This window comes from Pomacea canaliculata, linkage group LG10 (genome assembly GCF_003073045.1).
Source record: "Pomacea canaliculata isolate SZHN2017 linkage group LG10, ASM307304v1, whole genome shotgun sequence".
Taxonomy (NCBI): Eukaryota; Metazoa; Mollusca; class Gastropoda; order Architaenioglossa; family Ampullariidae; genus Pomacea; species Pomacea canaliculata.
The window spans coordinates 23789637-23858904 of record NC_037599.1 but is presented as its reverse complement, the minus strand read 5'-3'; the positions used below and the strand labels follow the sequence as shown (position 1 = coordinate 23858904).

Here is a 69268-nt window from a genome sequence, read left to right as displayed (position 1 = left end):
TCCCCTCAGGTGAAAGAATCTTTAGTATGTGCTATATGTCATCAAGTCTTCCCTTCTCGCAACAAACTGTTTGAACACATTAAAACAACGGGGCACGCTGTGCCTCTTGCCACATCGCAGAACACACAGGACTCTCTCACAGAGAATGGTGGCAAAAAGAACAAGCGGAAAGGCAGGAGATGATGATTTTCATCATAGAGGAATTTTATTGTGAATGATTTCATGTTGATATCATGATTGTTAAAAAGAATAAAACATTTAATCTTTTCTGATAGAAAAGTTTGAAATGAGTTTATTCTACTAGTGGCTTTTATGCATTTGATGTGGTTTTTAAATAAACTAAATGACACAGCAGCATTCAAATGTTGCATGAAAAATTAAATTGTGTATATACTGCACTACTATGACATATTGCTCATCAGTATGCATAACCATGCCCTCTGTTGTTGTTATTTTTTTAATCTTCACCGATATGCTACTCTTTTAAAAAACAATCCTTAATTTTTCAGTGGCTCTATACACCACAAAGTAAAATCAGCCATGAAAACCAATAAAAAGTAAACTGACTTCTGCTGATGGGAACAAATTTGCATTGTGGCTGTCTTCTGTTTTGCATGCAGGGCCGTTTGTAGGGGCAGGCAGACAAGGCATCTGCCTAGGACCATGCGCTTTTGATAGTTATGAAATTTTGCTTTTTATTTTTATACTGTAAATGATAAATTGATGTTCCTTGTCACAGGTTAACTTACACATATATAAAAAATGTACCTTCTACTTTGCTCCTAATAATCATAAAAATAGCACTCCTTGACAAAAATAGAAAAAAAACAATTTAATAAGTAAAAGCCTGGACTATGTGATGAGTAAAATTTCAAAACAATATACGAAGATACAAAATTTGTGCATAATTGAGAACACATACTAGACATGATCTCTTACTTTTCAAGATTGATAAGAATTATCAATTCTCAACCTAGATGCTGTCAATCTTAAGACACAACTTTAAATGATTTAAATAATTTTAAGTTGAAACTTGAAATAAAAATCGCTCTACAATTGCCGTTTGCAGATTTCCCTACCATCATTCATACTTTCAGTGACTCAGTTCATAAAGACCTTTTCTGCAGAAAGGCTAAGTATGTGAGCACTGTGAGAGGTCACCCAAACTGATTCTTCATGCACTATCTCAGATATAGACGAACTCCAACACAATTGTGTCACAGTCATCATCTTACTATTCCTTGTGCTTATTCCTCAATATTTCTACCATTGCACAAAGCCCTATACACAAAATGTATATCGGCAAAAAACATCTGGAGTATAATGCTTACTTAACGAGGACTGTGCGTTTTTTGCAGTATGCTTGTGCGGCACATGTACTTCCGACACTAATTTCAGCCATTCAATTTTTTAATTTACATCAGTTTCATAGCATTAAAAGTCTGACAAGGTGTTTTAAGAAAAACAATAGCAATACTGTTAAAACATCCATTTTTTTGGATAAAGTAAGAAAAAATACAAAACAGTTAATGTCTAAGAAATATCTCATTCACAGTGTTCTTGCCTCCTGTACTACAAAATTCTCCATAACAATCTTATATGGGATAATGGAAAATTGGATTAAAAAACTACCATATTGTTATTATCCAATAGTGACTAAATATGCTGTATCACCAATGACTGCTCCACAAAGAAACAGCCATCATTACAGAAAGCTCTTCTAAAAGGCACTTTTGTTGACTAGGATGTAGAACTTAGCAAGGTGCAGAAAGGTTTCTATCCCTATGTGGTGTGCATATACAGGCAATGCTTCTGCAGGATTGCTGTATATAATAATAAATGCAAAATTTGTAAAGCACATACTCACACTCCTAAGGAGCATGCTGTTAGTGCTTAAGAACAAGAACGAAACGTGGACAGCATACAAGGGACAGGAAAACATTAATAGCATATGAACTATAAAAGAATCAACAACCGTACTAAACAGAATAAAATCAAATATAGAAAACACAAAGAGGAACCAAATAACAAGAACAAGAGCTGAGAGTAGCACAATATTGCAAAAGGAAGGGTGTGAAAAATATCGAGCATAATGATAAGGTTATTAGGAGTAATGTTTATGGAAGAGGTGTGTTTTCAGTGCACGTTTAAGGGATTTAATAGTGGGTAGGTGGTGGATATGGAAAGGGAGAGTTCCATTGTTTCACTGCACAATAACTAAAAATCCTGTGGCCTGTATAAACCCTGTATATAGCAATGGAACTATGATGTCCTGGGATGTATGTACCATATGCATGGTTTCTAAATATAAGTTACAGCAGAGAACCAATGCACTTTCTGGTTGCAAAACTTTGGCATATAAAGTGCCTTATCATGCTTTATAAATAACTAAAAAGCAATAAGCTTGATCTAATAAACTGTCTGTGCTCCTTGGTAGTCTTGATTTTTGGCATTCACTTTAATTTCTTTTTCTTCACCAATAACCTGGTAAGCATCACGGCCATGGTACAGACAATAATGTTGAACTATAAACAGAATGTCAAACAAAATTGAAAAGAATCCCAAGCCAAATTTTGTAGGATCACCAAAGATCGAGCCCCAGTCATCTGCAATGAATAAAAAAATTTTGAAAGTAAAAAATTGAATGCTACATGTTCCAAACTAGATTGGTCTAAACCCATGGCACAATAACCTTATTCATCCTTAGCATGTGACAATTCATTTTCAAAACTTGAAGCCACTTAAAAGAACTTGCAACTGAAATTTCTTTGTGCCAAAAGAGAAACATCAACTCACCACTGTTATAAGACAAGAGAAACATCTGCAGCAGACTGAGGGAACCACCAGTGAAGTCCAACAAAACATTTCCGATGCTCCACCCAACAGTACTTTTGCGTTGATAATTCATATAGGCCTGAAATACAATTTTGATTTAAATGCTTTTTAAAATTTATTTCATACTGACTCAGAAAGTAAGATTAGTCTGTGCACTAATTAAAAGAAATAAAAAGTGAATGTCTTCTACACATTAGAGAGGTTCTGGAAGCTAGTCGACATAACTGATGAGCACAAGGTTATTGGCTGACTGGAGAAGGTTACATGCTGGCTGCAGCTAGAAATCTCCCCCTGATTAACAAGCACCTGTTCAGCTTTGTTCTAGTTGAGTATGAGAGGAAAATGTGCTTAAACCTAAAGGTGATTTCACACTGTGGGGAGAGGGATGAAAGGGGCGAGGAGGGGAATCTCAGGGAAGGTAAAGACAGGGGAGAGAACTAGACTGAAATTTCCACACTATGGGTCCCTGGTACAGTAAGCCACTTACATCCCCCACTCCCAGGCCCACTAGGCATTTACCTTTAACTCTACAAACCACAATGGCTGGTTTGAAAACAAAAACCTCACACCCTTTGATAATTAAATTCAGCACATGTACAGTAGGTCTCCACACAAGCTGAGGCCTGGATATGTTTGCACCCATAAGATTAAGACCCACAGCTTCACAGACGCTCACCTGTGGAATATACTTAATAAGCGTGACACCCAGTTTGATGTACGAAAAATAGTACAGGTAGGTCAGCCAGGTGATCTTGTGGGTCAGGGTCACGATGAGTGCAGCAGCTGCAAACAGCCAGGCACCTGCTACAAGCACCATGCATATCTTTGATACTTTCTGGCCCCCTTTCTGCAACAAGCAAATAAAACTTGATTCTAAAATAATTTGTTCATTTCTAATGACATACCATTTCTATTCTAGGCTCATGAGAGGTTCAGTGAGTAGGGAATAACCGATGTCAAAGTTTTGAACAAATATTAATTTTTTTTTTGCCCAACATTCAGGTCTTTTTAATTGCATATGCCAGCTCTAGACCACTCTCTGAAAGATAATTAAATACAAACTTGTGTTATCCTCACCTCATAAATAAAACACTGTCCAATGGTGACCAGTGTAATGAACACCGCATGCAGTGTAAAAATAACATCGTTGAGCTGGACTGGATTAATTCCACGTGGATGTTGAGATAGGTAGTCATTCTGAAACATATTGTCTGTGTTTGTCATACATTTTTTAGCATTTGTTCTGAAACATGTCCTCCTCCAACTCAGAGTTGTGTGAACACTTTAAAAGTCTGAATTTTCTTAATGATTTTGTGCTTCTTTGTCTGGGATCCATATCAAAGCAACAACTTAAAGCTGAACCACAAAAGAACATCTCTATGTTGGCTGATTTTTATGGACTTCCAGATATTTCAGTGGTGACGGAATACCACTCTTAAAATAAACCATAATTTAAAGATGAGCTGTTGCAAAAACATTCAAACATTCATCTTTATGGCATTTTTGCTGTTCATTCAATTAATTCACTTATTTAAGAAAACTTACTTTCACTCCAGTCACCCAAAACATTCCAACATTGAAAAAGCCATATGCCAGAAAGCCCGTGATGTTATATGACAAAAAGTCAAAGTTGAGTCCCACCACACTGCACAATAAAAATAGTTTATGACCACTGTCCGACCATGAACTTGTATTACTGGACTGCTGGCAGACGATTTTTTTCCCAGTTAATTCCTAAAACAAGGCAGGTGTGTACAAAGCTTCTGGTTTAATCACGTTCATTGTTTAGGCTCGCCAAGACTAACAGTGGAGAACTTCACAAGAGGCTAAGTGTCGCAGACAGACAGCAATCCACCAATACACGTCAGTGGTCCCACTTTATAAGGATTACTCATACAATTTTAAATACAGAAACTATGAGAAGGTTACATAAAACAAAACATCTTTGAGTTAAGAAAAGTAAAGATTCAATTTTATGCTGTGACCTTAATCCATTTCATACAGTTGGTCATGTTTACATTAATGCATCTAAATTTCTTATAACAACTCACATTATCCACAAAATTAAAAACAATAGTACATGTATAGTCAGCTGCCTTAGTTTCTTAATTATACCTTTTGCGCTTCCAGTTGATGTATACCTGTGGGTAGAAGGATACAGACCAGGCAGCAAAGTACAGCCACCCAATGACTGCATTGATCACAACAAGTACTGAACTACGTACAGTGTTGATTCTAACAAATGCCCTTGATAAACTGAAAAACAAACAGCAGCTTTTATTTTTCTTGCAGATCATAAGTCACTGCGTGATTAAAAACACTTGTCTATGAACTTTAAGTTCAGACACAAGTAAATCAACGATCATAAAAGTGTAAATAAGCCTTTGGCAGAAGATGTCCTAAAAAAATGGAAATCTGAGATTATTAAAAAAACACAAACTGACAGTAAAACTGCAATTTTACTGAATGTGCAGTATAAAATGCTAGTATTAACTGTGATTTTTAGTTTAGTCAATTTAATCTTAGGTAAAAACTGTTGCTCATGCAACTGCTGAACTTTAAAAAAAAAAACACACACTGCAGTCTCTTGCTTTCTCTTGATTATCTGTGCATATGGCTACACACATGCGCGCATCTGCACACACACACACATACAAACACCCTTCCCCCCAAATTTTCATCAAACTGTACAGTTTTCTTTAGTCCTCACCCTTCCAGTTCTGATGAAGAAGAGTTCACTCCCAAAGTCACATGTCCAGCATTGTGTGCCTTTATGACCACTGAACTGCTTTTGTTTCCTGGATAGATGGTCATATTAGGTACAGGGTATATGATCTGCTTATCATCTGTGTATTTGATGTCATCACCAACTTGATATGTAAACAATATGTCCGCACTGACATTTAGATTACCACTGCAAAAATAAAAAAAATGCAATAGACTAAAGTATAAAACTTTATTCATGACTGCCACATATTTAGTATTGGTTGAATGTGATGTAACAGCAAAAAACTCACAAAAAAATGCTGAGTCAAGTCCAGTGACTTATAAAATTATAAAATATTCTAAACATAAAAATATTAAACCATAAAGTCATTAATTTGATGAGCTGTTTATCGCCATATATGAAACAGTTTACTATATTACCTCTAGATCTGAACTGTAACAAATCACAACACTGGTCTCTAAAGAAAATATACTGTAGCAGAGCAATGATGACTTTCAATCTATGACTTTTCAACTTTCCCCCATTTTCTCTACCTGATGTGCAACAGTTTCTCCAGTGGTCACTACTACAGACTATTAATTGATTTTTTTGCGCTCACCAATGTCCTTACAAACTGTAGATTTTAACTGTACTAAATCAGCATCCACAAAGATTCCCCCCAGTAGAGCAACAAAAATGTTTTCAGTTGAAATGAGACATCAATAAAAGAGCCGCAAGACTTTCATCTTTACTTTGTGTTTTTTTAGCTTATTAACCTGGCTTTGGCCAGCGTGCCACAATATACAGACTCACTAATTATTATTAAGTATCATTTTTAAAATCGCATGTTATTATTTAACGTTGGAAATAGATTAAAGGTATATTAACGTATGTCATTTAATCTGCATAATTTTTATTACTATGATATAAAGTGTATATGTAATTTTCTCAACCCTATATATTAGTTTTGATGGTCAAACTTGTACAAGACTGCCTGGACATTAGACAATGGAACTTTGCACAAGACATCAGGTACATCCATTTAGATACAGTTTATAGCAGTCTGAAATTTCATTTTACTCTCTCTTTGAATGCCTGCACCAGCAGGGGTTACTCCAAATGACACTGCTAAATTCCTGGTGGTCCACAGACTCCCACAATTCTTACAAGATTAATACTTTCCACCAGCTGAACTCCAAAGTTTCACATGCACTGGGAAAGCAATAGTCTTAATGTGGAGTTTACTATTAATGGAAAGGCTCTGCAATCTTTTAGGAATGGGTACTGTCTTACACCTTTAGAGGATAGAGAGGAGTTATATAAGTATCTTTTGTTTACTCAATATGGCTACTAGAAGCCATGTGTTATAACAAGATCAACTGACCTGTGCTATGCCAGGCAGCATGAAAAATGTCACAGAAGCTAAGAATGCTACTAAGAAACAACAGGGTCAAGTTACTCTCAAAACAAACAAAGAAAACCCCAAAACTGTACCTGAGAATGAGAGTAAGTTGAGACGTTTCACCTGTCTCAATCTGCAGATCTGTATCTGAGAATTTCACAGTCACTGCAGTAACACCTGCCAATGAATAGAATCAGTATAATTAATACACGCAAGTACAATACTTGAAACTTGTAAGTTAAATCTTAAAAAAACATAAACGGTTATAAAGATCCATTTTTATGCAAATTAATATTGATGTCCTGCTTCTGTGATTATGAAATCATTGCATCTTTCAAGAGGAATTTTTCATAGGTACATGATTAGTTTCTGTGAAAATAATGCTCATATATACTGACATACAGACAGTGCATAAAACAAGCACAATATCTTATGCAAAATCATGCTGTAAAATAAGCAGAAAGGTAGCTTTTGGTTTGTATGCCTAAGGTGAGGTTTATTCTTAGCAATACGAGCTCTCCTGGCTTTTACTTTAAATTTTACATTATGACAACCTGCTAGGCTTTATACACTTTTACAATATGTTGGTTTCTGCATTGTGACTGGCTTCTGATGCTCCCCTACTCAATGACCAGTATAGGGGAACATATCAGATGAAACTGCATCTACATGTAAGTCAGGCATTCCTACTGGTAGATATTCCTTGCCTTTCCTGGTATCTTTCTCTACCTTTTGACATGGCGACATCTGTGCACGCTTTAATCCTTTAGGTCGTGTGTGAGTACACCACTCACACAAGCAGAATGTTGAACAAATCAAGTGATTTTACACATCTGTGGCTATTTGTGTAGTAAAATTTCAATGTATACTTACCATATATTAAAAAACAATGCGCAAACAGCCCAAACATTTTGATTTGTCTTATGTTAAATTTGAAGAAAGCAAGTGTCGAAATAATTATAACTTCACTCCTCGCAAGAAATACGGTTCCATATGGCAGTCAATGGCTCTCGGAAACACGAATTCACTTTCAACGCACACCGTCATATGATGTTGACAACAGCATTGTCCGATGTCCGCCCTCATCACCACGGGAAGCCACTCTAACGAGAAGGGGAGAAAGGGAGGTCAGTCTTAATGCAAAAACTTTCCAACATGTCTGCGCTCATGACGGTCGCTTGGCAAGGGTAAATTTCAGTTACGTGTTTTTAGTGATTGTTTCAAACAGTTTTTACGTATCATAATTTAAACATCGACAACAATTGTTAAATTTCGTTTTTGTCCCCTTCTACACAAAATTACACTTTCGCCTATAGTACAACGTTGAATGTTTTTCAAAGGTTGGCCAGAAAAACCCTTTGCGAAACCTGCCAACGCCTGACTCAAGTATGGATGATACGCCGTGATAATTCCAACAGGACATCCATTTGCCGTACCAACAGATACTCGTATGTTCGCCAGTATCCAACAATGCTCGTTCTTCCAGATGGTGCCACAGTTACGATTCGGTACAAGGAGCCACGTAGAATTATAAAGGTTAGACTTCTCACTTGCACTACACATCACATCATTGGGCTGTCGGAAAAGTCATGACATATTTTTCTCTGTTTTTCTAAGAACAAATATCAATTAGTGATATATTGCCCGTTTTATTCAATAACTTTTTGCCATCATTCAGTGAGCTTCCTACTTCCTGGTACGTAGAAACACCTGTCGTTATTGGCGAAAAATTGAACATGAGTTACAGATTCATCTGAACTTAAACGTTTTACCACACAAGGAGTTTTTAAGGTAACGAAACAAGTCTGATGGCCTAAGATCAAACGAGCATGGTAGGTGTGACAACATCCCATCAAAACTCCAATAACTATTGATGGGTGACCAAAGTTGTGTGTGGTCTCACATTGTCATCATGGAGCATGACTCCTTTATGGTTAACAAGTGCTAGATGTTTCTGGATGATGAATTCGTTCTAACTGCCCAATTGCCGACAATGCACTTTTCAGATTAATTGTTTAGTTCTGTGGTAGGAGCTCGGAAAAAACATGACACTATTAACCCTCTGAGAATGACAAAAAAGTATAAATATTACAAAGACTGGCTAATAACTGAAGATTGTGAAGACAAGTTTTTTTTTCTTCATTATTGCAGCTTTCAGGTAAACATTGGACCAAAACCTATACATTTCTGGAATGGAGAAAACTTGAACTTAGCAATAAAAGTAATGAAAATTACCTTCCCTATGCTTCCCAGACTAAGCCGCAATCATGGCTGATCATGCTTTAAGAGTTAAAATCCCACTACACTGAGAAGCTAACTATCCTCTGATGAATGTCTACTTTTGATGTCATTTGAAACAAATCATCACATCAGAACCAAAAGCATTTGTGCATGACATTGTTATAAGCAATTTACATCTCATCGCCAGTTATCAGTTACACTAAAAACAGTATCATTTTTCTTGCATTTAAAGAGAATATTGCAGATGTTTATACTTTCCATCGAATGAATTTCTTTGAGTTCATGAGCAACATAAATATCAAGCCTGCTTACACAGCCCAGCTTATTCAGGTGGTCTTAAATGCTTGATGAGTGTTTAGTGTCTTCAATCTCTCATGTCGTGTAGTGTGGGTTTGACATTACCAGTGCCTTTATTATAAAGTCATTAACCTCAGTGAGCCTCCATAACCAAGTAGCATTCTTAAGATCAAATTAACCACCACAAAACTTTGTGAACCATTGTTGGGACAGAGAATCTTGTAGAGCATTGTGACCATTAACTTTATACAAGCTTGATGTGTGTGAAATATGACTAGATGCACAGCTTGGTCTTATTGTATAATCTCCCAAAATTAAAACAAATTGCTCAATTTTTCTTTTAGAATGAAGCTACAGCTATTAGCTGTCAAATGACATAGCAATAACATTGATTCGAATGACTGATACTTCCTAAAATGAACTAGTGCCATTTTTTTTACACAAATCCATCATGACTTTTCTGACAACCCAATACATGAACTTTTTTATATCACTGCTTGATGTTGACTGGCTCATGTCATTGAACCTGCAATATCTTTGCAACAGACTGATCTTGAGGCCAAGATTTTTAAAAGAACCCACTACAACATAGCTAATTTTGTTGATGCCCTCCTTTCTTTACATTCCAATATTTCAGCATGTTGGAGAGAATTTATTTCATTTTGTCAAAGTGAAAATGCTTAAACAATTGATTACATGCAAGTCATAAATCTACAAATAGCATTTACATTCATAGAAATATATTAATTTATAAATTATTTAATAATTTATAAGGTGTTTGATGTTTTCAGTTGAAAATTATTTGAGCTTAGAGATTAAAATTTTTGGTATTATGTGTTAATAATAGTAATAAATTTTTAGTGCTTATAACAAGAATGAAATGTGGACAGCATACAAGGGACGAAAGTATACACGACAGTACTGACAATAAATAGAAGATAAATATAGAAAACACTGATAGGAATCAAGTAACAAAAATCCTTTGGGGATTTTTGCAGTGTTCAAAAATGCAGTCTTAGTATAATAATGGCAAAATCTCTTTATGAATTCTTGAACACTAGTTAGCAATTCTTACAGATGAGTGTAATAAAAATGTAATCCACGAGAAATAATATAAATATTGTGAAGTGAAGGTCTTTTGTTAACTGATCATGAGACTTAGAAGCTTTATTTATTTTGATGCAAATTTTCATCTTCTTCCAAGAGTGTCCTAAAGATATTGTGCAAAATGTGTAAGAGAACAATGGATGCAAGCTCTTTATCAGAGTGGGTACATTCTGTCATAACTATGGAGTGGTCTCAAGATGTGAATATGGTCATGGTTATTTCAAATATAAATAGACAGACAAAATAAATAAATTAAAACGAGTGGGAGAGAGTGAAGTTACTTTTAAAAAAAACATAGTGGAGCAATTACTAAAGGGAGGCAATTGCGTCATATTTTGTTGCAGCTTCCCGTAGATTTGTCCACCTTGTCCGAGTCTGAGCGACGATATCGACTACAGCAGCGTAAACCGAAGCAGAAAATAGTAATAGAAGAGGATTCCGATGATGACGATTTTGATGTCGACCGATACAGTCACTTGTGGAAGAATAAATGAGGAATTTTGCGATGCACCTCTATGCCTTTTAAGGATAGCCACCACCATCCCTACTTCTTGTCATTATGCTGTAAATTGTTTCAGAGACATGTTTTAAAAATTGTGTTGTAAGTAGTGTGCATCTTGAATCCATGGCCTCCTTAGTGTGCCTGGAATAGCATTAACTCACTTGACAGCACCCACCTTTCTTTTCAAGTCAGGACTGGATGACTGTAGTTTAAAACCATAGGTTGTTTCAAGTACGTCACCCACACGATGGTGTTATGTGTTTTGTCTGTTGCATCCATAAACGTGTTATACAGAGAACCAAAAATATCCAGATTTTTTTTTTCCCCGTGGGATGTGGTTTGAGAAGGATCAGTTGATATGTTACGATCTTTCAACTACACAGACATCTGTGGCTAGATATTTTCGTCTATCATAAAAATACACATGCAAACTCCCACACAGCCACAATCTGCGAGGGGTAAAGGGGCCGTGCTTAAAAGGTAAGCTGAGAATAACTGTGGATCTTTCAACTATTAAGAGTGCTGACGTGACCGACACATAACCCCCAAGACAAGTGCATCTTGCCAGTGATATGTAATTTACCTGAATATTCTAGTCAAAATAACAGGAGTAACACCACAGAAAAAGCAACCACTGCTGTATCCCGCGAGACAACTGCTGAAGGGAAAAGTAAATAAGTAATCGGCCAACACCCTACTATGGTGAGGACAGATACAACGTGCGCGACCAACATACCCCCCTCCCCTGGCAGACACATCCAAACATGCACCCATAATGTTAGCTTGATGGCTGTTGTGTTAAAAGCACACACACATGCACTAGGAGATAGAGAAAAAAGAGGATGTAGCGTAATGAATGACTGACAGCGAGGTGGGAAGGTTGGAGGGCAGTGAGAACAATACAGGTTTGAAAAGGGAGGGGGTGGAACCACAACCATCACTTTATTGATTTCATGGGGCCATAACCAACTTCAAAGGCAGTGCCTGAGTGAACGAAAATTCGTTTAATAATGTAGAATGCCTGCAATGAAAATAAACACGCAAGGAATACTATCACGTCATGTTGAATACAAACTAGGTATTTTATGTTTATGAAGTACATGATAAGGTACAGCACTGGGCTACTGACAATAATTTGTTTTGGATACTCTGTAGGATGTCATTTGTTTTGGCCATTCTGCAGGATGTCATTTCTTGGGGAAAATAGGAAATGGGTGTGCTGTACAGTGCAAAAGCAGTTAAGGATGGTTGTAAGTTTGAGAGTGTCAGTTTAACATGTACCAGCAGTATTCAAAGTCTGTGAAGACTCTTCAGTGCAGATCTTTCACAAACCAAGACTAATACAAGCAGTTCCAAATGTGTTTCATAATCCACAGGCATGGTATACAAGGTTTAGTAGAGTATTGAATACCAAAACTCTTACAGTGCTCCATCTGAAAAACTCTTTGAGCAGTGACATATGTACATACATCAAAACATGGGAAAGGACATGTGCACACACATATGCACATTTATATACATAAAAGCATAGATATTATTTACAAATACAATGTATTTGCATACCCTTAGTGCATTTTGGTAACTTCTATGTACCAATTTAAAGAGCTGTTAGAAATGTTGAATGTCTCCTGTCTTTGACTTGGCCCTACGATTGCTGAGGCAATTGTAATTACATCCAGTTGCGTATAACTAGGACAAATATCTTATTTCAGCTGGAACTGGTGTAACACTTTGCTTCATGCAATATCAAGTTATTTTCTGGCTATTTTACATTGCAAATAATGTGCCAATTAATGTAAACATTTATCCCATTCTTATTAATGAAGCAACATTTTAATATTTTATTTTTCAAAATCACAAGAGCCAGGTTATTTAAACACTGAAATGATATGCAAACTTTGTTTTTATTATTCAAGATCTCGTTAATAACAAATCAGAATATCCAACTTTGAAAATACCTTTAGAAATAGGCAGGACTGCACACCTTATAAACCCATTTGAAACAATATGTGGAATCCATGAATGGGCAAGTCTAAATATCACAAAAAAGCATCAGCTATGGTTTTGTTTGGTCTTAAACAGATATTAAATAACAATGCAGGCACAACAATAGCAAACAGCTTTGTTGCTTCTGTGTGTTATCTGTGAACAAGACCAACAGTTAACTAAGCCATCTTCTGGACAAGTTGTAAGATGGCGGAAAGATTACTTTACCATTCAAAACACCTATTAGGTGAATCTTCCCTCTGAAAACTGTAGGCATTTGTATGTACAGGAAAATATAGGAACCCACCCCTGAAAAAAAAAAACAAAAACAAATGGCCAAGAAAGCATCTCAGCCCTTACACATATGAACATGAATGTACTAGAATAAGCTGAGAAACATTGGAGACTATCACAAACACTGAGCAGATGATCTCATAACTACCATGTTTCCCTGAAAATAAGGCTTAGACTGTGATATAAACCCTCCTCCAAGTTTAACCCTAGTTAAGATTGGCAACCAGAATTATTTTGTCTGTTGAAACATGGAATGGATGTATTGCATTACAAAGTAATGATACTTATAAATAACCTTTTAATTATGATGACATTCCAGAAGATAACACGACTGTACACAAAAAATGACATCCCCTGAAAATAAGCCATGATGTTTCTTTTGGAGCAAAAATTAATATAAAACCAAGTCTTATTTTGGGGGAAACATGGTAGCATCTATTGGGATATACTGAGTACTTCATCATCTCATTTCCACCCCTCAAATTACCAGACACATGTTAAGTCAGTGACTGACTAGAAATTGCTGGGGGAGATTAGAAGAGGTGGAGGCATTTGAATAACCTTAGAAACGTTAACAAATTAACCCTGATGCTTTTAAAAATTTCAAATACTTTCATTCTACTTATCAGTTATGCAAGTAAACTTAAGTCCTGCTGTAGTAAATGCCCTTTGTTTCTTTTTACAAGCAAACTATAAAAAGACCCAGTGAGGCAGGTTACAAAGAAATTGTCAGAGCAAGGAGGATGCTTCCACTGTAAATTGATACAGAAATCATTCTGACAAGAAACAAAAACTGCAATGTCTGGACAACATGAATGAGTAGCAAATCTTGCACATCCTAGGCCAACAGACATGAGAAAGATCTGATAAAGCAGCAAGCACAAGTATGGTCAAATACCAAATTTCACTCTTTCTTCAACAGTCCCCTTGGTGGGAAACACTTTCTTCTACCACAGAGTTCACTTTGTGCTTTATCTGTAAATTGAAACACTACATGCCAGTCGGCATGCTTAATACTTTGCAGTACCCATGTAAATATTGTGCTTCTTTAAGTTATTATTATAAATCCGTCTGTTTACTTAGATGAATGACTTCCCCTGTAAAGCCAAAATTTGTGCATGTGTCAGTGGTATATGGACCTCTTACATTTCTAGGAAACTGAAAAAGAGTTCTGAGAGCAAGATTTTCAACTTGTGCGCTTTGTGGTATTGACTAATTATACTATATAGAAACAATTCCAGTCTTACAAAGGATATGAATGCAAAATACTCGGGCATTATATGATTAAAATGTTTTCTCTGTTAGCATGTGCATAACTACACTAGTATGAAAAATTTATTTGTAGTGTCCATTTTTCATGCATTCTGTCACCCCCAACACACACAAACACACACCAATCCATTATCCAGCAAAGCAATTTCTTGCATTTTTATAAACTTTGCTTTACATCCACAAACCTCATCGTTCACAATTGAGCACACACCAAAATTTGGTCACTTCCAAGTGACAACATTAAAGCTGTTGACAATGATCTCCAACTACTGTATGAAGACTATCCACAAATTGCTCCTGTTGCATAAGCCCACGAACACTTTAGGCTTGCAACCTGACTCAAAAAAAAAAAAATCGCCACACAAATCCACCCATGTAACCCTGTCCTCATACATTAACATTTTCTCGCAGAGCTTGTTCCCTTTCAATAAATAATAATGCACTATTCAAAACTCCGAATCCATGAAATTATTACAAAGCAGTATCACTAATGTACAACAGTCATCCAATCTTGCTGAATTGTTTACTTTCCACAACCAGTGCAGCCATCATCTCCTATAGTGTGGCCATGATCATGTTTTCTAGTCACTCAGCTTCATGGTAGACGTTCACATGGTCTTTCTCCAATTTTTAGCTGACTACCTTGCTTTGGATTTTGATTCCATGGAGGTGGGAAGGAGAGTGAAGGCAGGTCACAACTAAAAATGAGACCAAAGAAAATGATGGACCCTGTTCGGCGACGATGAATAAATGGTGTTCTTAATGGGGGTGAGGGGAAGCTCAAACACGTGAAGCAGTCTACCCTGGAAGTAAGAAAGACCAATGTTTTGCTTGATCAACTCATTGCTCGCTGATCAAGAAGAGGTTCAATGTATGCGGCCAAGGCAGGCTTATGCAGCAACAGGACGGCTCTGGCATCCGCTAGAGAAAACCACTGCCGCTTTCGATCTGAGGAAAAAAAAGAGCAATGCAAGTAAAATGTTTCATCATTTTATAAGGCTACTGAATTGAACAGAAAGATGCATCTAAGCTTTCTATGTTCCCCTTCCACCTGAATCAATTTCTTAACTTTAAAGTTCAGTCAAATATGTAGAATATGTTATTCTAACTGCAAACAGTTTAGTAAAAATTGTGATGAGGAAAGTCTTGCAGGTTCTTGACCTATAACTAATGTTAAAAGCTGCCTGCTTTTTAAAGATGTTTGTACTATAATTAACTTTGAGTAGCCTCCATAAAGTGCATTAAGACAAGAGAGATTTGAAAAACTGGTGATGAAAGAAAGAGCTCATTTGACTCTCCAGCAATAAGATACTGTAAGAAAAGCCCCCTTTTCAAGACTTACTGATGCGCTGGAGGTCATCCCAATGATCTAGCAGCTCTTCAACATGGAATATATACACCCAGGTTCTGTTCTTGCGATCCTTGTTCTGTACACCAAAAAGCACTAACGCTAAAGCAGTGAAAAATACCAAATAATATCTATATGTGAGTGTGCAAATGTACATGTCTGTGTGCACACATTCATATTTTATGTTTATTCTGAATCATCTTTTTAAAAAGACAACTTTTTTTAATTTAGAATAATTATAGTACTGATGTCTTAAGTTTACATCTATTATTCATATGCATGTACAGATGCACATTTGAGAAAAAAAAAAAAAAAGACACACAAATGATATAAAACCTCCCAGATGTCAAAAGAGAAGAAAATGGACACTGTACTTCCATTATGATGGCAATGCAACAGCCCATAATAATCTCAGAAAATAACAGGGAAAAAAACTTAAGGGAGCTGAATTTGACTAACCCAGACATATTATTCCACATGGTGCTTAGAGGAATGATTTATCGCTGCAAGCACGGTATACCAAAAGTCACAAAAACTATCTGCTTGCATACTAAGTCACTCATTCTAGTATGTTAGGTTCATGGTTTAGGCACCGCTGTCAAAGTGATACACTGGTGAAAGCATGCTGTATGCGATTATTCTAACCTCTCTGCCTCCCCTCCCCTGTCATTGTCACTTCTGCACCCATACACAATCACCATAAAAGTAATCTATAGCCACACCTGTAACACTGGTGTCACATACAGCAGTGGCCAAGGGTATGTGCAAGCAATATATGGAGGGATAGGGAGGATGGAGGGATAGGGAGGAAGGAGGCAATGTTGGGTTTTTTAAAACAACAAACAGGCCCAGACCTCATCTGTAATACTAACTTCTGGGGCAACAATAAAGTTTCAGGCCATGGCTATGATCACCATACAACACTTTGCTATAATGTAAAAGAAACAGTTTTGAAATCTTGGAAAGCAATAAAATTAGTAATGCTACAAAATTTAAAAACTGTTTCTTTTATGATGCACAGCAAAGTCTCAAGTGGCTGGAGAGTCAGAAAATGACATATACCATGATGCAGATGTGAGTTTTGTAAAATGATGAAAATGACAGCAGCACAGCTCATGTTATTTAAATGGCTGTGAACTAGTTCAGATCTTAGGGAATGCATAAATAAGCTTCTTTGAGAAAAACAAGATGGAAATCATTAACATCTGTGTACTTACATTGTTAAATGGGTGAAGAAACACCTTCAATTTAAAAGTAACAGGCTAAGATATCAACAAAGACAAATTAGTCAAAATAAATCCTGTCTGCTCTAATCTGTTTTCTAAAATTTTTGAACAATTTGATTTAGGAAATTACCTGCCTAAACCTGTGTATCACCCCTCCAAAGCCTCCCCTTTTCCTACACATGTACTCTATCATTCCTTCATATACCTACACCCAGTCACCCCACCACACAAAATAATGTACATAATACTGTTCTCAAAGCTGCACAGAACAATGGTACCTTTCGCATTCTCCTCTGCTATTCATCAGCTTCAAAACAAGGTGAACCATCATGCAAAGAGTAAGGTGCACATTCTTATCCTGCCCTTGCTCTGCATACTTACCCCATCAAAAATGTATATTTTTTAAAGGCTATTTTTGTAAAAAGAAAATTTCTCAAGTTATCAAATAAATATTGATGTCCATGCAAAGTAACTACATGTATAGCATTTATATTTCAATATGTCAAGCCTACCTCAGTTGCATAAAATCAAATAGTAGTCTGCTCTTCTTCCCATCATCTTACCCACCCCCCACCATCTTCCCACTCTGTTATGTAGTTTGCAACTTGTGGCTGGCACAGTTGTGTTACTGTGTGTTTCAGTGCTGCTCTTTTCCTTAACCCACTGAGCTCACTGCCAGAGAGGGGACTGTGTAAATGCTTTTCATTTATATTTATAACCTGCTTGCTGAGGTAATGCTGGAAGGTAAGCTTTGGTGAAGGGTATTAGAGGCGCACACAATGGCACAGAAGGCTACTGGTGATCGTTCCTTTATCATCATTATTATTACCAACTGAATTATCGACTGATATGACAGAATTCTAAAGCGGCAAACGAGCTGTAGGGAAGTTGCTCTACAAGCAGCGTGCAGGCCGCTCAAAGTCTAGCAGATGGGTCCTCCACTGGGACTGGCAGGAGCTATCAGACCAGTGATTAGAAAGGGTACAAACTCAAGGACAACAATGGAGGGATTTGCCAACACCTGCTTCTCTGCCTGAGCGTCTTTCAACCTTGTACTGCACTTCTTGTCCTATGCTGAACAAAATGATACTGGGACATGGGTCACACTTGTTGTGAGTTGAGCCAGCATGGAAAAGGACAAGATGCTCTGAGCGCGGCCTTCCAGGGTGGATGGCTGGATGCTTGTCGAATCCTACAAGGACCGCAGTAGCAGCTATAGGCAGGGCTCTCTAGCTATACTGAGTGAACGAACTGTAATCAACTCCTTCTGCCAGATTGCCTGTTTATCCTACATCAGGTCTAAAAGTGATTTTCCATTTGTCTTTCATCCATCTTTTCTTCCTGTTGCAATGCTTTCTCTTCAGTCTGCTTCAGATTTGCAATTAGCGGGCCAAGAGCAGGCTGGGGACAAGAGACTATTGTTTTATACTTCTCTGAATAACAAGAGCAGGGAGACATGAAGCTGATAACCCACCGAGCTTTGTTTCTTCTCTTATGGTTACACTTCTCTACCATCTCTTTTTCCCAATAGAACAGTAAAGATCATCCTTTTTTTATAGCTAAGCAGGGAATGAGGAGTTATTAGAGACCCCACTTTCAGCTTCACATGAGGGCTGTGCCCATCTCTTCCTCGCTGCTTTACCTTCCCAAACTCTCTTTGGAGTCAGGTGTCCATTCCTCCCAGCTTGTCAGCGAGGAGAAGGGAGTTTAGCTACACAGGTTTTGAACCAGTGCGATCTAACCAATCAGCTATCGTCTCTACCAAGAGTACAAGAATATATCCCATGTTCATGTCCCCGTATGCCAAGATGGACTAAATCTGACAATAAAACAAACTGTGACAATGTGTGTTTGTTTGTGCCTTACCAAACTCAGATGGAATATTTTTCTCTCTTTTTGTCTCAACTGAGGTCATAAACTATGATGGATGGTATATTTGTCTTCACAGTGTTTTATTTTCCCCATTCTAGATGTTACCTGTGGCTCCAAAGGTAAGGGGGAAAAAATACCATGGACAACCAGTTGTATACCATGGCAGAGAAAACTGGGACAATGTTGTAATTTGAGAAAGACAGGAAAAGAAAGGGGGCGAAGGCGGGGCGAAAGGCCGGGAGACGGGACAACACAGGCACATCAACACATTATGTACACCCCTTCTACCTGAAACATCACTCCCCCTCCTCTACCTACTGTTGCTTTAACTGAGAAGAAACTCAGTAAGTCGGAGAAAGGGCATCAACAATTGCAAACAACTGAATGTCAACTCGACATATTTGTGAAGGGGTACCAAGAGTGCAGTGACTGAGATGTCAAAGTCAATCAGTTTGAAAAGGGGCAGCAAGTGTGAGAGTAGAAGTGTTTCATTATTTCGTTACACGGAGGCCCCGCGTGTCCATCACTCATCACACTTGACTCTGCAACAGGCTGAAAGTTAACCGTAAAATCACAGTTGGAAGAGTTCTCATGGCAAATTGCCTGGCGATGTCGTGCACCGAGTCTAGTTAGTCTACAATACAGAATAAAATTTGTCCGATCCATCATTTTGTTTTGAGAGTGAATGATACAGAGGCGCACAAGGGTGTTTGTAGAGAGAGAGGAGGGAGGAAGAAGTGAGGCTGTTGCAAACAAGTGGGTGGGTGACCTTCAAACGATCTAGTCCCAGAATAGTTTTGCTGTCATGGTTACGAACTTTTGACACCTATCATCACAGTCTCAGCTCCTTCAAGCGTGCAAAAAAGAAAGAAAGGAAAGGCGCAGTAGTTTCCTGAAGTTAACGGCTAATTTGTTGGCGAGTTCACAGCACGTGGATTAAGGAGGCAGTAAACCCTGCTTTATTAAGTAATCCTGTACCGCGTCAATTTTCCCGCTGCTTTCTGCCAGATAAGCGGGTACGCCACCCGCCTCACCGCGGGGTCGTACATCTCGTTGAAAAGCTCAAGTTTACCAGCGCTCCTGGCCGTCTGCAGCTTGCCTCAAGCTTTGCTAAAAGACTTTGCGACCACCGTTTACACTGTGTTCGAGATGTCTTCTTGCAGGACTGTGTGGACGACCGAAAGGTGTTCGCTCGTGTTGGGTAGAGGGCTTGGACAAGGAATTATGGTCTGTGTGTAGAGACAATCGTCTTTCTGGGCAGCGACTGTGGCACCCCGATCTACAGTGGTCGTTCCCCGACATTCGGGGTACAGCGACCCTGCTGTAGCTGTGAGCCAGGCGGGTCTCTCTCTCACTAGCCGCACAGCAGTTCTGGACCCATCGTCCAGGGGCGATCTGTCAATATGAAGGCCATCACGACGATCTATGAGCTACCGTCTACACCGTCAAGTCGCCCTACTTCCTGCTGCTGGCTTAGCAAGCGATTCATCTGCGTGATAGGCATGGTGGGGGTGCTGTATATCCTGCATCCTCAACTATCTTTTACAAAAACCACCCTACCTGTCCAATCTCTCTCTTTCAAAAATTGCATATTCGATCTTGATCCCGTTTTAAACCAGCAAGCAAACAGCGAAAGACCAGCACAAGAGCAGACCTGAATAAACAAGCAAGGTGGTCTTTCTTGTGTAGACCCGCAGTGCCATTCAAACTACTTCCATTTTGTCTGTCGTTCCTCCTCCGAACCCCCGGTTCCACCTCCGTTGCTGGATTCCAGAGACGGCAGCAGTGTGTGGTGGCTGGGTCGGTTAATGAGATTCCAGATCACTTTTGAAAGTGGTGGTGGTTGGGGTGGTGGTGGCGGCGGCGGCGGCAGGCTGGGCTTGGATAGACGAAAGGGAGGGGGGAGAGGAGGGGTGCCGGGGGAGTTGTCTGTGGAGATCGATACGGCTGCCTACCTCCTCTCTCCGGTCCTAGCTTTCACCCATCTACCCCCACACCACCCTGCCTCCCCGCGTGTTGCAGAACCATCCTCGTCGGAGGCTGCTGCTGTAAGCTGTCCAGTCATTAGTCATAAGGAAATTGCTAATGAAATAGCAGGCGGCTCCAGACAACTCTCGGCCCTTTGTCTGCCTTGAGCTGCAGGCTCGCTGTTGCAGCGCTTTTGTCAACGGCCAGGAGCAGCGACCGTTCTCGCCTATCGAGTGTGTCTCGGGTCCAAGCTCCGGGTGCCGTTTGTTCATCAAAATAAAGAGGCTCTTGCTTGATTGCGCAAACACTCTCACCCTTGAGCCGTGTCTTCGCCGTGAAGTCGCACACTTAAGCTGAATGATGTTTGGCGGGCATTAGCGCACTGCACGGGGGTTAGTCCCTAGGGAAGGGTTTGCCGTACACAGGAGCCATCTGGCGAACAATGGACGAGCCAGCCACCAGTCAAGAGATCACGACTCTATCCTCGGTCTAGTCTGATCCATATCTTCATAGTTTTTGTGTTCACACTCAAACTATTAACTGTCAAATATCTTCCGGCTGGCCAAAATCTGTTAACATATATATATGTGGGGAATGAAAGTGTGGCACAGCGAACAACCAAACACCAGATCTGGATGGTTTCCAGGGAAGACTACACTAGTAAGCCTCTGAATAGTTTAATGGAGAGATCAACCCGCTTGTCATTATTAATAATAGCAACAAAACTGCTGTTAACAGACCAGAGGCACTACCTTCCGTTTTCACGTATTGTCACTTTAAAACTCTCAGAAGTATGACCTGGCTGCCTGGTCACAATCCCATGGAGTGGCAGTCCCCAAGTCATGGAGGGCCTGTCACAATCGCGCGGCGATGACATGCGCTTAGTCTGCGACCATCCGCCCTTACAAGGAGGGACCCCAACGACGCCCACCTTGGAGTCGACCCGAAACAGATTACAGGTCATTAGTGACACAACACCTGAGTGAGGCAATGATAAGGCTTCAAGGTCGTCAAAGGTGCCCCATACAACCTACACATCAGTGATCGTCTGCGAGGAAAAACGACTGAAAGGCTGCCTGTTGAGATGGCTGGAAAGAAAGAAAAGACGCTTGCTCGGCAAGTTGAACAGAAAGAAAGGCTGTTTATTGAGATGGATGGAAAGGAAAAAAAGGAAAGAAACCTAAAGGAAGCCCACTTGATAGGAAGGGGGAAAAAATACTGGATAGTTGGCAAAAGCAAAAAGATGTGGAGGAGAATGAAAGAATAACTCATGACATCATCGAAAAAGATAAAGAGAATGCGCCATGCCGTAGGCATTTGCCAGCCTTAAGTTTTTGGGCTGGTTTCTTTTTTGAAGTTTGTGTTCTGGCAGATACCTCAACATATTTTGAATTTCTTAAGCTTATTGTCTAGGTCCTTTTTGATATTACATCAACATTATGTCTGGCACAGCAGCATAATCCATTAAGCCGCTTGTTACACACAACATTACAGCTAAACAAAGGCAGCTATTCCACTTCTGTGTGAGAAGTGTGTGCCTGCAAGTTTATTGAACCTCATAAGCATGCTTAATGAGCCATCAAATTTTATTCTATTTTGTTTTGTTTTGTTTTGTTTACGGACAAGGTAGGAGAAGCGGGGAGGCATGCGAGAATGGCCCGCCACTGAACTACTCTCACTGAGTGCGTATCTCACACAATTAGTGGCTAACACGATACCTGCCTGGGCACTTACTGCACAAAAGGTGGCGAGGCGAGGAGGAATAGTACATTTTTCTGGAAAGCCAGAGAACCCTTTCAGTGCGACCATGTACTTTCTATCAATTTCACGGCGAACAATACGGTGATCAGAACTGTCACATTCACAGTACATAACAACTACTCACATAGCAGATTCACCCGTCCCTCGTTTACATTTCGATTATTCTCGCTCTCCCTAAACCCCAATACACTCTTAAAAAAATTCAATCAATTTAAAGGAATGACAGCTAGTGAAGGATGAAGGAGACTATGTAGGAAACCACTGAAACTTCTTCGAAAAAAAACTTAAATTAAACAATTAAAAATGCGCAGTTTACAGTCTGGCGCGCGCACCCACACAATCTAAATGCTTCAGCGAAATTCTGGTGGGTGGTTGGTGGAGCGATTTATTTTTTAATTGGTACGCCATATTTTGGCAGCTGCTTACCTCGAACACTCCATGATGCCGAGATATCTGACCTCTGACCCCTGCCTCCTCCATGGCCTCCCGCATGGCAGCAATCCGTGGCTCCTCTTCAGGTTCGATACCCCCACCCGGTACCACCCAGCGATCTGGGTTCCGATGACTCGTCACCAGCAGGATCTGACCAAAAATAAAAAGACAGGGAACGATGAGAGAGCAGTAAGCACTCAAAGGCAGACCCTATCTATAGGAGTACGCCCTCCCTCATACGCCCCTGAAACTGAACATAACAAAAGTTCCAGAACCATTAAGCAATGGCAAAGCCCTCAGATCTTTGTAACGTCTTTTGTGAATTGTCGGCAATCAGGCTTCTGTGTGGTACAAAGGGCACAACATTAAATGCTAGGCATGTGACTGAATGACTGCCTGGCTAGACATTGCTGGCCGTGGCCTGACCTTTAGCTGGTGAGCTGCTAAGAATGACAGTTTGCCTTGAAAAGACGCCAAACCTTCTTAGGACCTGGAAATCGGCATGAGCTGGCTGTATAGCCTATCTTCACTTGACAGCAAAATGGACGCTGATTAAGATAACACCATTGCGCCAAAGAGGAAAAGAAATTATATTCTGAAACAGCCCTGTGTTCATGCAGAGAAACATGGAAAGCTGCTGAGGAGAAACACATTCTGATAGTTCAGTGCATGGGCACAAACACCTACACACATGAATCAACACACACGTACAGTAGAACCAAAACACTCAATTCTTTTTTTAAATAAAGGAAAATCTGTTATTACTGTATATCCAAGTCTGTTAAATGAAACATAATCAGATTTTCAATCTTCTGCATATCACAGTGCTACCACCACTTTTTTGTAATGTAATTAACATGCATAATAATGCCTGTTCACCTAATAGGTATCATGATGATTATGAATATGGTTTTGTTAAGATTCAGTTGGTTTGTTATAGCTGGTAAGTGTAACTGCCGTTATGGCAGTACTAAAACTAGTTAACTTATTTTATCCTTAAACATTCATGCATTAGGGAACCCTTTTATGACAGATAAATGGAAACAAAATTAAAAAACAACAAAAAAGCAGGCAGTTAGGGCATGCTTCCTTGCGTTGACTGAGAAATCCTCTACTTAAAATATATTTCATCCAAAAGGCTTAAAGTCTGGTGCAATAATATTTAAATAAAGCAGATTAGGTGGTATGATGAAACTGATAGAGCTAGTACAAAAGCTGCAAGAGGTATTCATACTAGGAAAAACAGTTATTTGAAATGAAAAGATTTTTAGAGTTTTACTGGTTAAATTCAGGCCTGAAATCTTAGACAGGAACACATTGTAATTCAAATCAGATGCTTTTAATCTGTCACTGTTTCATTTACATCATAGAGTATCCTGTGGTTTATTACTACCCACAGAAATTGTTGCTTTCTTAACCAGATGTGTATTATCAAACATGCAACTATGTGACCAGTTAAAAAGGCTCTTTCAATTATCCATTATGAAGAAATGGAAATATGTCATCAGTAATTGGTTAGTCATTTCTAAATGCAACTAATACAAGTCTACCTTGTGCTGATTACAAAATGACAAACACTATATCGCAAAAGATAGAGAAACACTAAATCTCAAGCCTTCTCAGGCAACCAGTCCAAATGATGGTAGATGACCTTATCTTGTGGCAAACAACCCAAAACACTCATATGATCCATCCAGTACCCCTTGCACTATACAATACAGGTAGCTACACAGCATAGGTATGTTTATAATCATGCTTGACAGCCAGCATAAGCTAGCATGTAGCAGTCAGCGAACGTTACAAGAACTAGCATACTATGAATGAGTTGTAGAAGAATCATGTGGTATCTGGGGGGGGGAGGGGGTTTTTGATAAAGAACTTTTCAGATTTAATTAACAATCAATTTAATTTAATCAATTAACTTTTAACTACTTTAGTAACCCCCTATCTGACCTGAAGCAAAATTTCTAGTTATTATTTCCTAATCATCTGCAGCCTTTTGTAACAAAACATCTTAATTTAATGTTTCAGTGTGCACAGGATACCTGTACAAGTTATGTCTATACTAGAGCAGCATAATCATAACAAGTGTTTTGTGTAATTTTATCATTCGTGTCACGATTAAAAACCAAGACAAAAGAAGTGTTATTGTACATAGTAAAGTGTCCTCACTGCCAACATCAGTCAGTCTGATGTAATTAAAGTACCATGATATATCCTACACAACTGTACAGCATTTATATCTCTAGTTATTACTGCTAAGACTGCAACAATACAAGTGATGGTTTACAAAACTTAATCTTTAAATCTAGGAACAAGGATCAGTTCTTAATACTTTGTAAAGATTTAATATCTGTAGGCTTCCTCCTTCATTATGTTCCTGCATACACTTCATAGCATTAGTGCCAAAATCTCATGCAGGTAATACTGCTCTCACTTGAACTACCAACGGTCTACTACATGCAAGCAGGAACAAGTCCTGTGTTTACCAATGTCAGTCAGCTGAGAATTAGTGTGTACATGTTAATTTCTGCATAAAGCAGTACACGCAGAAAAAAAGACAAATAGTAAATTCCCACAGAAATAACTGAAAATGAAGAGAATTAACATCATCAACAAACAATTAAAATATAAATATTACTTATACACATTACTTCTAAGTTCTTTTAAAAGTTTTCCACATATCAGAATTTAAAATTAGTTTACTAGCGCAAGACCACACTGTCACTAAATCTAAAAACATTAAAGCCTAACATAATAAGGTTTAGGTAACAGGATTTTCTTTACAAAGTCATTAGTTTTTAATACGATACAATGTACATTATTAGTCCACAAGAGCAATTACATTAATGTGCATAGTAATACCTCGCCACTTTGCGCTCCACTATTTTGCAGGTTTTTATAAGAAATTAATGGGAAAAATTATTCGCGGCTTTTCTGCGAAATTTGATCAGTGGAAAATATATAAATATATATATAAAAATATATTTTATGAATTTTTAGATGAAAAAAGCCCTAAGTGTATAAAAATATATTACTAATATTAATTCTAACAATAAAGAAATATTATAGACAGTAAAGTTAATATGAATTACAGTAAATAGTGCATGCATTTTCTCAGAAACGAGAACCAGCATAGCATACTCACAATTGTAAACAACAGGTTGGGAATGGTTATTAAGGAAATGGGAAAGGTTTATGTCGCATAAAAGAAGAGGGGAGGATTTATAAAGCCTTAATATAGTGCATAACTACTTAAATAAGTATACCATTTCTATTTCACGGATTTTCGGTTATTGCGGGTGGTTCTGGAACGCATTCCTGCCATAAACAAGGGATCACTGTACATATAAATTTTTGTAAGCTTTGACCGTTTAGTTGTGGTTCTAAATCTGTAAAAAAAACAAACAAAACAAAAGGCATGCCGGTACAACATGAAATGAGACTAAATAACCATATGTGATCTTCTAGTTCTTTGCAGCTTTAATATCTACTACAAAATTTATATACATGGTTAGCAAGAAATCACATCATCAGTATCATCATAAAGGTTTTCCTGGGTGTAACAAGAGTTGCAACTTGCTCTTAGGCTTTGTGTACCATCTATTTTATAAGAACACACTATCTGTATGCATAAGAAACTGATCATAATATTGGTAGTATTGTATAGCAAGATACTAGGTGAACCTTTAGTTTTCATCTGTGAATATACTGCTGCCTTTCAACCCATATCAACAATGCACGTGTTCAGTAACAGTTCAATGACAAGAGATCAATCTGATCTCGATCATAATATCTGGCCTTTCTTTACTTCCCTACACCCACCCCAACACCAGACCAAGGAATGATAAAAACTACAACGGCACAATATGACTTTACTATTTTACCAATAATATATCCTCATTTATTTGGACAAGAATATACTTTCGGACCAAAGTTACACAAGCTTCTACTACTAGACCAATTTTCCATCCGACTACGTGAATTGAATGAATGAATGTAGTTTTTTCCAACTGAAAGGTAGTGAAATAATAATTTTTCACGTGCGTTGTTGGCATTACATTTTATTTTGGGTTTTTTTTTTTTTTTTGCGTCTGAAAATCAAGCTCAACATTTACCAACTATGCTCAAACGGATACAACAACAATAACTACTCGATTCAAAATATTACTAACAGCCGATCGTCGGCATGTAAACAAAATGATCGGCAATCACCAACCTCTTCTTCTCGTTCATCTTTGAAGCAGAGGCAAGCCGCTCTGCGTTTGAAGCCATCCTCGTCGTAAGTCCTGACAGAATCTGGCTTTTCTTTCACCATGTCGTTGCTACACTGCGGGTTCTCCTTGCAAGTACAAAACTTGCAAGCCACCCTCAACAGCAAACGCAGACGGTAGAAGGGTATGACTTTGAGGTCTGTAACTGGCATCTAACGTCGTTCACTCATGTGTGTACTGCTGGAGACATGCCATGCACTCGTGTTGACTGCCACAGACATGCCATGAGTGCCATGCGCCATGTGTTGCCATTCGCCCAGCGCAGGGCCGTGTGCACAACCAGCCCTGCGTACCGCAACGCGGGCGCACGCGTGCGCCCGCGTGCGCCTACGACGGGCGGGCCGTATCGCAGCGAAATTTGAGTGAGCGCACGCGGGCGCACGCGTACTAGCTTGAGAGGTACTACGCCACGGGCGCAAAGATGGCCGCCATGGTTGTAAAGTTTAGACGTGTAGATGATATTCACGGTGGATCTTCTAATAAATAAGTATTTTGCAATAGATAGATATATGCAACGACAAAGAAGGATATTTAAAGTTCAGATTTCATCGTCATGTCTTTCTAGAGATGGTAGATGAATTTGCTTCGATTGAAACTTCGAATCGGGACGACAACAACAGAAAGTCTACTCGTCGTTTGTTTTTACGTGATATGCTTGACTACCGCATTGTTCTTTCCACATAATCTTTAATTCTCATGGACTTTTTCCTCTTTTAGTTCCCAATGAATGCCACTAAAAGTATATCGCTGCAATAGATTGCTTCTATTAATTCGTCGTCGTTGTCAATATGCCCATAAACAAAATTAGATTTTCTACTTCGCTGTCAGCCGCCATTTTAACAGGCGCCCACGGTGGGCGAAGGGTATCACAAGCTCTCTAGGGCGTGAGTGAGCGCCCGCGGGCATCCGCGGTGAGCGCCCGCGTTACGGTACGCAGGGCAGCTGTGGTACAACGGCACAATCATAATTCCAAATAAAAGTAAGAACTATCGGCTAATGTTTTGTCATACATTTACCCACCAAAATAATCAAGCTTTTTCTTGTCATCAGAGAATCTTTTATTTGTTTTAAATTTAGTGTAGGCTATAATATTTTGCAGCCCTATGCTCCACTAGGGGTGATACGAAACAAGATTAAGACATACATATTTTAGTAATTTATACTTTCATTTTTCATTTTTTAAGTGCTGTATACCTCCACTGTGTACAGGATTTGTTGGGTTTGAGGTTTTGAAAAAAAATGGGTTTAGTTGTTTTTGTCCTAGTTACTGTTGTATGGGCTGGTGGTGAATATAGATTCTTCATGGTCAGGGTGGTACATTATTTTTTTTGTGTTGGTGGGGGGTAATAATTACTATATTTTTCATCACATTTATATCTACGCATTTTCCTCTCCGCCTCTCACATGAGATGTGAGCCTTTTTTTTTAATTTTTTTTTATTTTGTCTACGTTCTCCGTTTAAAAAGATCTTTCCGGCCACCGCCTCAGCATTATTCATTTATGTCATGTAAATGTCGCTATACTGCGACCAACTCCGCGCCTCTTTTCACTGTTTACAGACAGCGGTGTCTCTCATCCTGCTCTTATGTAATGTTTATGATCGGTTCCTGGTACTTGTACTTGTGTGCAAACAGTCTTTGATTCAGTAGTTATAGAAGATGTTTGTTATTTAATGCAAATCTTCACTGATGAGCATTTTGGTCATCGATGTCTGCCCGAATAAATTAGGTGCACTATAAATATAGCTATAGGATTTGTCTGTCATTGCGATGCAATTAATCTCAAGGAATCACATCAATAAGCAATTTAGATACCAAGTGATGTTAGCTTGTAAGAGAAATTATTACAAATTTTAAACTTAACACGTTCATTTAATATATTAATTCTTTACAACGAAAAGTTATACACCCAAAGTTGGATCACTTTCCGCGACTGGAATCAGTATAGCTTATGCACAGGATCGAGCTATCCCCACATCCTCCTTCAGGTCGATCAGTGTATTTGATTGAACCTTCACCAAGGAGTTTTTTTTAAACCTTTTTGGTGAACAAAATTCATCCTAAATGTAACTCGTCATAATGTGAGCGCTCGAATGCGACTCTTTGGGTACGTGCCCTGTGGTGGGTGAGCGTACGCATGCATGTCTGCAGGCGTTAGCGTGAACTATACATTTTCTCTATTCTATATAGTCGAATTATCTATTCTCTCTTACAGTGTCAGACTTTATCATGAAGTTTATAGCATGGTGTTTGAACTGCTGTACTGACAGAGTCAAATCATTTTTGTCTGCTAGCTGATTGCATGCAGGGGTTTGCTCCCCGTTCAGTACCAGTTTTAACTGGTTTTGCGTGCATGTGCATGCTTTCTTCCACAATATTTGCCTCGTCCCTTCCTGTTGTAATGTTTGAAAAAAACAAAAACAAACAACAACAACAACTAAGTCTGGCTATTACAGTGATCAGAAGACAGCGTGGTTCTGTTTTACCGCTCCCAACAAACAAAAATGACAGCTTGTGTCAGAGGTTGTGGGGTAAGAAGGCAAAAGTCACTGCAGTCCACGTTGACTGCACGTGCTAAACTCGTCCCAGTGACGCTGAATGGCATGTTATGGCTTAGAGCCTACACACTGGATGGGTTCTCACACTGTTGTTGCACAGCACTTCATTTAGAGTGTCGTCAACTTCACCCCTCACCTTCCCATTATTTTTCTAGGCATGATCGAATCTCTAGAAGTGGGATTGGGGATATTCACCAGGTTTGGGAAGCTGAGCTTTAGCCAATCATGCACCCCACTAGACAAAAGTTATGGTGGGTGGGAGAGAAATAGAAACCATCATTTTATGGCTTAATTCAAGTTGTAGCACTTTCTTTTGAATCATTCCTGACAGAACTTGCAAGGTCACTCTTTTGCTCATTGTTCTACTTTTTCTAGATTTCCATCTACAAACATCTTCCTGCTCAAGACAAAGACATGCCAAAAATGAGTTCACAAAACTAAAACTTAAAGAAAAAGCCTAATCCAAAGCTATTTTCAAAAACTATTTTGAGTGGGTTTGATCATCAGCTACTTATTCTCAAAATCTGAGTAGAAAACTGCCTTTTTCATAAAATTTCTCAGTTTGAGTCATTCACTGCTTGCTTAATCATATCAAGTATGTTGTTAAATTAATTTAATGACAAACCCAAGACATACTTGAAAATAAGTTCAAAGTTCTAAAAAATTAAGAAACCATGGTATTCTCCATGCTATAAAATGCTTTGCGAATGCCCACATGAATTGACCTATATCATAATTACCGACATTAATAAAGGCTGCAGCTAATGTGACGGGTACTTTAGTTATATTCCAGGTCTCTTTCACCCAGATGAAAACTGCAATGTTTACAAGTTTGCATCTCACAGACAAAATTTTGTTGGTTCCAAGTACACAAATACTGACAGGCATTTAACCAAAATCTCTTTATCAATTTTTTTTCAATCAACAAAGTCATTGATTTTTTGATATCATTCACTTGGAAAATACATGCAGAATTTCTTTACCCTCATCACTGTATAACATAAGTAAATGTGAACTATATAATTCAAACTATAAACAATTTTTTTTATCTCAAAGTTTATACAATTCTTTTTCTCTACTTTCTAAAGATAAAAAATATTCAAAGCAGTACAGGTCAGAAACTGATTATATCATTTAGAAACTGTCTGATATTAAAGTAATCAAAATGATCATAACATTGCTAACAGTTTTATATCAATTCCCTTTTCAATCTTGGGAATGGCTGACATAAAATCTCCCACATAAGCTGTAACAGCTCCTGGAATATTTACTTTGTAATGTAAACTCTTTGTTTCACAATGGAATACTGCAGCCTGCTTTTAAGCAAGCATACATGATGGTGTTACTGCACTTGGGATGTACAAATTCACCTTCATTATAATTCTAAGAGTTTGTAGAAGGCACAGCAAAATTATGAAGGTCAAAGTTCATAGGGTTTCTCTGCACATAGTGTCCCTTCTTCCAGACATGCACGAACCCACTCCTCTGTGACAATGTGGAATTTTCGCTTACAGCCACGTCGAACTATTTTAAGTTGTTCCAGCCTACTTAAGTCTCTGCAACAAATAGACAGATGTTACATAAAAATAAATATTTATAGATCCATAGTCTCGGCATGTTTGCATGCATGAGCATTCTTATTTGTTATATTAAGACACTTTAATAAAAATTGTCAAACACAAAATATTATACCCACTTCCCTTAAAAATATTTTGGCCTTTATTAAGCTCTGAATATTAAGGCAGCTGCCCACAGATAAAAAAAATTATGACACTAAAAGCCCCTCGAATAAAAAAAAAACCACTTTGTACATGTACTTTTTCCTGTTGGAAAGAAGAGGTGTGTATTTATTTTATCTACTATAGCCTATATAAAATATTGTTTTTCTACAAATAATTAACAGTATAAGGGAAGCTTGTACTGGCAAAACATACAAACTGTTTTTCTTCAGTTCTGCAGGGACTGCAAAATATGATCTTTAAGCAGCTGGATATTGTTTGGTATACCTTTTGTCAACAAGGACATGTGACACATCACTGTCCAGCCTGCTGGAAATGGTGGCACCAAAGAAACGTAACTCTATGGCAAGCAGATCCAGGCTAGAAGTTGCAATGTGTGTGGAATCATTCCCAACAATCATATAGGAATCCATGTAGATTCTAACGAAACAGAAAGCACAGCTCAGGTATTTTCCCATCCTCCTGTTAAAGACTAAAGATGGAACATCTGCATCATATGATTACTTATTGACCTATTTCATGTGATGCCATAAAAAAATGTGTAGAAGAAATCTAACCACTGATCCCTCACTGCCTTGTTATTAAAATGGGCTCAATAATGACATTACAAAAAATAAGAGGGTTGACTCAACCATTCCCTCTTATATTCACCATGAATATGAACAAAAGAAAAGAGAGAAACAAAAAAGTGTTTAATATGATGCCTGCAGATGACCCAACTAACTTGACTGCATGAGCACTTCATGGGGTCTTGTGCTTGAAAATGACCATTACTACTTCGCATAAAATAAAAATGTAATAAGAAATAATTTTACTGACACTGCCAAAATACTGTATTTTATCCTGGTTCATGGGAGACATCTTTGCTAGCATTTTTTACTTTATTTCTCTCAGCATGCAAAAACAATTACTGCACCCACTTACAAAGTACTACCTTATGTAAACTTTTTTTAGCAATGTGGAAATGAGCTATAGTTTCATGATGTATTTGAGATGATTCTAGTCTGCATAATTCAATTATTTTCAAAAAGACTATAAATAAGTTCACCATAAAATGGGAAATAAATTCACCAGTTGTTCATCTTCAAGTTCACAGGAAAAATACAATAAGTGCATCATGTTTATATTTTTAAACTTTGGGTTATGGTATTTCATCTCTCACAAATCTGGCACAATTTAATAGGGCCAGTCTATCTTATGAAATAATAATAATAAAAAATAAAGACCATGTCACTGCTGGTTCTGACCCAGTAGGAAACACCAATAGCTAACTCTAGGCAATCAGTCATGGCATAGTTTAAAATCATACTATTGGATACAATACAATTGATCAATAAATTTATACTTTATTTGGCACTTATCAAGTACTATTTCTATGAAGTGAACATTTAAAACCCAACTGTGTTAATTGTTTATTTTTATTTTAATAAAAACTACTAATTTCCGTCTTTATTTAGACCAAACTTAGTACCAGTAAAAAGAGAACTGAGAAGGGTTTTATAATTCTCATGATCGTTTGTGAACATAGCACCAAAAAGTCCAGTTAATGTACACTTTTGTTGATAAGGAATGAGGTTAAGACCTTATTAACCTTTACTATTTAAACAAACCAATCAGAACCTCTAAGCATTGAGGCTGTTTGTCTGCCAGAAGGGTTATGATCCTAATATGCTTATCATGTGATATGCAGGTTGAAAAAGCTGAACACAACCACAGATCATTGGCTACAACTACTCTCCAGTCTAATCATCATACAACACATGGTCACTGCTGGCTATTAGAATTATGTATTTAACAGCATGGGTGCAGTGTGTAAATATATTCTCCCTCTGGTGAAGGCTATTACTGCAAAGTGCACATTAATTATTCTATGGCTAGAAAAAAATCAATATCATTCCATTACTTAAATGGAATGGCTACAGTTCTGATTACAGCTCTTGGTAATGCCTGAATCACAAAATCTTTATGAAAATCACCTGCAGGGAAGAGCATCAAACTGATGGAACGTTTGCTGGTAGGGATGAGTATGATGTTAATCATGTAGAGGGCTGGATGTCATTTGATGTGACGTCAAAATAACGTGATGACAAAGACAGGGGAGGACGTTAAGAGAATGACGAGAGGAGACGAGAGGACGGCGGATGAGAGAAGGAGCACAGACATGCGATACAGCCGTGTCCTTAGTGAAAGCATTAAAGGGTTGCACACCTGCTGACTGTCCCTGCCTTTTTGGTTTGAGTGGTGGACTGTTGTTGTCAGTCCACAACCCCCCACCGGTTACAATCACAAAAAAAAAAAACAAACTGGTAAGAGATAATAGGAAAAAGAAGCACATTCACCTGCACGTTCTGAAAAGTCCATATGGAGAATCTTCTGAAAAATATTCTTCTTCAAGTTGTGCGATATCTTCTGGTTTCATTGTGGGAATATCTGTGCCACTCTGCACAAATCAGATCTGCATTAATACTCCACACTTTTTTTTTTTTTGAGACATATATTAGAGAATGTCACCTAGAGGATTGCTACTAAAAGATGTTACCCAAAGGTTTGGTAGTAGAGGATGCTACTTTAGCCTTATTGATAAGTAGTTAGGAGTATGTCCAAGTATATGATGTAGTGCAAGATACAGAATGTGAAGAGGAACAGTACATACATGATGTTACTCAAAGTAGAAAATATACACATGCCGGTGAATATGAAAGCATGTACACACATCATACTGCAACCCTCCCCCAACCCCCTAAAAAAAAAAATATAGAGTTTGCTATCCACTTCCCCAAAACTCTATTCACACTTGAGTTAAGAGCTAAGCCTTCTTACATGGTCCATTGCATGAAAAATATCTTTCAGCTGCTCTTCAGATATATCTTCAGTGAAACTATCACCATATTGGTCAAACTCCTGGAGGAATCGTTTGCGAGTACCTGCCGATGCATGGATCATGTCACTTGGTGTCCTAAAAATTCAAAGAAAAACTTCAACACCTTTTAATTTACTTTTATGTATTGTGCGAAGTTTATTTTCTACTCTGAAAACATCCTTGCCTACACAACAACTAAACAGTTATCTAATGCTATAAGCAGTTTGCTTGGAAAAGCCACTGCTCCTACAGTTCCTTCCTTCTTGCTTGCTGATTTCCTTGATGTCCTAATACCACAAATAATTCATATCATAAATACTTCTCATACATCTGGTCCCTTTCCCCTAAATTTCAAATCAGCTATTGTTCACCCACTCAAAAAAGAAACCGTCTCTAAACCACAACTGTTTAAGCAATTACAGGCCAATATCAAATGTCTTTTCTTCCAAAATTCCGGAAAAAAATTGTTCTTTCTCAGCTTCTTATACATATGGACCAAAATTATCTCCTTAATCCATTCCAGTCTGCTTATAGAAAGTCATAGTATTGAATCTGCACTTCTTAAGGTTATCGATGATCTACTTCTTAGTGCTGATGATGACAAAATGTCTTTTCTTGCATTGTTTGACTTGACAGCTGCATTTGATACTGGTGACCACTCTTTACTTTTACACAGACTTCAGCACTCTTTTGGCATTCGTGGTGTTTCTCTGTCATGGTTTCAATCCTATCTGAAAGACTGAGCCCAGACTGTATGTGTGAACAGTGTCTACTCTGATGCTTTTGTCCTGAAGTAACACCAGCAGGTGTTTTTCTTGGGACCAGTACTTTTCATCTTCCCCTCTGTCTGGTGTCAGCTCTCGCCATGCTATGTCCCATATGAGTTTTGTGTCATCCTCACCCCCTACTGTTTTCATTTCCTTTTATTCCAGTTTTGTTACCTCTGCAGCAAGCATCTATATCATAAGCATGATATAAATATCAGCTCATATAAGCCACTATCTGCTAATAACAATCATATTGTAAGTCCTTCGAGAGATAATCTCAAAAAAACAGAAAACAAAAATATCACAAAACCAAATAGAAACATTTACAGAAAAATATTCAAATGATCTGTTCTAAAATGATTATGCAAATGTATAAACAGTATTTTTTCTTTCGTAAGTAAAAAAACGAATCATGCATAACAACATAATGCAAGTATATATACATGGGCACGCACTCACACACACAGACACACCCCGCTTACCCACTCATCCCAAAAGAACTTACCAGTCCACCCACTGCCCTCTGTCTAGGAGCTTCTGAAACCAGCTGACTTTGACAATATCATACTTGTCTGTCTTGATTAGATTTGTTACTTTAACATTTGTCTTCTCTGCCAGGATGCAGAATGTTGTCTTCCCTTTAACAGATTTGAATAAGAAGCTAGTTATGCTGATCACATTAATATAGAGTTATTATATTGTAATATCACTGAGCCTACCTTGAAAGTTTACAGAGTTAATATCCTGTAATATTATGCAATGCCCACCAAGAAACGGTACAGAGTTAATATAATATTTTTCATCAAGAAATAGTTGTCTGGATATTTTAGAGCTAATTTCATATCTCATCAACAAAAAGCTGCAAAGATAACATGCTTTTATCAAGGAATGCCAACCTGAAAAATGTTCAGAGTTGATATCTTTTTTATCTATTAAGAAATGTCTACCTGGATTCTGCACAAAGATTCCACCCATTTCAGCCACCTTTCGTTCCAGTTCATCTTTCGTCATATCTGATGGTCCATTTATCACACAAATTTCTCGACCTGACAAAAGATGTGATACCTGCACAAAGGAAAGAACAAAACTAGCAAGGCCAGTTGATCTGTCAAAGAAGTGAGGTCTATGTTTATAAAATTCTTATACTTATGTTTATGAAAAACACTCATCTACAAATTATGCAATCATCAATAAAAATGAAAAACATACTTAATCAGTCTGTGCAATATCTGAAAAAGAAATTTAATGGTATGAGATAGTTTTAAACCAGAAACCTTTTCTTCCACATATCTAAGAATTTGAGAATGGCTAGTTGTGGACAAGCCTTCACCTTACATACTCGTGTGGTTTCAGATGATTGATAAAGATCAAAATGAAACACCAGCAAAAATTAGCTAGAAACAAATCAGAGATTACACCAAATAATTCTGATATGTTCAACCAAGTACACAAATGGTCTGTAACGTTTTGTTTTTTTTAAATTTTAAACTACAGGTGTAACTTTTTGCTGAAAAAATGGGCATTGAAAAATCCTTTTGATGACAGTCTTGCAGCAATTTTTTTTATCAGCTCTTTTGGAAGAACCTGATGTACTCAGAATTTCATTTATTAGTAGTTCACAAATTATTTTAGGGACCAAACAGTCTTTCTAAAATGTTGGAAAAATAAACAGGTAATATGTCTGACTGTATCAAAGCCTTCTGCACAAAATTTAGTTTCTACATTTCACCAGCCTTTCTTGATGTGATGAAAAGATTTAGACTTTTGGTTTTTGCTTTCAAAAGACCCAACATTCCTTGACACATTTAAGTGTACCCATGTACTCACGAAAAACAGATATGACATGTATGTTCTAGTCATGTGGAGGTGTATTTTTGGGTTGTAAGTGCCTGCATGCAATGATAGATTTCATTCATGGGGTATTGATGCAAATGAGCTGTAGCTATGAAGATGTTTGATTTCTGGGTGTTAACTGTATAGAAAGAGTTAAGCGAAAATTCGTGCCCTTTTTATCTGAACTAACCTGCAGTTAAAATGAGAAACGTGTGTTCACCACATGGGACATTTATCTCCCTTTTCCATCAAACACTGAACTCATCATGTAAGCATTCGATATGGCAAAACTGATCAAAGACAGCATAAAATGTCATTCACCTGTGTCACATTAGACACATCAGCTCCTTGAAAACGAGCCATCAGCTTGGGATGTTGCACTCTTGGAGCAATGTGGCGTTTACGTCTGCCACGGCCTGCTCCTTCTTCAACACCTGCTAGCTCCATGCGGGATCCTGCCAGCTTGCCCCCTGATTTCTACGCACAGAAGACAACACTTGTTAATATCTTGAAGCAAACATACCCTGGAAATGGAAGCAAACTTTTTGTGTCTGCCTATGGAGGTGTAAGTGTGTAAGAGAGCATTTAATTGAGGAAAACTGTGGACTATAGGAAGACACCAGGAAAAGAATGCAAGAAAACAAACAACAGAGTGAATTATGTTAGGCAAAGAAGCAGACAGAAAAAAAAGGTGAAAAATTCTCTATATGAATGGAGAAAAATGGAGGAGCCAGTTGATTTAACCATCTACTCTCTACTATTGTTAACCTCAGCCAGTTGTTGACTAGACTAGACCAGACCAGACCGAGTCAGTCTGACCAAATCCAAGGTCTGCACAAATATGAATGAAATTTATTTGCTTATTATTTCCAAACTTGCCTGTTCCAAGCTTTTCCTTATTTTTATGGGTAAGTTTGGTTCCCAGGTCATAAAGACTCACTTGTCTAAGATCCTCAATGTCTGCAGTAGTCATGCACTGATGCCATGGTTTGTCATCTCGAATCATCTCCACTCTTGGAAAACGAAGCGTGTATCCAACTTTGAATCGTTCACTGACTATTATTTCTGCTGCCTTCACCTATCATAAGTCATTACATGGGAAAAAAGTTAGAAGCTTAAAATCAGTCTTGTATCCTGTTTCAATAAATTCTCATGGGATATGTGTAAAAACCCCACAAACTCACTTGCACTATGCATGATTTGTCTGGTTGTATCCAAGCATCTGGTTTTTCTTTAAACCCAGATGCCAGCTCTATGCATGCAGGTGGCTTTCGTTTATCAAACACTTGCCAGTGTTCAGCCAGCCGTTGGTTAAATTCTCTCAGCTGATTTTTGGAATATCCAGACCCAACCTAAAAGCACAATAAAAATAGAAATCATCAAACAATCAATCGATCCATTTTATTAAACATGTCTATGATGATGTGGTACAAATCTTGCTGATGATTTTTTACCATGAAAAGAAATGGCTATACATGTAAGATTTTTTTTGCATGATAATGACACTTAAAAAACTATTATTGATTAAGAAATTACGAGTTTTATAAGTCTGCACATATGGTAAACATGAAAAGGCAACTTTAAAAAAACAAATCCATAACAAAAAAATAAATAACAATTACACAATGTGATGCACAAAAGTAATTACATTATATTTCCTTCATTTCTGCTTCAGTAGAACACCTCTTCAAAAACAAGATTTTAAAAGAAACCTTATAGTAAAACAAACTATACATTGAATAAGAAATACAAACAGCAATGCTAAAGGTAAAGAAAATAAATGAGGAATGTCTAAAGCTTTGCATGTTCCCACCTTGCAGAAGGAATAGAATACTTTTGGCTCTTCTCCATTTGCTTCAGGAACAGCAACTCCACAAAGAAAGTGCGACATCATACCCCCACGGTGGCCTTCCCCAAAAAAGCCTCCAATGATCAACAAGTCAAGCTCATCCATGAGCCCCCCAACATACTCTGGCTTTAGTTTCCACCAGCCGCCTTTTCGTGTGTTGGGTCTGTATGTCGATTCTGCATCTTTAACCATGATACCTTCTTCCCGATTGTCAATGGCATCATTCAAAGCATCTACACAGTCTTGACTGAAAAACAAATTAGTCCCAGGAAAGGTGGTTACATAATGCTATTACCTTTCGAGGCAGATATCTTTGACAGTTCTTGTACGTGCATATCAGCAGACATCTGTGTGTGAGTGTGTGTAGGCACCTGCACATCCTTGTGGATGTGCTTGCAGTTGTTATTACATAATTATAATTACATATTAAATACATAATACATAACTCCTGATGATTCAAGAACAGTTTATATTTTCCGTCAGTTCAAAATTAAAAAAAAAAAAAATGGTTAGAGTGAACAAGATGCAAAGTATACAATCTAGCATTTGCAATGCTACTGGAAATGGGACGAGTTATATGAAAAGATTATATCTAAAACTGTTAGAAAAACCATTGCATTACTTTGTGCGGGCTTCTTTATGCTGGCTAAGAAGAATCCTGCCATCTACAGGAACAATCACTTTCTCAAGATACTCCAGTCGCTGACGCAGAGGCAAGTTGGTAAGCACATGGTCATTGTACAACAAGATGTCAAATACCATAACACAAGGCTGATAACCCTTGGCCTCAACTACATCACGAGATTTTATATCAAACTGCTCTCCTTTGGATCCTGTGGAAAAAGCATGTAAGCAGCATTTTTATGGTTTATGCATTCTTTTGCAAATCTTACAAAGGCATTTCATACAATGTTGGAATTTTTAACTTTCCTGAAGGTATTAATAGAATTTTTAAATTAAAATAAAAACAAAATAAATGCTAAGAATTGCAGCCATGACAAATGCTGGGATGTTTTGGCAGCACAATGGTAAAACTTATATATTAGCGACAGTTAGGTTTATATCCTGGGTTGAGGTTCTTCTTAAAGTGCATATAATTTCAGTGGAATTTGATTCCATTGTAGTTTTTTTTTCTTTGAGCACTCTGCTCTCTTAATTGTATATTCTCTTTTCCTCAAGATACATATTCACTGTTGAGTCAAAACACCTTCTTCAAGCCAGACACACCTCCAGCTTTAGCAAACACAACTATGTCTTGTCAAATTATTATATTTTGCTATATCAGCCTTTTAAAATACCTTTATATAGACTGCAAAAGACAATCTGAAGATGCTCTATAAGGAAATCTAGTCACTGCTGGAAATGACCTGATTGTAATTGTCTAAGAAAAATCTTCAGTCCAATTGCTTGATCTATATTCTACATACTGCATCCCTCCTTACAGAATAATATACAGTTATTATGAGTAAGCATGATACCGCTTCAGATGTTTGCTATTTCTGTTGTCATTCATTGGACTTTAGACTGCATGGTCTGTGGTCTTTCTGTAAAGCACACTGAGCTCATCTTCATGGGTGGTAAACTGTGCTATAAAAGTGCAATTGTTGTTGACATCATCATCATTCTGAGGTGACTAAGTTCTTGATTAAAATTACTAATTATGATTGCTTAAAGTTTAAGTTTAACATGTAGGCCAGGGAATTCTTTTAACAGTAGCAACATCAAATACCTCACAACCCATCCTTTTAAACAAAAATATAAATAAACAAAGAACCATAACCTGAAGCAGAGCAATGGCTGTCACTATTTCATGTGAATGTCTGAGCTCAGTAATTAGATGATTAAAAAAATGTAGTAAATACATGTTCTATTTACAACTTTCTCACCAAATGTCTTGGTAGCAGAATGATAACCCAGCATCTCACCATCCAAAATGCAGGTTTTTACCTCTGGCTTGAAGCAGTTGGCAATGTACGGTGTCAGCGTGCCATCAAAAGGTGTAGCCCCAAATACACTTGTGTATTCATTGCCACTGGAAAAAAACACCTGGATTCACCAATGGATGACTTCAGTGTAAGAAGGGTAAGGGAAGAAAGAGAGGGTAAGACAAAGAAAGTAATTGGTGCTTTTGATCTGACCAGTCATTGATAGGCCAAAGTGCTTGGTGCTCTTAATCCAACTTATCACAGTCAAACTGATAGGTGCCTTTAATCTGACCAGTTACTGACAGGGAAAACTGCAGGTTTACAAGTACTAAAATGTACCTGCCCTCAGCTTACTTTATATTTTGCAATTAAAGTAAAAAGATGAATGGCTAGGCCTGTTACTATACCTGCGCGAGAAGTATTTATATTCTTCTCCATCTTTATGAAGCAGAACACGCTCACCATCAAACTTTGTTTCAATCAAATATGGCCGACCCTCCATCAGCTTCTCAACCTGGAGAAGGAGAAATGGATAAACAATATATTTTGTTTAAAATATAAGGACTCAAGGCCGCCAAGAGCCAGCACGGGCCCTGGGGCAGACGACCTCTTCGGACCCCTTGTAATTGTAATTATAAATTATTTTTCCAGTAAATAATAATAATGTAATATAGACTGTAAACATTAGGACAAGTGCACTAGGATCTACATCCCAACTAGAACTTAGAGTTGTTTGCATGTAAGTATTTAATAAATGAGGAAAAATGATGTTGAGGGATCAAACCTGTACAACCCTGTTCCATAGTAAAAAAATCCCGAGTGAGGAATGTTACCTCAATCTTTCTTTGAAAAGAAGGAAAAAAAAATCCATTGACTAAGGCCAGCCCCCCTTCATAGCCGGAAGCCCTGGTACATTAGACCCCCCATCCCACTCTCTCGTCAAGCCCTGCAAGGATTTTTCACAATAACTTACTACTCAGAAACAATTAAGAACTTTTTATGTGCTAAGTACAAGATAAAGATTGCCTACTTTATCAGGTGTACCTCGATCCCCAAGCATGGGCGTGAAAGGAGAGAAAATAGAAATCCCGATCTCATGCATTCTTGTTGCTGGATTGCGAAGCAGTCGACATACCTGTGCACAAACAGTATTAAAAAAAATCCCTGCTAAATACACTTTGCTGCAATAAACATTAAATTATGTATACACCTATATTTTATTAGTTTAACCATTTTAAGTGATTCTAATTATAGAGGTCAAAACCAATTTAAAATGTCTTAGAAGACTGATCTAGTAATGATTTTCCCTTCTCAAGAGATTAGCATGCACAGAAAGAGGTCACACATCATGAATGTATGTAGACATTTATACATCATCAAGACTAAGGTTAATTGAAAAGCTGGGACCAAAGGTCAAGGCTTTAACCCCTTTAATGTACAAGTACAGAATTAGAAAAAGGTTAGCTCTAACATGGATTCCATTCCTGAACTATACCTCAGAAAATGAAACAAATGCAAAACAAACAGTTAAATGTGGATAGTATCACCTTCTCCAAACTGTTATTGACATTGAAGAAATCTTCTGCATCAGTGTGATACACTGAAAATACAGATGCCTGGCTCAATCCCATCTTCAGTTCCTGTTTTTGACCAATACTTTTACATACAATCCATTTGGAAAGAGAAGTTTATTTTTTTTTAAAAATGGCTAAAAAATCATTACAATGGTACCTTCGCACTCTGCCACAACCTCAGAGGGTGGATGAGTATTGATTAGTTTAAAAGCTGAGTACTTTAACTCCCATAAGAAATAATGTTAATGTATTTAATTGGTTCTGGCACCAACTAATACCTAATTACCTTGTATTATTTAAAGTATTTTATAGTATGGCATACGTAAAAAACTGAGTCTGTTTCTTCATTTACCAACATCAGCAATAACTTTTGCATCAATTCCACTATTTGAGACTTTTGTTTCATCAGCTGCTTTAATGACCTCTTTATTTCTCCTTTGTTTCCAAAACATCACAGGTAAGCATGGCACAATTGTTGAGTGCTGAGCAAGTCGTTGAGCACCAAAAAAATGAATTCTCTTGAAAATATTGGTTGAGGCATGAAATGTTTAAGCCAAGTGCCAAGGTACCACTGCTTTTGTAACATCTAAAATGAAAGATATAACTGTTTACATTGCATAATCCAAACAACAATATGTAAGAATAAGCAAGTGCTCAAAATAAATTTTTTACTTAATTTAAATTTTTAATTGAATTTAATAACACTGACAACTTTAAATCAACAATAAAACATCATGTTTTAGAGAAGATGAAGGTAGAACTGGAGGGGTTTGTAATGTTTCTTTCAAATCAGAAAGACCTAGATCTCAGTGTTTTGAATAAAAGGATAAAGAGAGAGGGAAGGACTTGCTTACAAAAGTTTCTAAGTTTCTAAAGATTTAACGTTAACATTCTTATGTCTATTTTATCACAGCAGTTTTTCTCTATTTTCAGTCAATGAAATAATCATCATCATCATCATCCATTAGAATATGTCAAGGTTGAATGATCTACAACAGGCAACCAAAAACCTTTTCATTTTCAGCAGAGTAGTGCTCTAACCTTGACAATCATGCGAACTAGCCATTTCTGCTCCACAGCTGACAAATTTTTCAAAAGAAACAGAATGCTTTCTTCCACTGCTTCTTTCTTCCTTGCAGCATTATTGGTAGCAATGGAATCAAGTGCCTCATTCACCTGTTGAATGGTCAGGGACCCACGAGATGGGCATCTTGTTTTGAGCACAAAATAAGCCATGCTGGCAAAATCCCCAGCATCCTGTTAAAGAATAAGGATGTACAAAAGAAATGTAAGCAGATCCATGGATAAATCTCTCTTAGAACTAAACCTTATAATTTGCTCCTTATTTGTGCTAATCTCAAATGAAGCAACATTTTTCACAGCACTGACCACAAAGTACGAAGTGTGAATATCAGATAAAAAGATCTTTAATATACTTCTTTGTTAGCGATTTTTAATTTAACTATTAAGATTTATAAGAGGTGTAAGGATAAGGGTATATGTGTCGCTGAATATGTGCATGTGTGTGCGTATGAACATATGATATATATGTGAATGTATGTGCTATATTTTTCACAGGAATGACCACAAAATACAAAGTGGGAATGTCAGATAAATAGATTTTTGTTATATATATATGGTAGTGTGGGTGGTGTGGGACATCGGATGGAGGTGGGATGGAGGATGGCAGGCACATACACGCACACAGGGAGGGTGGAGGCTGGCGATGGGTGGGGGGTGGTCGCTGGCCGGGTGCCAACCCAGTGAAACAATGACGGGCGGCGTGGGAGCAAGTTGAAACAATAGGTGGGTGACGAGTGATCGCCGATCGGGGGGGGGGGCGGACGACAGGCCGGGGTCGTGGGCGAAGTTAGTGAGATAGCGCAGTCGCCACTTCACAGGTGCAGGTGTTAATTGAAAGACCGGTACACGGCCGTGCGAACAGTTTTGTTTTCTTTACCACCAACGGGACACCGGTGCTGAATGACTGAGTGTCGTGGCAGTCAGAGGTTGATGTGACCGACCGTGAGAAAGAGGAACGGTAGATGTCATAGGTACCCGAGTATAGCGCGGTGGGACAGAGCGGTAGTCGGGCCTTTTCCCAAACACACGAGTAGGGTCGTTGAGCGTCGAGCGTCGGAGAGAGAGTGTTTGTGTCGAGGTTCACCAGAGCCAGCACTATCGACTGACATTAGAATAAACGACCTGGAACCCATTAGAGTGTTGCGTCTTGTTGTTGTGGAAGGATTGGGGGAAAAGCCCGCATCTAACCCTGTTACATATATATTCTTTAATTTATTTTAACTATTAAGAATAATAAGAGTATGACAAGTAATGATATAAGTGCCTCTGCATATGTGCACAACCTCATAAAACAAAATTAATCAGCTATAGCCTACTGTTTAAGCAGATGACCCATTAGCAACATACATAACTCTATTGGACTATAATCTGAAAAGAAGTACCCTAAGAATTATATCCCTTTTATCGACAAATTACAAACTCACCCCTTGCACTGTCTTTACTGCTCGGTAGTTAAGAAGTCTTTGGGCATCTTGGCTGTCTTTAGCAAGACACAGTACTTTTATCATAAGCCGTGCTAAGCCATTCTGGGAGAAATCATTCAAATTCCATGACACAAAAAATCCAGAAGTTGTATCTTTTTTTACTCATATAGTTAATGTTTAGGGAGACTTTGGAAAGGTGGTGTTTTGAAGCTCACTTGGGAGGCCAATGTTTGAAATCTTACTTTGTCTAACCAACAGTAGTGGGCACTTTATTTATCATGTATAATAAAAGGTAGCAGAAAGAGATAAATTATTAGCCTCTCTTTCCAGTGCTATGCCCTAGACATAATAAACCATTTGTGATTCACTTCTCTATGGCTATGAAATTTTAATTAAGTTATCAACATCTTCTATACCATTCTTAACAATAATCTTTAATTTAAAAAAAATACCTCTTTGACCCCATATGCCATTCGCTCTCGTTCTAAATGTGGTAGCAGCAGTCGCATGGCAGGATAAAAGGAGTCCATCTGCCGATTACAGTTAAGCATACACATTTGTGTGCATCAAAGTACATGTATCTCTTTTCATTAAGAAGTAGTTTATACACAGGATGGTGTGTGTGTGGCTTGGTGCAATCAACTTTGGAACAGAAACAAACGGGGGCGTGGCCCAGTCTCTCTTACTGAATCTTATAATATTCTCACCCAGGAGCTAGTGATCATCTAGGGTTCTTCGAATTCACTGATAGTTTGAGAAGCCAGTCAATTATCTGACAGTTTTCGTCTTTAAAACTTCGCATTATACTAGTCGATTCTCGTGCAATTACTCAAATTAGGCATCAAAGTATCCTACGTGAGGATATGAATTTAAGCGTTGTATTTTCACATTTCGATGAAAACATCTTCATTTTGGACAACAGGTATTTTTCTACTTACGGTGGTATCAGAATCTTTTTTATGCAAGTCATCGTGAAGATTTCTCCAGCGATCAACAAAATCCTTCAGCACGCGCTTTTTCTTATCGTTGCCTTGGGTTTTGGATATTTTTTCGAGAAGACCACAGAGTTCGGCGAAGGGAACTAGACTTGCTACTGTGCTTGATGTAGGGTTCACATCAGATGACACGGCTGCGTCTGCCATTTAATAGCTGGTTCAGAAAAATAAAGTCCAGTTAAATTCTGAGTATGTATTTCCTCGCCTGTGGACAATGACTGACAGAAAACTCAGGATACCACATTTTCAAATTGAACGCGAGTCTTGCGAGTCTAAACGCATAAAGCAAGTGTCAGGGGAGAGCACTACCACTGCTTCCGGTTTCGCTCCACATGGATTGTTTTGTTCTGAAACAGCAAGTGAAAGAAATACATATTTCAGTAAGGTGGAGGTCCTTGAGATGCATATTCTTACAACTGAAGCTTTCTTATCAGCATTTGATTAATAATTGGAAAATGATCGCTGAAATATATTATTAATAATAATCCACCGGCCGTCAAAGTAGGGTACCATCAGTTATTAGTGTACAAAACGAATTTGATCATGCGTTTACTCGCCCAAACAACACGAAGTTCATCTGTAACGATTATGCTCAACGTGATTATGATAGTGGAAAATCTAAGCTAGTGTGTCATCATTGCCAGGAAGTTCATTCATTATTGTGATGCTTTTTATAAAACATCTTAGTGCCACAGTTACAAAAAGGAATTCTAGAATGCAATAAGCTTTCCATTTCAAAAGTTTTGCAATGTGACATAAATAATAAGCATAATTAGTATTATGCTTTGGGGTTGGGGAGTCTGACTACTCTGATGGTCAGTTATTTTGTTATGTTAGTTATGTTCAATTGTGTTTTATTCGGCTTCAGGACTCTGTAAGGATGACACAGTGATGTTCTGAAATGTGTTGCGTAGTCATTCTGCTGGTTAGTCCTTACTTTGTGCATAGTGACTATTGAGTGTAGATTTATATGATCAAAGGTTTGCTGTTTTGAAGTGGAAAATTTACACCTAAAATTTATTTATATTTAGTCATGAGTCATACAGGAGAATATGAACACATTTACTGTTCATTAAATTCTAGGAAATATGGACAATTACCATGCATTTGTTCATTTTCATAAGTGATCGGTAAATTTGTAATTGTATGCCTGTGAATATTTAGGAAGAATAGAGTTTGAAAAAAATGCAAAGGTCATCAGTTTTTAAAACACATTCCAGTTTTATACTTCATAGAGTTAGTAAAAATGTTCAAAGAAATATTTTCTCCTGTGAATTTTAATATCTTGTTAGGAAAAATGTTGCATAGAAAATGTAGATTAAATAAATGATAGCTGTAAATTACTGTGAAAATTGAAATAGAAGTTTATGTTCTATAACATTAATGAAAACTTATGTTTTGTGGCAGTTTACAGGCAACAAATGTGCTATCAGTGGAACCACCTGGCAGTGGTCAGGTTGTGCCAGAAGGTAGATAATCAAACAGAACCTGTAATCTCACAGTGTACAAGTGAGGCATCCCAAGAATGCTTTGCAGAATGTGATGACCAGATTGCCGAAGCTCTGCTGAATGTTACCTGTCACTGCACCCGCTCATTAATCAGGTGGGTTTAACAGCATTTAAGTGTTAGGTCTACACCGTACATTGTCACCAACTTTTTGTAGCTTATTTGAAAGACTGCATTTACTCAGTAGATGAGCATGAAACTGTCCTGCGGATGTAATCTGTAACAGCTGTATTTTCTTGTGTATTCATTCATTGACATAGAGCCTATGATCATCCTTACATTTATTCTCTTTTTGCTTTTCAATTTCTTTTAAAGTTTAGATAAATATAAATTAAGTTAAACAGCATTCCATACAACTAAAAGTAAAAGAATCTGTGTATAGAACTTTAGTGGTATGGCACAGCATGCAGATTCTTTTCTGTGAAACTTTGAAATTTAGTATGAAGTTATCTAGAATTAGAGGTTAACAAACAAGGTAAATATAAAAGAAAACTGTATTCTGACACCTGGTGTTTAAATTCATGAGCCAGCATGTGTGTGTTTATGGGTGTGTGTGTGCATGCATGTTTGTGCATGTATATGTGTACAATGGTGCCTGCTGTTCACAACGATGGTTGGATTATCAAATTTGTAACATCAATATTTTCTGCAGTGACACAGACTTGCTGAACTATGGTTCTGAATCTGATGTTGACTCCTCAGATTCCAGTGTTTCTTCAGAAGATTCTTTTAAGTCTTTGGATTCAGATTCAGGTGGGATAGATATTGATGGAGAAGATTTAGGTCTTTATGTGCTTGACAATCATTCTGCAGACACTTATAAGGAATCAGAAACTGTGAATGAGCTACTTTCACAATTGTCACTTGATTCTTCAGCGAAAGGATTTTATTTAACATCAGGAGAAGCAGCGGATGTCTCATTTCTAGATGCTTACAAACAAGAGTCTAATAAGCTTTTGTTTGAACAAGAAATTAGTGACAGCCTATGTAGGAAGTTAGGTACAGACTCTGATCTTTCTGAAGTAGATAAAGCCTGTAAAGTCCAACATCAGACGAAGAAGAGGATGAAGAAGATAGTGTATTATGCAGCAAAAATGATGATAAAGCAGAACTTGAGCTGATGCAGCAGATGGGCTTACCTGTCTCTCTGGGATCACAGAAAAAGGTTAGTTTTAGAATAAAAGAAATCCAAATGGTGTAAGATTCCAGCTTTTGATACTTAAGAATACACTACGACATAAAAGTTATAGTTGTTATTATTTTATGGTTATATTTACTTAAAATTGTTGATGAGAACAGCTGTATATAAAGATAGAAAAATGTTATGTTACAGCCAGATATTAAATAACAGTAATTTTTGTTGTAGAACTACATGGAGTCAAGTCCAAGCAAGCGCAATCGTCGAAAACGTCCCCAGAAGAAACGAGCTTTGAAGCACAGAAAGACAAGCAGTTCTGCACTTGACATGAATTTTGGCTGTAACAATGGAGAGTCACATGATCTGCACATCACTGATGAAGCTGCACAGGCAGAGCTAAACGGTATAGATGAAGTGGGCACCAGTGATCCAAATAAACCCATCATGTCTGAAGAGGAGGCTCGATTCCAAAACTTTTGGATGCAGCATGGAGAAATGTTAGTGTGGCGCCGTTGGGTTCAGAAATACCCCGATCATATCAATTACGACATGGTGGCATCAGTACCACCCATAGAAGAAGTGGAGGTAGTGGAAGAAGTTGGAGTAGTAAATGATGTGCAAGGTGTGGTAGAACAATGTGAGAAAACCAAGAGTTGCAGTCAAGACGACGCTGAGCAAATGGCTAAAATAACAAGTAGAACAAAAGGGAGGGAAGTGGAGGTAACTCAAGACGTTGAGGCAGTTCAAAGGGGACAGAACAATAATGCTAGAGAGATTAGTGAGACATCAATAACAGAAGAAGAGCTTATTTTAAATCAAGGCATAATAGATGTTCATTCAGTGGATACCAGTGGAGATGCTCATTACAAAACTTTTACAAAAAGAGATCCTGGAGATAGTGCAGCAGCTTCTGAATCATTGGAGATGACAAGAACCAATCAAAACACATTATTGACAAGCACCGATGAAAACACACCATTATTAATCCAGGAATCAGATGCTAGGGTACAAGAAAATGTAGACACAAAAGAGGAGAACAAAATTCCTCTGTGGTCAGAAAACTCCATCCAGGCAGCAGTAGAAAACAGTGACAACCAGGTCAATCCAGAGAAAGATGTGAACTGTATTGTGCATGCAATGGACCATTTTCAGGAGAGAAGTGAATTGATACAGAGTGGGGAAGAAAATGGTGACTATGTAGATAGAAAAAGTGCAGCAGAAAGTGTGAGTTTGCCATCTTTTACTCCCTTACATTTAGTGGGTCTGAATCAAGCTATTCATGCTGTCATGAACCGAGTAAGTGAACCAGATATTTACAAGTCTGAGAAGGAGAGCATGCCAGCAGAAGGTAATCAGGATGTGACAGAGCCTGTCCATTCCCTTGCCGAGAAACCTTTTGACCCATCTTCCTCTACTAGCCAATCAGCTGAAGCAATCTTCATGATGCATTCTTATGCAGGGCCATCAGAGCATCAGGAAAACCGTCTCTGCAATGGCAGCGAGTGTGAAAAGTCTGCAGAATCAGATGAGGTAGGTATAGTGACTGCATATGTCAGAGCTCTTTTCTGTTTGAAAATGATGGAAGAATAAACTACTTTAAATTGATTTATAAAGCACATTTTTTCTGTCGTGTTATGTCACCACTTATCTTCATGTATTGTTTCTTCATTGGACCATGATTTGATCTTCCTGTGCAATGCACTGAGCTTGTCTTTTTGACAAAGACGCATGTTATATAAGTGCCTCTGATTACTCTAAAGCACCTTGAGTCCTGCTGTTGCTGGAGAAAGCACTATATACATGTGCTTACTATTCTTATTATTATCTCTTTTTTTTTCAGTTTAGTTAATAATAATCTTTTTTTTCAGTCAGTAGCATATCTAGCAAACATGCTTTAAAAAATAATGTTAGTAAGCTGCTTGTTTGTAGGTAAGTGAAAGTTTTGAGATGTGATGCAGGAAAAGCCACAAGAGTATAGCCAGGAAGAAGTTAATGCCATGTGGCAAGACCTTTGGAATGAGCATTACACAGAAACATACTGGTATTACTACAACTCTTACACCACCTGGCTCAGCAGTGGGGACAACAACTACCATCACCCAGAAAATGATGGAGAAGAAGTGATATTCTACGAGCACATTGATGTTCAACCGGAACAAGATGGTGGTCAGTCTTCAGATAATGCCAGTGAGTGATGATGATAGGGAGATAAATACAGCAGTACCTTGGCACTGGAACTGCTCCATACTTGAACATTTTGGTTCTCGACCAACATTTTTAGTGTTCTGTTTTTGGTGCTTGACCATTTTCTCTACATTCAACCATTGCTTTAAAACCTGTATAAGATGCCATGCTTATCTGTGATGCATTGGGGTGAAACAGAAGGGAAAGTGTGAGTTTGAGTATTGATTTAAAGGGTAAAGATCTGTCCTAATGTGTTGACAATCTCAAGTTATTTTTTGTTTTTAACTTATGTCTGACACATGTGTGTGTGTGCGCGTGCATGCCATGACATGATGTGTTTATGTACCATAACATAATGTGGGTGTTTACTATTCTTAACTCCCTTGTTATACTGTCTGTCGTGCTGATCATCACGTAACTTTTTCATCTTACATTGTTTATATCCCTTCATCCATTGGTTTACGTTCTACTCTTGTACTTCATCTTTATGTTGTTCAGTGTGCCTATACGTACCCTGCTGGCTGTTATCTTTCGTATCATGACTGCTATGCGCAGAGAGTGCGATCTATCTTGGTCATGATGTTGCATGTTATAACTTCCCATCATTATTATTATTAAGTGTGAGTAGGCTGTAGTGTTCTCCCCTTGTAATTTATGTTGTCAGTGCACTACACGACAAACAAAAATTGTTTTTGAGAGAGAGAGACATTTGAAAAACAGATTGAGAATTAAAAATGAAAAAAAACAAAAGTTCAGTAACAAAAGAAAAGTCACAAACATTGAGACACCTGTGTGGTTTCAGCCTTCAGCAAAGCCCCTGTGTGGAGTTCTCTCTATCCTCATCATCATTGTTGAGGCATCTTTTCACATGTACTGTAAACTACTCTGAATAATACAAAGTAGAACAGACTGTAGTTGAACACTGAGGTATCATTGTGTGTAGTGTAAAGGTACAGATAAGATCAGGCTATCAGTATGAGATGCATAATATCACAAATATGTCAAAAGCTTTTCATCCTTTGCTATTTTCCTGTGCTTCCTGACTAATATTCACCTGTTAAGTCTAGAGCTGATAAGCAATTTGGATATGATTGATATTGCTTGAGGTTTTTAATTTATGTGATCAATTTTCAGTTTTTAAACATTTTATGGCTTCCTGCCGCTCTTGTCATGGTTTTATAATCGATTCCCACATTCCCTTCTCCCATGCTATTATTTTATATTTATCTTCTGTTCAGGTGCAGATAGAAGGGAAACAACTCAAGGACACAGTGAGTTACCTACCTTTACACGCAAACGGTATTTATTTTTATTTGTCATTAGAAAGAAACCCATTTGAGTACGTTGAATGTAATTATATTTGAAGAAGTAATTAGTTTCCATCAAAGTGATTGGTACAATTTCCTTGGGTTTGACAGGTAGTGGGGAATGATGAATAAAAGTGGGATGCTGGAGAAGTACAGGACCAAAACAGAAATTCAAAATTGTCTGGCTTACAAAAAAAAAAATTATTATTTAGAATATTTTAATTATTACAAACACTTTGTATTTATGTAAGATAATGTCTTAAGAAATAATATTTAACTTTATTCTCTGCAATAAAGCACTGTAGCAGCAGAAGAAGAGAGTTCAGCAACATGCAAAAAGAAATTTATATTGGACACCTTTCGGGCATTAGGACTTGCCTTGCCCACCACTGATGAAGATGGGTAAGTGTTTGTGAACCAGATAGTTTTTGGAAATTAACATGCCTGTATTTAGAGTGCTTATGATAAGGTAATAATGCCCATTATAAGATGAATTCTTACGCTATTTTTGTGCCTGAACTTAATGCCTAGCTCTTGAAATTTTGGGCTGCCCAAAACCGGGTCCGCTGACAAGGTGTTGCGGCCCTATGCCCCTCAGAGCTCAACAAGGAATAAACTAAACTAGAAATTTTATATTTGTGTGCATTTTATGTTTTTCATAATGATGAAATGTCATTGTTGTATAGTTACTTTCCAGAAATTTCTTTGAATTTACAAAATAAAAAATTAATTTTAAAATATAGAAATAATTGCCTGAGGCAGATAAACATCCAAATAGCTAGTAACTTATATCTTGACAGTTTACAGTTTCTTTTTATTTTGTAGACCAGAGGGTAGCAGCAGTGGCAGTATTCAAAGTGGCTATGTCACTTGGATTCATCAGCGATCTCTTAAAAGATCAAGAAAGCTGAATATGGGTCACAGTCTTACATCTGAAGCCAACCCAAGTGACATCAGTGATGCTTGCAATCAGCATCAACAAAAAGACAAAGTTTGGAGCAAATGTACCAACTAATCACCAGACACATAGCAAGAAAAAGCAAAAGAAGAACAAGCACATCAAATTTGACGAGGATGGAAACCCCATGGTAACAAAGCAGAGCAAAGTGTTACCAAAGGTTAAAACATTTTTGGAAAGTCTCAGCAAATAACATTTCCTCATCCAAGACAGAGTCAGATGTGGTTTTCAGCAGTAAAGACCCATATGAACTGATGGCTGATGTTAATGTTTTAGAGGAGAGTGGCGAAGCTGAAGTCTGTGCTGAAGAGGAGAGAGAGAGAAGTCCAGAAAGACAGTCTGTTCTTCAAACTGCAGCACAAATGAACCTGCCACTTTGGATGTTCCTGAAAATGGTTGCCAGGCCAAACAGTGAGCCACTAGCTGAAGATTCAATCCATGGAATGGATGAAGAAAATAATAGTGATACAGACAGTGGAAACAGAGATCCTGTTTGTTATGCAGATATTGACATGTTTTGTGAAAATGAAGAAGGAAAAACAGATCAAAAGAAGCAGAAAAAGAAGAAGAAAAAAAAGAAGAAAGCTTACACAGAAAAGTTCAGAGTTCCCATGCCTTCAGAAGTTGCTGATAATCCTGTGCTGCGCAAATATTGGGCTCAGCGCTATCGTCTTTTCTCTAGGTTTGATGAGGGTATTCAGCTGGATACAGGTAAGAAAACTGCTTGTCTTTACTCTTGGTAGATTCTATATTTGTAGCACAGTTCAAGCATGATTTGCTCTGATAAAGCTGCTTTCTTTTAAATAGGGGGTTAGGTTTTCTAGAAATGAAACACACAAAAGTGCTCATTCCATTTTTAACCTAGATTATAGTTTGCTTAAGCATTTGCAGACATATATGCCAGATTTACATGGACAGAGATTTTGTGGGGTCTTGCTATACATTTTCTCTCCTTTTGCTGATCAGTTCTGTCTCTTTAACAATTTTATGAAGCACACAAGAAGTAAAATTGTTAACAGTAAATCTTACATCTGCAGAACAGTTGTTACAAATAGTTGATCTGATTTTTGTCCAGAGAGTTGGTTTTCTGTGACACCAGAAAGAATTGCTGAACACATAGCAGATAGGTGCCGTTGTGATATCATCGTTGATGCATTCTGTGGAGCAGGTGGCAATTCTATACAGTTTGCCTTCACCTGTGAACGTGGTGAGTGTAATGAATAGTTGAAGAATTTTGCACCAGCGAATGAGAGAGCTTGACAAAGTTTTAAAATATTAAAAAACATTCCAACTTTGGGACAAAACTATACTGATGAAAATAAAATTAGGAGAATAAAAATTTTTTTAAATTCATTTTTGGTTCTGCATATTAAGCAGTGTTCAGAGAGATGCCTTGAGACTTTTGTGGGTGATCATAGTTTTAAGATTACTCGGTTAGTAAAAGGCTTAAGTATGACAGAACAAAGAGGCAGATGGCAGAAAGAAATCCTTTGAGAAAAACAAGTGATAAAAAATGCCCAGAAGAGGCCTGAAGTTCAAACAGCTTCGGTAATCTGTCGTAAAACTTGTAGCTTTATGTTGTAGCCTGGTATTAGAACTAAGTAACTAAGAGAAAACTTTTCTTGTAAGACAGATAATTACAACAGAGAGAAGCCATTAATCACCAAAAGAAATGAAGTTTTTTTTTTTTTTGTAAAGTAATGATCTCTCATTGTATATTCATTTCTGTTTTTAAAATCATTTTCATAGACAAATTAATCTTTTTTTTATTATACTTGTCTCCATTCATCCTGCTTTTTGACTGTTATTCTGACAGTGATTAATTTGAACATTGTCTTTTTTATCTTGTTTCTTTGCATGAAAGTTATTGCCATTGACATAGACCCTGAAAAACTGCGGCTGGCAAAGATCAATGCAACCATATACGGTGTGGCTGACCGAATAGAATTTGTGCTGGGAGACTACCTGAAGTTGGCTTCACATCTAAAAGCTGATGTTGTTTTTTTGTCGCCACCATGGGGAGGACCAGACTACCAGCATTCTGATATCTATGATCTTAATGCCATGCCAGGATTTGAGGCATATCCTTCTCCTTGGATTTTCTGTTTCCTACCCTGGTTGTGTCCACTAGGATATCTGTGCATTAGATGCATGTGCATATGTATGTTTTGCGTTTACTCATTTGTGTTTGCATGCACATCCACCGTGTTGGTGATAAATTATTAAATAGTGATTCAGTTTGATGACAGTGACAGATGGAGAAAAAAAAGTGGTTTGCATGTAACCTGGACCCAGGGTGTGGATGGGTTAGACTAGATTACTTTTTGCAGTCATGTGCTATTTCTTGTATCAACTGCACCACCATCATTTTCATCATCATTATTGATGATTATTCATCATCATTATTGATGCTGATTAGTGATGAGGTGCATGCATTTGCGGTTGTTTCCTTGACTGTCAGCACAGATCAGTTATTTGCCCTGACACGGAAGATCACGCCTCACATTGCATATTTTGTTCCTCGCAATGCCAACATTGAACAGGTATTATTCTGTACGCATACCTAAAAGTTCTGAATAAAGAAGAAGACAATCTAATGATGTTAAAAGTGAAAACTTTTCTTAAAAGTGACAATTTCCTGGTGGACTAATGAAGAATTAGTGTTTTCTTAAAGTGTAAAAAAATGGCCACCATTTCTTAATTTATTCTTAGGTTTTTCACTGTGTATTTTTACTGCTATGATATCCAGTTTTGCTTGGCATTCTGTCGACAACCAATTATAACTATTTTAGGAGGGCATTTAGCCTGCTTATTCTCTTGTGTTTTTCCTGCTCTGTGACAGTTGACTGCACTAGCTGGAGAAGGAGGACGTGTTGAGATAGAGCAGAATTTCCTTAACACAAAACTGAAGACCATAACAGCATATTATGGAGAACTAGTTCAAGATGGAGAAGAATGCTGAGCAGATTTCACCATTTAAGAGTAGCATATATTTACATTGAAGAATTTTATGATTGCAGTTGATAGCATAAAAGTGTCTTATCTTACAAAAATACTGTTTGTTATGATCTTATGAATCAGAAATGTTTAGTGTTGACATACTACTAAAGACCATAGCAGGTTTAATAGGTGAATATCTGTGCATCAGTCATGAAATAATGTATCAGCATACAATGATTTTACACTTTTGTATTGACAAGTTGTAATAATGCCTTTGATTCAATTTTTAATCATTTATCGCCTTTCAATTTTTTTGTAGGTAATTCTTGTAGGATAGATTGAGGTGGGAAGATTTAATTGCAACTCTGACTCAGTGAACCACATAAAGACAGACTTGGGGCTTCAGCATAAAGAATATGCCTAAGGTGTTTTTTTTAAATCAAGAATAGGTGGAAAAGTGGGCAAGGGTCCTGTTAAATGAGTTTTTATTTGATTTTTGTTTGGCTGGGGGTTGGTGGGGGATAAAGTGGGGGGGGAATGAATGCACATTGTTTACCTTTTCATTCGGTTATTAGTCACAATATTTTATGACATTCTACAGTCTTTTTTTTTTTGACTCATTTAAATGAGATAATGGTGAAGTAAGGTTTCTGGAAACTGCGGAGAAAGACAAGAGTTGGAGCAGCAAGCATCTATTACCATGTACAAAATGGGATCCACAGTGGCAGAGTTTACTATTAATGAGTTTATGACATAACCATCACATCTGCACACAGTTATCACATGCTTTCTTCTCATTTTTCAAAGTCTTAAGACTTGTATGTTTTGTGTTTATTTGGGAAGCAAATTTAGCAGTGCATAATGGGAAAAAGAAAATGTAATACTTGATGTAAAAAATATGTAAAGCTGACTATTTGTTACTCTACAGACTTTATTTGTAAGGTTTTGCTGTGGCCTTGTGCATGAAATCAACATTATGTTCATTAGATGTTGATCCCTTAGAGTCTAATTATTTTTTAAAAATTAGAAAAATTATGTAGAACTAAAAACAAACGTACTCGATTGATGATGATATTTCCTTGATAGCAGAATTATGTAAGTGCTTTAAAATATGATTATTTCAAAAGATCTTTGTCATTTAGGTGCCAGCATGCATGTGATGATACTTGAAAGTATGGTGTATGGTCGTATGTTAGCAGTGTGATACACTGAATGAATATACATGATATTCGATATATGAACAGCAAAACATCAATAAGAACACGATTTTGTGCGAATTATGTTACAAATGTACAACAATATAAAAATATGTTTTTACATTCTTTCATTCCATTCTCACACTCTTTGAAGTGGGAAAAAGAGTATTGTGCATGTAGAGAGAGGGTGTGTATGAAAATAAGGTTCTCATGCATGCATAGTGTGCGGTTGCTGCTCAATAATTTGACAACTGTTTTTAAATATATAGTAAATTTAGATACAAGACGATTAAACTGTTTGGAAATAATCATACACACAAATATCATATATATATTTGCTCTGGTTAAGGCAATGCTTGTGTGGTCAGCGAAAGTGATTACCTGCATTAAAATTAGGTCAGCTAATAAGTTGCACAATGCAAAAGTGTTATTCTTGTGATGCTCTCCAAGACCTGTAAGCTAAGCACTAATCTTGAGAAGAGTCATCCTGGTATAAGTAAAACCAAAAATCAAACACGTAGCCTACTTGAAAATGTTCCGGTAATCCCAGCTGTCTTCAGTAATACCAGATGACAACCAATATCACAACTTTAATCCTTTCTGAGATCATGGCTGACAACTTCTGTGCCTCTTGCCAGAGCCGACAACTTTGTCTCTGCAAGGTGAATCCTGGCTGACATGTCTGTCTTGTTTCCATGTGAAGTCACCCCAGGTGTCTGTATGAGATGACAGTCTGACAAAAAATCTTGTATCGTTTCCTCTGTGGAATTATCTCACGTTTTATCTCTGTGAGATCACAATAGTAAGAGAAACTTAGCATGTCTCGGCATTTGTTTCATTCTTCATATCACTTTTTGTCTGTGTGGGATTGTGAAGTTCAAAAAACTTTGGTGTCTGAAGAGCTCACTGCATTTCTTTCCCCCATGGAAACATGACATATATCACTTCTTGTCCATACAAGATCACTTGACAATATAAGATGTGATCTCGGGGAAAAAAGGCTGAATGCCCCTAGACTAGAAAAAAAAATCTAACAACAGCCAAGAACGAGTAAATAATAATAACGCAATTGAACGTGACTTTTCCGTTCTTCTCAATACATTTTTCATCTGTGGAATCGTGACACTTGTCTCTGTAAGATCACAAAAGCTTGACACACTTTTCCCGAGAGATTCAAAGTCTGTGTCCTCTGTGGAATCACTCATCTTACTTCTTGTCTGTGTCAGATCACAGCTTTGTGTATTGGTGGTGGTGAGAAGAGTATGTCACCAAACATGAAAAAAACTTACACAAGCCAAAAATAAAAGTTGAGCGGTCCTTCCATTTCTCAAGATCTCGTGACATTTGTTCCCTCAGCGGAATCATGTTAAATCATTTCTTGTCTCTCATCTGCTTTATTTTGGGGCAAAAATAAGATTATACCTGCCTCTAGACAAATGAAAAAATACTTCGAACAAGCAAACAAACAAATGAGCGTGGGTTTCCTTAAAATCCCCTAGTCTGTCCGTTCGGACCAAAAACATTTGACGAAGGAAAAAAAAACAAAATGGTGAGGTGGGTGGGTCGATCTATCTTGACAGTCACGTGACCTCACTTTCGCGCGATGGATGCGCCTGCCGAGATGCGATCGTACTTGCGCTCAGGGTCCTCTTCCTCCTCCTCGATTCTTGCAAGGGAGGCGCTTGCTGTCGACTGGTGGCACACGGGAGGTGCGGGCCGTTAGGTTGATGTTGACGTAAGCGATCGTCGAGATGTAGTCCTCTTCCCACGCATCATCTTCATCGCCGTCCTTCTGTGCTGGCCGCTTGACAGCCACGGTCCCCACAGCATCGTCGCGCACACGACCCACGGCGCCCGGAGGTTCTGGCGCGCGCTTGAGCGGAGGGTCGGAGAAGAGGGACGGCTTCAAGTAGCCGTCTTCCATGTCGTCGATGATCTTTTTGTCGATCTTCTCGTGTTTCGTGAAGCTGCAGCTGAGGCTGAGGTCCACCTGCACTGGCTGCATGTAGCCATCGTCTTCGTTTGTAGCCTTCGATTCCGGGTCGATGGAGTCGTAGACGCTGTCTTCATCGTTTAGCTCCTGCTTCTTGGTCGGAGGTCTGTTCGTGGGAAGAGAGGAAGAACAGACATAAAAGCCTACATCCTTGTTTGTCATGCGGGCTGGTGTAGCTGTGTGGTGGGTGCGCGATAACAATCAGGCGAGCAATTTTCGACTTTTTGTCATCCACAAATTTTGGGATTAATCTAAGTATTTACTTTTGAGATTTTGTTTACCTGGAGGCGGGAAGAGTTGGCGGGCGGCCCCTTGGCGGTTCCCCTGGCATCGGTGTGTACCTTTCCCGACGTCGATAGGTCGAAAGAGGAAGGTTTTCAGGTACCGTGGTGCCAGGTGTAGAAAGGGCATTTAAGTTGAATGTGCTACATGAAGAAGAAGTGAAATATAGAACGGAAGTGATGCAAGCAATGAATGAGCTTAGTCTGGTCATCAAAAAACAAATACATGTACTGGGAGACTGTGATGTGAGTGGTTGTGTAACAAGAAAGAAAGAAACATGACAGACTGACTAGTAATCTATGAAGAACTGCATGCATGTCTTTGAGAACAAGTGCAGCAACACACCGCAGCAGTTTCAGGGCAATGAAGCCAAGAAGGGTTACAGCCACAAGACCCAGGGCACAGCCTATGATGGTTCCTATCATTGTCATGGAAACTGCGGGGACAGGAGGAGTCGCTGTAGCTGTGAATAAAATACACGGAGAAATTCAAACATTAGGTAGAGAAGAAGATTGACAACTATTACTTATCCAGCTAATATACTAACGTTAATCCAACGCTGGAGCCGTTTGGGGGTTTTCATTGGCTGCAATACTGGTCGAAGATTGGGAGAAAACTGGCTCAGTGTTGGCCCAAGATTAGCTGAATCATGAGTTTAGATCATGGGTCTACTCCAGTTAGACATTTTTATAAACGTCCTGAAAGGTGTTGCATCTTCCCTATCTAAAGTTAGTAACTCAGTTTTACAGGCTTTCAAATTATTATTAGATTATCTAAAAATTATACAGATTATATCTAAAATTATATAGATTAGGAATCATCATCATCAATCATCATCATCAATCAATCAATCATCAATCATCATCATCATCATCACTGGCTAAGTCTGAAGTTCAAATTCGGAAGTTCAAATAAGGTTTTCCAGTCTCGCCACATCGCTTGGGGATAACGCATGCCAACTGTTCCCTGGCGACTGCCTGGAACTTGGTGGCATGCCAAGCATGTCAATGGATCCCCAAGCTTTGTGTAATCTTAGCCTAATCTTTTGTCTTTGCCGGTAAGTTATAAGAAATTGAAAGTTTTTCAGCCTATTAGCAGTCCGAAAAATATAGACAATTATGTTAGTTTAGCATGTGTGGCATTTGTATGTTGTCTGTGTGTTTGGTCTCAAAGTATGTAAAGCTGGTTGAAGCTTTAACCCTGCTCAGTATGTAAAGTGCAATGATAAACTGCAGGAGAATGAGGAGGAGAGAATAAGGAGAGCAGCAAAAAATAGCAACAGAAAAAACACCAGAACAAAATAAAAACCCCACAACTGCAACAAATAAACAAGCAAATATATATATATACAGCCAGTGGGTATATCTCGAACAAATAATCAGATACAAGACGGACCTAGGTGTGACCGCTGAGAACGACAGGTACATACAATCTACAATACTCACTGGTTACTTCTGTGATGGTGGACGTCTTAAAACTCATGATGGTAAAACCGTCGATCTGGACATTGAAAATATAGGAGGTAGGATTAACGACTGGCTCACTGACTTAGATTACACAAGAAAAGAACAGTCAGAAACACACTGCATCAAAACATTAATAAATTAATTAAGTATGAAAAAGGAAAATACATGAACCTAATTAAGCAAGTTAAACGTCTGATGTCTAAACAGATTAATGAGGGACTAAAACATGCATGTCCACCTTGTAATAACCCCTCGTACTTAATGTGATAAACTGAGTATTGTGACTGTGAGGCTTACATCTTTAACAGTTGTTTCGTTGATGACGTGGTAAACTTCCTCGATGTCTCTACAAAAAATGAGAATGTTAGAGGTTAGAACTCAAACATATACTTAGATATAAATACATGTATAATGAAATGTACAGCATCTCTCTCTCTCATACACACACACACACAGTTATCCTACTCATTATAATGTTTGCACTTGTATCTTTCCTTATAATAATAATAATAATAATAATAATAATAATAATAATAATAATAATAATAATAATAATAATAATAATAATAATAATACATGGACAACATACGAAAGACGGAAGGATAAACAACAGTACCGATAATTAATAAAAGACGTAAAAAGAATGAATGAAGATAGAGGAAGCTGCCGATAACGGAAGTAAATCAGAAAGAGAAAAATCACTTACGGACTGTCCAGACGTCTCACGATTAGCTTTACTCCACCGTTTTTGACACAAGTCGTTTGAAAGAAAAGCTGACATGAAGCCTTGATGTGATGACAGACCTCTGTCATGTGGTTAGTCCAGTGCTCGTTGATAACATTGAGGTAGTGAGTCGAACACACACTATACCAATTGTGTTTGTACACTATTTCGATGGCGTCTGGTTGTTCTCCTTGAAAAAAAGAGACCTTTATTAAAGTGGGTTTACAGATTCAAATATTAATTATTGGACACAATCTGTTTATAGGTTAATATGACACACCTTTATCTATGCATACAAACACTTTTCTTTATCCACCAGTCCATCCATCTACACATCAAAATGTATTCTGAGTCAGCCACTCATCAATTAAGCCTTCAGCACAAAGTCTATGTGTACAAATAGATGTAAAGTTGTTACTGATACACACTTTCAAACATTAAAACACACACACACACACACACCATCGTACAGGCACTCACCGTTCTGGAACTGCGTGTTCTGCAGCTGTACACGGCACACGGTCTGCATTGAAAGAAAAGAAAAATAGAGAAATGTAAGAAATAGAAAGATTGGTTAGGAAAAAAGAAAAACAAGCTGGTCGAAAAAACAGCGTTTGAACAAAAACTAACATCTGAAGAAATATTTGAAGAAATCCTACCCAGAACTGAGAGCCTCCAATGTTGATATTAACCAGCGGCCATCCATCAGGATCTGGTTTTATTCTTAAGTAGGAAAGACTCCGCACCAAACACGTTTGAAGCTAGGTCACAAATTAGTTTCAGGATAGAAAAAGGTTTTCAAAAGACTGTTGTGTCCAAATAAAAGAGTGGAAAAGATATTTAATCGTACAGTAACGTAGTAAGCAGTGGTCGTATATCACAAAATAAACATAAATATTAAAACAATTCAAGCTAAAGTAACGCTAATTCCACGCGTAGATGCGAATATATCATAATATGACAGGAAGTAGTATAGTGGAACCTCGGTTAGCGAACGCCTCGGATAGCGAATATTTCGGTTAACGAACAAAAATTTCGTTAAAAGTTTGTCTCGGATAGCGAACAAAATTTCGGATAACGAACAGCCACGTGAACCGCACGTGACCGACCAGCATGTCATCATTCGCGCTCGAGACACAGTTACGATCGGTCGTTCCTTATCTGTGCGCATCCTTCTTATTTAGTGATTTTTGTACTTTAGTTTAATAAGATAATCCTCAATCATGGCTCCAAAGAAGATTAAGAGCAATTAATAGTAGTGAGGTAATGACAAGGAAGCGGCCAACAATTGAATTGTAAAAGGAAATGATTTCAAAGTATGAAGGTGGCATGCGTCTGTCGGATATGTGATGTCGTCTTACCGAAGAGTTTTACAAAAAAGGCAGAAGGAACAGACACTGGACAAGTTTTGTCCTTTAACCTCAAAGCTACAGAAAAGGGAAGTCACCACCGATTTTATAATGTCACGTGTGCTCATGGAGGGGGAATCAAAGCAGTAATTCCACCCCTTCCTCCCCACACCTGCTTCCAACCACGCCATCAAAATGGCAAGTTTTCTGATATTTAAATGCTTTCGTTAATGTTTTTATGCTTATTTAACTCCATTTATATTGCATTCTAACTGTTCTCATTAAAGCAAATACCTATATAGCCTGTAACTTTCAAATATTAGCGAGTCAACAGGGGCTGGGAACCAATTAAATATATTTCCTTTATTTCTTATGGAAAAAATTGTTTCGGATAACGAACATTTCGGATAACGAACAGCTTTCCAGAACGGATTAAGTTCGTTAACCGAGGTTCCACTGTATAGTAGACCATCTCTGAGACTCTATAACAGAAAATGCGAGCAATATGAAGGCGGAAGTAGTATAGTAGACCATCTTTGAGACTCTATAACACAGAGAACGAGAGCAATATGAAGGCGGAAGTAGCATAGTAGACCATCTCTGAGACTCTATAACAGAATGAGAGCAATATGAAGGCGGAAGCAAAATGGTTTCAATCTGCTGGCGTCTTCAAGACTGTATAGTCCAACACGAAGGAACTCGGAGAAGAACAGAAATGAAGCTGTTTCAATATGGGTTAGGAGCAGAAATGGAATTAAATAATCATTAAAAATGTCTTTAAAATCCTGTCAATGTTAGTTTATGAGTAAATTTTTTTTGCGAAGTGCTTTGATCTACATGGATGGATAGCTGACCGTCCATTTGCTATCTCTTAAGCCATCTTCAGGTCTCAAACATGTTATATGTAGGATGGAAGATAACAGGCACCGACGTTTGTGCTGTAAACCTACCACTAACTATCATTTTGTTGTTAACAATTGTTGCTCACAAAGAATGTTTCCAAGTGTAGAATTTGATCATTTCACTTCATGGCAAAAATTAAGACTAGATGGATCACGTGACCGACATCATTTTCTCTCCAATCGAAGTCCGTAGAGGAAAAATTATTTGCGTCCGCAATTCCGAACTTTTACCCTCTCTCCCCTCTCCTCCACCCCTATAGGAGATGCTGAGCCTGTCACATCGCATGCCATGTGAGTGTTCTCCCCGACTCTGACATTTGTTGCGACAGGGACAAGAGGACTCAATAACATTTTTGCAGGTCTGTCGCCACATCCATGTTGATGTCACGGCCGCTCAAGTGAGCATTTCCGAATTGAGGCGTAGACGCTGCGCCCTCGATCATTCGTGGAAAGCACTGTGATCCTAGCGATATTGCCACTCCAGTTTCAACTAACAAGCAAGCAAGCAGGCAAACAAGCCAGATAACTAGACACTGGTCTAGCTAGCAAGCTAGCCAGCTAGCATCACAAAACTATAGAGTACTTGGATTCAGGAATACAGATTGTTGTAATACCACCACACCCTCTAGCAGTTGATAGAAAGAATAACGATGTCAGCAACACGGACAAGCTCAGGTGCATCTCGTTGCCCAGAACTGAAAATTCTTCCGGATTCACCGCCTGTTTGCGACTATTATTTTCGCAACCTAGTTAGACGACTGTCTTTTATTTCCTAATTCGTAAATCTTTGGGGAAAGGAGCACTCAGCATTTAGAATAAACTGTATCATACACAATAAAGAAAGGTACAGAATATTTGGAATATTATGTATAAAATATATAGGGAGTAAACGCAAATAAACAAAATGTAAATAAACAATTCATTATTCTCCACGTAGACAAAAGCAAAGTTATCTTCTTATTCTTACTTTATGGTTTGAGATGATAGCTTCCTATGATGAGTCACACAGTCAACCTTTAACCCTGACCGTAATTCTGACAAAAGCTTAAGCCCTTAAGCTAATTTACTTAGTCACCATAGATGTACACGTTTCAAACAGAATTTAGACATATTTTTAAAATATTCACAGCTTTAGGATAACAGTTAAACCACATTATTTTATATTTGTCGGAAAAAAATTTGGTGGAAAAAAGAAAATATTCGCTTGACCTGTAGTATTCCCAGAACTGAGGCTCTAGAAGCTCTATACTTGCTATTTGCTCCTGATCTTCTCTTTGCTTCTGGTGTCACACAAAATACATAGGTAACAGTGTGTTAATGTTTGAGTCCACACAATTTAAGACAGTCGGACCTCGATAAGTCAACCTTCCCTAAGTCGAAAACCTCCCTATATCGAATTAATTGTTAGTTCCCGAAAATGAATAAGAAATAAGAAGCCCCAAGTCGCCCGCGTAAAGCAGGGTTAGGTCTGAGACATGTGGCCGGTAGCTGGAGAAAAATAAGCAGTGAGACAATGCAAAACACCTTTATCTTACTGTAGCTTTAAGCATTTGGTCTTGACAATGGATGTGAACATGCGGATTCTAAGTGAAAATAATGACGGAAATTCGGAACTTCAACAGGTCGAAAATTTCGAGGAATTCTTATCCATCGACACAGCAAGCTTCAATACTACGATGAAAATGAAAATTACAACTCTTGCCATTGTTGCTCGAATTAAAGCGAAACCCATGAAAGCATCAACAGACTAGGAAAGTGATGATGATGACCCTAATGAGTTGATGCCAATGACAACACAGGAGGCCGGGAAAGGCATTGAACTGCGCCGCCTTTTCAAGGGGCGTGAGATGTTTGTGGTGATTTTGTTCAAGTGCAGTCCGATTAAACAAAATCAACTGTACTGTTATTATTAACTGTTCGTAAAAGTTATCTTTCGATATGTTGTAAAACGATGTAGCCGATGATCCTTAGAACTATGGCGACAGGAGCACTAGAGACCTTCCAAGCAGACGCCTGAGAAACATTTTCGAGATATTCTAGCCAAACATAAATACTCATGATAAAATCTGTACACAAACCAGCTGCGCAAATGCGACAACCACAATCCAAAAGAAGATGGAAATGGCATTGGCAGTTGATGGCAAGATGAAACGTGGTTGGCCAAACAAAACCATGATGAAAGTCAGTAGAGAGAGAACTGAAAGACCAAAAGCTGTTCTGGAACAACACCTTGACTTGTTGCTGACAGACGAAAATGGAAGTTTCTAGTAGATGCCTTAGGTACTAGCTAAATAACAGTTATCGTTAATTAACTCTCACTATACGGCTCCCTGGGTTTCGAAAATATAACCCCGCCTAAAAAAAACCACTCAGTTTAGTTTAAATCTTCTAATAAAAACATTTTATGGGTTTAGAATTTTTTTTAGAAGTAACATTTATTTAAGTGTACTCAATTACGCAAAAATGTTTAAAATAAAAATATTAGAGTAAAACAAAGAGAAAGAAGAGAAATGATCGCATGGTTTCTTATCCTGTCGCCATCACAGTTCATGCACGTGGGTAACATGATATCATTGTGCATCACTGCACAGTTGCGTGGATTTGTGGACAGCCACCACGACAACTGGGGAAGCCATCTCCACAACAACAAAGACATTTTGCAACAATTACTTTAGGAGCACATATTATCAGAGATGAGCTGACATAACTGTCACATCTGTGCTTCAGATGACACCATCTCGCATCTTCCTTCTTAGATAGGATCTCTCTTCTACACTCGTCATACTCACCACCCACAGCAGGAGCAGAGTTTCTTCCCGGACCCTCATCTTGCCTGTCCAAGCATAACCTTCAGTCTTTTTGTCAGCGATGTTCTCGATGTCCTCTCCCGCTCTCTGTCAACTCAAAGGAAGCGATCTTGTTGTTGGGTTGTGAGATTTCTTTGTGTTTTGCTCCTGCACCACATGATTGTAGATGATGGAGTGAGAGGAGGAAGTACTTTGCTGGACTGTCTCGCTGCGTGTTGTACTCAGCGCATCCTGGCTCGCCCGGCGACCTCGCCAGTGATGTCAACAATGCTGCCACAAGTACCACGTGATCCCAAGGGTGACCGACCGGCAGTCCGACGAGGAAGATGGAATTCGAACTGGTGTTCTAGTTTCTCTGCAGGCAGCTGAGTCCCAGACAACAGTGATGCTCACCAGCTGAAATGTTTTATTCTGCCTCCAAACCATGTTTGATGCAGGAGACAACACTGGGGCTCAACTCCAGGCTTTGTTTGTCTCTACTCCCTGCTTCTGAATGATGTGGCAGGTGTGTTGGCCAGTACTGGAGAACCTCCCCCAGCTGCCTCAATATTACAATCTACATACGATTCATTCCTGCCATCTCTTCATTTCACCACATTTCTAGTTTAAATAGTACACATATTTCAGCTATGCTAAATAGAGAGTAGTTTCAATTATACTTTACACTTTTCATGGTATGTGGACTAATGATTTAAAAGTATTTTTATTTACGCTAAATTACTAAATGATACGAACATTTTCACTGTCTTTAGCTTTCATATATCTATCTCCAGCCTTCGAGTTGCTGTATCTATTGTGACTAAAATGGTGTAAAATAGTTTCTTTGTTTTTAATAAAATGAACCCAAGTAGATCGCTGCTATGAGTTATTTTCTTTTGTTATTTCGGAAAATTTTTTTAAATGAAAGAACATTGTAGTTTCCAAACAGCGGAAAATTGTGTTGTTTATGTTTGCTTTAAGTTAAATGTAATATCAATAACAACAAAACTTTTGAACATTACTAATAACTGACAACCATCGATGGCATGACAGTTAAAATATGAAATCTTAATCAATCATAATCTTGATACATACACAGAGAATGAATGTCATTAACTTTTTGTTATCAACCTATACATGAATACAATAGTTTTGCAATAAATCAATCATCATAATTTTGTAACCAATACATGTTAGACCTTTGCTGTAACTTTTGTTACTCAGCTCACTTTCCAAACTAAAATAAAGTACTAATTTCCGACTTGGACCAATAAAATTGCTCATTTCTCATTTGTCAGTATAGTTTTAAGTAAATGACAATATTCACATTTTAACATTTCGATTATTTCGCATTCCTTTTAGTCTTCATCTCGGTATTATTTTGAAAATTAATGCTTCGTGTTTATTGTTGTCGACACAGGACCTCTATCAGGAACTCAACGATCCAAACATAAATCATCATTCTCTAGCATGTAAACAGACATAAAGAATCATATTCTCTAGCAGACGACCATAAAGCATAATTTTCTGGCATGCAGTCAAACAGATACGTATTCAGCAAGAAACACAAGGAATTTGAGAACATGGGGAGCTAACTCGCTTACTGAGTTTGTCGCTATTTGACTGTTGCCGTAGCTAGGTCTCTAGATTATACAACACTTCTTCCCCTTCTTCATTCCATATTAAAGTTTTACGCCTAAAATAAAACAAAACAAAACAAAACAAAGCAAAAACTTTCAATACCTAGAGTGCTCCCTCCATCGCTAAGGTTTTTCGTTGTTCCCAGAATGCCGTTGGGTGTGTCTTGAGACCGGGTGGAACTGACAGACTACTTCACTCTCTTGTCTCATCACTTATGTCTGAGCAACAGCCGAGTATAGCTTTCACTTTGGAGTCCTTACTGCCAGTGCTATCTTTCTGTGATCACATCCTGTCATCATATCTTGTCATCTTATTCAGACCAGATGACAGGGACAAATTGCCATAAACGTTGCTGTGAACCTAGAGTGCATTTTTTAACTGATGTAAAATGTGTTTCCATCCGGCAATAAGTAAATATTAACTTATGGAAGTGACAGACATTTATAGTAAGTCATTCATTATTTAATGTTCCAGCTCATAGAAATAGAATTTGATGGATAATATGATAACACTCTATTTATCCCAGAGGGCAATGCTGGGCATCTCGATGTAAAAGCACACAATAATACCACAACATATCCATCTCCGCCAAACTCCCATGTAAGCTGCTCTTGTCCTTCACTGATAAACTGTTGTAAACACAGATAAACAAGGACATCCCACTCTCTACGTGCGATTCATAAAACAGCTGAAGAAATCACTGGGAGACAGAAAAACTTTAAGCAAAAATTCCTATCGAAAATGATTCCCAGGTATTGAAAATTA

General features: G+C 37.9%; 8 protein-coding genes across 13 annotated transcripts in view; 4 read left to right on the top strand and 4 right to left on the bottom strand.

Annotated features, from left to right (window-relative positions):
- Positions 1-1450, top strand: part of LOC112574507 (dnaJ homolog subfamily C member 21-like) — an 18982-nt gene extending 17532 nt beyond the window's left edge. The window contains 1 exon segment of the mRNA XM_025255633.1: positions 10-1450. Coding sequence (XP_025111418.1) covers positions 10-183 — 174 coding nt within the window. The 3' untranslated portion in view covers positions 184-1450.
- Positions 1451-1955: 505 nt separating this feature from the next.
- On the bottom strand, positions 1956-8043 carry LOC112573089 (cystinosin-like). Its single transcript, XM_025253104.1, has 9 exons — positions 7818-8043; positions 7037-7121; positions 5546-5749; positions 4951-5091; positions 4381-4480; positions 3913-4032; positions 3512-3682; positions 2797-2914; positions 1956-2606 (listed from the first exon to the last, which is right to left on the bottom strand). The coding sequence occupies exons 1-9, from the start codon at positions 7852-7854 to the stop codon at positions 2410-2412; spliced, it is 1173 nt and encodes a 390-aa protein (XP_025108889.1). The 5' UTR covers positions 7855-8043; the 3' UTR covers positions 1956-2409.
- Positions 8036-11396, top strand: LOC112573091 (39S ribosomal protein L55, mitochondrial-like). The gene is made up of 3 exons (XM_025253106.1): positions 8036-8131; positions 8285-8480; positions 10934-11396. The coding sequence occupies exons 1-3, from the start codon at positions 8082-8084 to the stop codon at positions 11081-11083; spliced, it is 396 nt and encodes a 131-aa protein (XP_025108891.1). The 5' UTR covers positions 8036-8081; the 3' UTR covers positions 11084-11396.
- Positions 11397-12075: 679 nt separating this feature from the next.
- LOC112573090 (diphosphoinositol polyphosphate phosphohydrolase 1-like) lies at positions 12076-27801 on the bottom strand. Its single transcript, XM_025253105.1, has 4 exons — positions 27470-27801; positions 23245-23400; positions 15986-16070; positions 12076-15591 (listed from the first exon to the last, which is right to left on the bottom strand). The coding sequence occupies exons 1-4, from the start codon at positions 27674-27676 to the stop codon at positions 15479-15481; spliced, it is 561 nt and encodes a 186-aa protein (XP_025108890.1). The 5' UTR covers positions 27677-27801; the 3' UTR covers positions 12076-15478.
- Positions 27802-30912: 3111 nt separating this feature from the next.
- LOC112573279 (DNA ligase 4-like) lies at positions 30913-46428 on the bottom strand. Of its 2 annotated transcripts, none has more exons than XM_025253495.1 (19): positions 46074-46428; positions 45588-45665; positions 45136-45237; positions 43670-43885; positions 42602-42694; positions 42085-42189; positions 41462-41568; positions 41016-41161; positions 39752-39962; positions 39094-39376; positions 38465-38632; positions 38221-38358; positions 37602-37757; positions 36395-36512; positions 35953-36085; positions 34641-34776; positions 34160-34260; positions 32088-32240; positions 30913-31637 (listed from the first exon to the last, which is right to left on the bottom strand). In XM_025253495.1, exons 1-19 carry the CDS (start codon positions 46275-46277, stop codon positions 31502-31504), a joined length of 2784 nt encoding a protein of 927 aa, XP_025109280.1. In that variant the 5' UTR covers positions 46278-46428; the 3' UTR covers positions 30913-31501. The 2 variants fall into 2 exon arrangements, with proteins under 2 accessions (XP_025109280.1, XP_025109281.1); XM_025253496.1 differs by having other exon boundaries at positions 43805-43885.
- Positions 46429-46440: 12 nt separating this feature from the next.
- Positions 46441-53312, top strand: LOC112573280. Of its 4 annotated transcripts, none has more exons than XR_003101200.1 (9): positions 46441-46510; positions 46999-47055; positions 47538-47733; positions 48290-48802; positions 49004-50305; positions 50734-50962; positions 52198-52230; positions 52564-52668; positions 53092-53135. XR_003101200.1 is itself a non-coding variant. In XM_025253497.1 (9 exons), exons 4-9 carry the CDS (start codon positions 48758-48760, stop codon positions 53279-53281), a joined length of 1932 nt encoding a protein of 643 aa, XP_025109282.1. In that variant the 5' UTR covers positions 46442-46510; positions 46999-47055; positions 47538-47733; positions 48290-48757; the 3' UTR covers positions 53282-53312. The 4 variants fall into 4 exon arrangements, 3 of the variants coding, with proteins under 3 accessions (XP_025109282.1, XP_025109283.1, XP_025109284.1); XM_025253497.1 differs by having other exon boundaries at positions 46442-46510; positions 52198-52258; positions 53092-53312; XM_025253498.1 differs by having other exon boundaries at positions 46446-46515; positions 52198-52258; positions 53092-53312.
- A 133-nt stretch (positions 53313-53445) lies between these two features.
- On the top strand, positions 53446-57486 carry LOC112573283 (trimethylguanosine synthase-like). The gene is made up of 5 exons (XM_025253502.1): positions 53446-53935; positions 54300-54431; positions 55089-55305; positions 55689-55767; positions 56067-57486. The coding sequence occupies exons 1-5, from the start codon at positions 53479-53481 to the stop codon at positions 56184-56186; spliced, it is 1005 nt and encodes a 334-aa protein (XP_025109287.1). The 5' UTR covers positions 53446-53478; the 3' UTR covers positions 56187-57486.
- LOC112573282 lies at positions 56985-68718 on the bottom strand. Of its 2 annotated transcripts, none has more exons than XM_025253501.1 (8): positions 68606-68718; positions 62306-62348; positions 61808-62015; positions 61399-61447; positions 61081-61135; positions 59981-60098; positions 59635-59778; positions 56985-59459 (listed from the first exon to the last, which is right to left on the bottom strand). In XM_025253501.1, exons 3-8 carry the CDS (start codon positions 61912-61914, stop codon positions 59000-59002), a joined length of 933 nt encoding a protein of 310 aa, XP_025109286.1. In that variant the 5' UTR covers positions 61915-62015; positions 62306-62348; positions 68606-68718; the 3' UTR covers positions 56985-58999. The 2 variants fall into 2 exon arrangements, with proteins under 2 accessions (XP_025109286.1, XP_025109285.1); XM_025253500.1 differs by lacking the exon at positions 68606-68718 and adding an exon at positions 66866-67385.
- Positions 68719-69268: the final 550 nt, after the last annotated feature.

What these genes read in the sequence shown, in the direction of transcription:
- LOC112573089 (XM_025253104.1), bottom strand. Translation starts at nt 7,854, where the DNA reads ATGTTTGGGCTGTTTGCGCATTGTTTTTTAATATATG. An exon ending in GCATTGTTTTTTAATATATG is followed by an intron (nt 7,122 to 7,817) that starts GTAAGTATACAT and finishes ATTCATTGGCAG; the next exon opens with GTGTTACTGCAGTGACTGTG. An exon ending in TTTGGGTGACTGGAGTGAAA is followed by an intron (nt 4,033 to 4,380) that starts GTAAGTTTTCTT and finishes AATATGTTTCAG; the next exon opens with AATGACTACCTATCTCAACA.
- LOC112573091 (XM_025253106.1), top strand. Translation starts at nt 8,082, where the DNA reads ATGCAAAAACTTTCCAACATGTCTGCGCTCATGACGGTCGCTTGGCAA. An exon ending in ATGACGGTCGCTTGGCAAGG is followed by an intron (nt 8,132 to 8,284) that starts GTAAATTTCAGT and finishes TGTTTTTCAAAG; the next exon opens with GTTGGCCAGAAAAACCCTTT. An exon ending in AGCCACGTAGAATTATAAAG is followed by an intron (nt 8,481 to 10,933) that starts GTTAGACTTCTC and finishes ATTTTGTTGCAG; the next exon opens with CTTCCCGTAGATTTGTCCAC.
- LOC112573090 (XM_025253105.1), bottom strand. Translation starts at nt 27,676, where the DNA reads ATGCCAGTTACAGACCTCAAAGTCATACCCTTCTACCGTCTGCGTTTG. An exon ending in AAGATGAACGAGAAGAAGAG is followed by an intron (nt 23,401 to 27,469) that starts GTTGGTGATTGC and finishes ATTTTTGGTCAG; the next exon opens with ATCCTGCTGGTGACGAGTCA. An exon ending in GGCATCATGGAGTGTTCGAG is followed by an intron (nt 16,071 to 23,244) that starts GTAAGCAGCTGC and finishes TTTGGTGTACAG; the next exon opens with AACAAGGATCGCAAGAACAG.
- LOC112573279 (XM_025253495.1), bottom strand. Translation starts at nt 46,277, where the DNA reads ATGGCAGACGCAGCCGTGTCATCTGATGTGAACCCTACATCAAGCACA. An exon ending in TATAAATACTTCTCGCGCAG is followed by an intron (nt 41,162 to 41,461) that starts GTATAGTAACAG and finishes GTTTTTTTCCAG; the next exon opens with TGGCAATGAATACACAAGTG. An exon ending in AATCTTTGTGCAGAATCCAG is followed by an intron (nt 36,086 to 36,394) that starts GTAGACATTTCT and finishes AATCTGTTAAAG; the next exon opens with GGAAGACAACATTCTGCATC.
- LOC112573280 (XM_025253497.1), top strand. Translation starts at nt 48,758, where the DNA reads ATGCAGCAGATGGGCTTACCTGTCTCTCTGGGATCACAGAAAAAG. An exon ending in CTCTGGGATCACAGAAAAAG is followed by an intron (nt 48,803 to 49,003) that starts GTTAGTTTTAGA and finishes TTTTTGTTGTAG; the next exon opens with AACTACATGGAGTCAAGTCC. An exon ending in CCCACCACTGATGAAGATGG is followed by an intron (nt 52,669 to 53,091) that starts GTAAGTGTTTGT and finishes TTTATTTTGTAG; the next exon opens with ACCAGAGGGTAGCAGCAGTG.
- LOC112573283 (XM_025253502.1), top strand. Translation starts at nt 53,479, where the DNA reads ATGGCTGATGTTAATGTTTTAGAGGAGAGTGGCGAAGCTGAAGTCTGT. An exon ending in GGGTATTCAGCTGGATACAG is followed by an intron (nt 53,936 to 54,299) that starts GTAAGAAAACTG and finishes ATTTTTGTCCAG; the next exon opens with AGAGTTGGTTTTCTGTGACA. An exon ending in TGCCTTCACCTGTGAACGTG is followed by an intron (nt 54,432 to 55,088) that starts GTGAGTGTAATG and finishes TTTGCATGAAAG; the next exon opens with TTATTGCCATTGACATAGAC.
- LOC112573282 (XM_025253500.1), bottom strand. Translation starts at nt 66,904, where the DNA reads ATGAGGGTCCGGGAAGAAACTCTGCTCCTGCTGTGGGTG. An exon ending in GAACACGCAGTTCCAGAACG is followed by an intron (nt 62,016 to 62,305) that starts GTGAGTGCCTGT and finishes CTTTTTTTCAAG; the next exon opens with GAGAACAACCAGACGCCATC. An exon ending in ACGAAACAACTGTTAAAGAT is followed by an intron (nt 61,136 to 61,398) that starts GTAAGCCTCACA and finishes TTCAATGTCCAG; the next exon opens with ATCGACGGTTTTACCATCAT.